Raw genomic sequence first — 72,089 nt, 5'->3', positions numbered from 1 at the left:
GTGTTTTTGATCATTGTTTTGTTAATGGAGTGATTGTTAATGAAGGTGAATATGTGGATTTGTTAATCAAAGATCGAAGGTAATTTTGAATAAAATTTTGTATTTATTTTTCATTAATTGTGTCATTTTAGATTTGAATTAGAATATATTGTAATCATAAAATTCATTGTTTATTTACCTTTTTGAAATTTGATGAATCAGGATGTTAAATTTGAGTATAACGTGACAAAGGTTGAAGATGATGTTCTTTAAAAGATAGTGTTATGTTCATTGTTATTAATAGCTCTATGTTCTTTTTTTATATCTCTTATGCTCTTTTATTATATTCTTCTTGTTCTTTTAAAATAGATGCTCAGAATTTATCATGTTCATTACATTTTAACAATATGTTCTTTTCGCTTTAGATATATGTTATTTAATCTTTATAATTCTATAACATGTTCTTTTCACTTTAACTAAATGTTCCTTTCATTTTAGCTAAATGTTCTTTACATCTCTAAATAATGTTCTTTCCGCTTTTTTTTTTTTTTTGAATGGATGTACCATGCGCATGGTACATCCGCCTCCACGAACCACTAATTGGTTTTTTTTAGTGGGAAGTTCCCACTCATTTTTTTTGGCTGACTTTTGAAACAAGTGGGAAATTTTGCACCCACTTTGTTTCCCTCCTTTTTTTTCACCAAAATTTAAAACTGAAATCAAATTTCCCTAACATTTTACTGTTCATTAAATTCAAACAAAAGGTCCTCTATAGAAGCTGAACACCCCATATTTTGCCCCCATTTCAGAATTTAGTTTCGAAGGGGATTGGGGAGGGGGGAGGGAAACCATAATTCAAAGTTAAATTACACCACAAAGTGACATAATTCAAAAATAGGTAGCCCTACAAATTACATCAATCTAAATTAAAATTAGCATAATTCTAATTCCTATTTGTTGTGTTAGTAGCAGCAGCATCATTAATTTCAGAAATTAGGCTCCGCTAAAGACCGTAAAAAAAAAGGGGGGGGGGGACTTATGGTAAAGTTCATAGATGAACTTTTGGATGAGCTTTATGATGAAGAGCAAGCACTGAATGAAGCATTCATCCACGAAGAAGTTCCATGGTGGTATGAATCAGATAAGGAACAACAGCAAGTAATCCATGAAAATGATGATGGTTATAATGCAGATGATGATGCAAACAATGACCATCAACAACAAAATGGCAGAGCAAACAGAGAGATGAATGTTGAAGAGAAAAGGGCAATAGTTGATGAGATATTGCTGCACATGGAGGGGGACTCACTGCCAAGAGGATTCTTAGCCAACTTGGCAAGAAAATATTCTTTGCACAAATCTACAACAACAAGGTGGTTCCAGGTAATTAAACAATCCCTAGCTGATGGTATTGTAGTAGATGTAAGAACCAAAAAACTAGGCAGAACAGGACCAAAACTAAGGGAATACACTGATGAATTTCTTACATCTGTTCCATTGTACAAGAGAACTACATAAAGGGGTTATATTGCTGCACTCCACATTTCAAAATCCACTTTACATAGGCTAAAGAAAAAAGGCAGACTTAGAACACACACTAGCACAAACCACCCATCTTTAACTTATAACCACAAAGTAGCAAGACTTAAGTGGGTTCTTAGTCACATCAATCCCATACCAGCACAAGGGGACCCAACATTCATTGATATGCAACAAGTGATTCACATAGATGAGAAATGGTTTTTCATAAACTCAGAAACAAGAACATTCTACCTTCTCCTTAAAGAAGAAGATCCTTATAGGACACAACAGTCAAGGAGGTTCAAGATCAAAGCAATATTCATGGGGATGATAGGGAAGCCCTTGTATGATGAAAACAAAAACATGTTGCATGATGACAAATATGGTCTATTTCCTTTTGTTAAGTATGAAACGACCAAAAATAAAAGTAAAAACAGAGATAAAGGCGCTCTTGAGACGAAAGCTGTCCAAAGTGTGACCAACGAAACAATCATAGACATGTTAATGACACATGTAATCCCAACAATTCATGAGAAGTGGCCTCAGCAACTTCCAAAAGACATCATTATTCAATGGGATAATTATAGGCCACATCAGGTTCCAAAGGATGTAGAATTTCAAGCAGCATGTCAAGCAAATGGTTTCAACGTTCAATTCACATTTCAACCAGCACAGTCACCAGACACCAATGTTTTAGACTTGGGACTGTTTAATGTGATACAATCACTTCAATACCAATTATTTCCCAAGAACCTAGATGATCTTATAAAGGAAGTTGACAGAGCTTTTGAAGGGTTTGATCCCCTTCTGAACAAGTACACATGGATTACACTACAGTCATGCATGATTAAAATTCTGGAGAAGCAAGGTGGTAACAACTTCACTCCCCCACACATGAAGAAGAGAAGCCTAGACAGGAAAGGACTTCTACCAGAGGTGTTAGAAGTGGACAGAGGACTCATAGCACAAGTTGTTCATTATTTGGACACAATTTCAGTTCAAATTACAAGTCAAGGGGAGGGCAACATTGAAGTAGATGCAGACTGATGCAAATCAACAAAGTGAACAAGTTTTGTGGAAAACATGGACTGCCACACATAACCATTCAACATTCCACTAACTTTTTGAATGTGTTTATGTCTTGGTTATGTGTACATTTGGTAAAAAGTAAGCATATATTGTTAGGCAGTCATGTACTTAATCTAGCTTAATTATTTTGATTAGTCAAACACATTTGGAAGCAACGGAATGCAAAATACTTTTGAACACTATTTCCATCAGATTGGGTTTTTTTCAGTCAAGCTTTAGTGAGTGTTGGTACCTCAACAGAAACTTCTTAAAGAGGTTTCTAGAGCATCCAGACCACCCAAGTAGCTATCAGATGAGTCCCATCATCATATGGAAATAAAAGAAGGTGATGCATTTATGGAAAAAGGGACTCAATGCATCTCAGACAAAACAGAAAAAGGGACTCAATTCAAATGGTATTCCATTTCCAAAAAAAACAAGTTCAGTCCATGATGCCCACATAAACACAAAAAACAATCAAACAAGGGACTATCTGTATTTGTATTATGACAACAACAACCAATAAACATCAACCAGAAATCAACAAACATCAACCTGCATTAAATTAGCACCAACAACTCACCATTACCACCAACCAAATAACAACAACAATCCACCAGCAATCAAGTCTCACCAACAATCAAATATCACCACAGATCTACTATCCCCACATGTAAAACAATTATGAAAACTCTTTTATAAACATTAAAGTACCAAAATCAGTATGGTTTGGGACTCAAGAAACACAGCAAGCCACTCACATAGTTTAACATACACATGAGAACTATTAAATCACAAAAAAAAAAAAAAAAAACGTTGTAAGGAGCAATTCAATAAAAAAATTAGGGTTTTAGAATTTACGCTGCTCATTCAATTAGGAGGAGGGTGGAACTGAGGGTAGTAGATCTGCAGATAAGCCTCATACACGTCATCGAGCTCCATTCCATCTAGGAGGCCAAATCTGATGCGTTTGACACCAGAGGAAGGACCATAATCAGCAACCCCTTCGCTGCTTTTTGGGGACTCAGAAGGTAGAGCCACCTCTCTAACCACCAGATCTACTGGGTTAGACTCCCCAGTTTCAGATCTACCATCAGAAACTTCAACGACAGTGTCAGGAGCCCCACTGCAAGTCACAGGGTCAGGGACCACTTCCTTAGCCTTTTCTTCCTCGTCACTGATGTATTCAACAATCTTAGCACCCCGAATCCTCCTCCTTGCAATGAGAGAAGCCCGACGAACAAGTTTCATGTTTCTCGTTCCTCGCTGTGGCTTGTAGGTAGTGGTTCTAGATCTTCTCTTAAATCTGCTTAGACCAAGTGATTCATAGCAAAAAAGGTCCGCATCATTGTCATTTGGGGTTGTCATGGTGGTAATCTTAGCACAGAAAAGAAAGAAATGAAGGAGGAGTGAAAGGTGGTAACCCAGAAATTGAAGAGAGAAAGAGAGAGAGGGGGGGAATTCGGCTGAGAGGGAGGTGTGAGAAAGGATGAACTAGGGTTTGGGGGGAGGGATTTATTTTGGAGAAATCTCTAGAATAAATGAACTCAACCAAATTCATCAGATGAATTAAATGCAGAAAGCATTCAATTCTGTTGGTTAGGGTGATGGGGAATTTAAAGAGACGGGGTAATTTTGGTGTGAATGGTTATTTTAATTAATCAGTAGGTTAGTATAATTATATTAGGTTAGTAGCTTAAGTAAGTTGTTTTAAGAAAAAAAACATAAGGGTAAAGTGGTAATTTTAACCCTAAAAACTTACCATAAAAGGAAAGGAAAAAAAGAAAGTTGCAAGTAATGTGAACCATCAAAAAATGGCAAAAGTTGCAAGTAACAAGAACCGAAGGTAGTATTAACTTTTTAGAAAATGCTATAGGCAGGAGCTATGTATAACTGTATAAGCAAAATTACACTAAGCGTGATTTTATCATTAATATTAATGAAATATAGTCATTAATTACACTAACCGTGATTTTGTCATTAATAATAATGAAATATAGTCATTAATTACATTAACTGTGATTTTGTCATGCATTTTCAAACTTTTACCAAAAAAGGAAAGATATTAAATGTTTATTATAGCTAAGGGTTATCTACAACATTACTTCAACTTCTTGTGTTACTTTACTACTTTAGCATTACCATTATTTTATTTTTATTTATTTTTTTTTTAAAAAAAAAACACCCTTTGTTTTTTATTTTATTTTTTTTATTTGCATCACATTGGAATGCACGGAGTTTTAGGAGAGTAATATAGTATTTGTGAGTGGGTGAATAAATCTAGTAATATATATATATAGGGGTTTTTTTTCTCGAGTTTTGTTTAAGAGCGCCACGTAGGATTTTAATTTTTAAAAATTATTTGAGTACCACTTAAGATTAATATTTTTAAAACGCTACAATCAGATTATGGCACGTAAGATTAGTTTTTTTAAAGCGCTATGTAGGATTATAATAAAAAAAATGCCATGTAAGATTAATAATTTTAAAGCGCTACAATAGGATTATGCCACGTAAGATTAAATTTTTAAAAGCGCTACGTAAGATTATAATAAAAACATAAAAAGCTATTAGAGCGACACATGAAATTATTATTTTTATTTGGGTGATTAATAGAACCAACATTATGATAAATTTTTAGATCATCACATAGAAAAATGTTATATTTTAGCTAATTAAAAAAAGAATTGCAACTTATTTTAGATCTAAAATTTTATACTACCTCCGTTTCTGAAAGCTCGACTCACTTACTATTCAGGTAGTCAAAATAAAATAAGTTTGACCACAGTTTATGACTTATATAATACGGAGTAGAAATAAATTAGCATGTGGGATCTTATTAGATTCATCTTATTATAAAATTTTCAAATATCAACTTTTTGTAATTTTTACTCATACATAGCCAAAGATATTCTCGGTCAAAGATGTTCATTGGAGACCGTGCAAATGCAAAGTGAGTCGAACTTTTTGTTGGGTTTCGATGAGTCCGACTCACCACGGAAATAAAACCCGAGCCCAAGTACAAACTCACAATTAATATAACAAAATGCATAAATAACAAGAATAAAGAAAAGACTAAATTACCCTTGTAACGTGCTTTGCTCAACCGAAAAGAGCTCTTACTTGAGAAAAGCCGAGCCTCACAAATGGCAAGGACCTCCAACGAAGTCCACCCACAACTTGACCCGACCTATCTACTACTTGGAGGTTAGCCAAGTCCGACCAAAAAGACTATCCGAGTAATTAATGAGCTTATAGGTTTTCTCTCAAGTGGAGATGTCTAATTGAGCTCTTACTCAAGTGAGTTTTCTCATATCCCAAGTTGGGTATTTATAGGAAAATTCAAGTGAGAAATCCACTCTCCCATCAATGTGGGAGAGTTGGTAAAATCAATTTTCTCCTTTTATTTTTAAATCAAAAACAAAAGAAAATAGCCAACAACTAATTAATCAACAAGTGGCATACTAAGAGAAGGGGTTAGGTAAGGACCACAAGGGAAAAGGGGGGACCAAACTTGATCCCCAAGGCTTTCAAGAAAACCGGCCAAGAGCTCCCACTTGCCCCAATAGTATGCTGCCACGTGGCAGGCCAAGCCAAGGCACCAAAGCAGCCCAGCTGGCGCTTGGTGTGCGGCTGGCCTGCTGCTAACATGGTTGGGCGCAGCACCATGCGCGCCATGCTACTACTAGCTGCTGCGGGCTGGTACGCCATGCGTGCTGGCTTGCTGCTAGCATGCTGCGGCATGGCTGCTGTCTAGCGCACCATGTGTGCATTGCTACTAGCTGGCTGTGGCTGCCACGCACATGCTAGCATGGCTTTCTAGCCATGTGCTGGCAGCCTTGCTAGCCATGGTGCGCTAGCATGCACCAGCCAGCCTAGGCTCGGCTTGGTGCGCTTGCTAAGCACCTTGGCTATACCAAATGCCCCTAGCACTCGGTTTGCTTGGGGCATTCCGATGCTAGGGTATTTAGGTAAATTGTTGATTAATTAGTGATTTTACCGTCTTGTCTTTTATTAATTCGACTCAACTTGCGACGCTCGGTTTCGACGCTCCTAGCTCGATTTCCGACGTCTAAATATTAATTACTCAAGCGACTCATTAATTACTTCCGAACTAATTCGTCGTGTCGGATCGTTAGTTGCTTGGGTGTGACCCGAAGGGTTCAGTCAAGATTAAGCTGTAATATTAATTATTCATTAATATTACTGATCGGAAACGGCCTCCACCTAGGCATTCCGATCACTTGAACTTACTGAATAAATAGCTTTTCGATAGCTCCGAACCCTCTATCGAAATAATACACTTATTCGAAGGACACCATTCCTATCACTTTTGGGAACGGAGGGAGTATTAATTATAAAAATAAAATCAGCGCGTTTTTGTGTGGCTGGCCAAATCGTGTGGCCGGCTAAGACACATCCAAATACTGATCGGGTAACCCCTAATCGATTGAGTAACCCTTAACCAACTAAGTAACTCCTGACCAAATAATCCCAAACACACGGTGTGACCAGCCACATATAAAACTTTGTGAAATAATGTACTTCCTCCATCTTTTTATTAGAGTCCGCTATATTTTTTTTGGCAAATCAAAATTAAAGTCCCATTGTTAGAATCTTTTCCTTCTTAGTAAGTGATTTTTTTACAATTTTAGCCTCATTCTCCTAATTTTATCCCCAAATTATCCACAATTTTTACTAATTTTTTGTGCCAAATATTTTTGGAATTTATTAATCCACCAACATATGTTCTCTCTCCTCATTCTTCTTCTTCTTTCTAGGTACTTCTTCTTCTTTTTGGCATTTATTATCCTCTTTTTTCTTTTTCTCTCACTTGTTATTTAATGCACTTAATGTACTTTGATACTTCCAATCACATGGTTTAAGGAATTCACAAAAACCTTAATTCCTGTGAAATATGAAAAATGAGACTCTAATAAAAGGACGGGGGGAGTATTGTCTTTTTATATTACGAATTTTAAATAAAATATGAGAAACAAAATTAATAATTCATTTTATAATAATAATATAAAAAAATCAACTAGTAAGCAAGTAAATATCACAAAGTTTATTAGATATATAATATAAATTTAGTAAAATATTTTATTTGAAAAAATACAAACAAACCATGCATCGCACGTAGGGGTGAAAGTTCGGTTTGCGGATTGGATTATAGCCAAAACCAAATCCAATCCAAATCAATTCGGTTTTGGAAATTTCAATCTGAATCCAAACCAAATTAAGATTCGATCCAATCCAAACCAAATCGAATTAATTCGATTTTTCAAATTAGAATCCAATCCAAACCGAAATTTGTTCCCCTCTTTTGCAACATTCAAACTCAAAACCTGAATTTCACCGAGAAAATTCCTATAATCACTCAACCTTTTCTTTTTAACTACATTCTTTGTGAGAGGGTAAGATATTGAGAAAGGTTGAGAATTAGGGTTTTTCTTTTTTTAGTTTATATGTGATAGGGGAAAGTGGTTGGATACTTTGAAAGAGAAAAGTAATGGGTCGAAATTCGGTTTGTATTTGGTTTTCGGTTTTTTTAAACCCCAAACCAAATCCCATCCGTAATCCATTTTTTTAATTTTTCCAAACCGATCCAATCTGAATTCAAAAAAGATCCAAACCAAATTACTAATTCGGTTTGATTTGGTTTTAATCCGAATTACTTTCACCCCTAATCGCACGGGTCTCATCTAGTTCTTATAGTAAAAGTAAGATGAAGACTATGAAAGAGAAAGTATGTGAGAGAGAATAGTATTTTTATTATTTAAGTGGGTATAATTGCAGAGTCAATTAACTATAATTCTCCAAAAGCCAAATTCTCAAATCTCATGCATTGGATTTTCTTTTTTCTTTTTTTTTTTTTTGGCTATAACCTCTAAAATAATAACTTCCACTTCTCCATTTTTTTTTAATATCCACTTCATTTTTTCTAATAACTTCCACATTTCCTATTTTTTTTTTTCTTTCTAAATACACATGTTTCATTTTTTCGTTCTAATAACTTCCACACTTCCACATGTTACGGATAAATAAAGTAGCCATTTTTCAAGAGCATTCGGCACGCTACATAAGCAAAGGTATATTTTCGACCAATTAAAAATTAGATTTCTATTTTATTTTAGAATTAAAAAATCCACTTGCCACCTAAACAAAAGTGGCAAATGAGATTTAAGAATTTTTCCAAGTAAGTTAAAACAACTAATAATGATTTACTAGGATTTAATTTATTTAAAAAACTAAAAATTATCTTTTAAAAAAGCATCTTTAGATATAAAATTTATATGTCTACCATTATAAGATAAATTTTGATAGGGTTTATGATAAAAAATAAAAATTATAATTAAATTACCATTATAAATTGGCGCATCATAGGACACCATACTAATACAAAATTGGCAGTCTTAATTTCCTCAAAAGTTGAGACCGCTTATCTTAAAGAGGCGGTCTTAGCTTTCTCATTTCAAAGACCGCTTTTAATAAAGCATTCTCTTTGCCAAAGAGACCGCTGCGCTAGAAACCGCCTCCAAGGCAGTCTCTTTGGCTAATTTCGACGGGTCTCTTTGGCCAATTTTGTAGTAGTGCCAACAAAATAATCAAGCGAATTTTGTGTCAGTAATATTGTGTTAGTTTTATTAGGTCATCAATAGATGGGTAATTCTTAGCTTAATTTTTAAAATTCGTATTTAAATGTATATTTGTGATTATTGCTTACATTGTGTTTATTTAGGATACTTAATGATTATATGTTTATGTTTGTTTACTGAATTTTGTTTTTACATGTAGATCTAATTTAATCAGAGAATAAAAACAAACAAAAGTGATTAAAAAATCAAAGTACGAATTTCTCGCCTGATGATACTATTGGATGAGTAGGTATTATATCTTTATAAATCATTTACATTTATTTAATTTTTAAATAATAATTTTTAGTTTTTATTTATTGATTTTATGATTAAAACAAAATTTTGTGATTTAGGTAGCTTAATCAAGTCATTTAATTAACTTAATTTTTTATTTTTAATTTGCAGGGTAATTACGTTCATGCCTCAATTAAAGTCAATTTTTTGTTCAACAATTTCGTTCAAGATTGAATGAAAAGAAAAGTTTACTCCATTAGATACTTTTCAATCGTTACAAATAAGAAAGATTGATTTGATTTTGTACAATTACAATTTTTAGATCAATTTCACAATAAGTATTCACATCCTGGTAAATATCACTTTTATTAGATTGAAGAGATATGGGTGTGAACAAAGTTGGTGATTCTATCAAAAATGGAAGAAAATAGTATATATGTTTTGTTGCATATATTTATGTACTAAGTATATTTTTTTTAATTACATAAAATTAATAAAAAAAATTATACTTAACAAATAGTAGCAAATTAATCAAAAGTATTATGAGTATGATCTAATTACAAAAATTATTTTTTGTGTGATTTTATGTATAAAAAACCGTGGGATATTAGGATTCAATTATTAAAAAAAATAAAAAATTATCTTATAAAATTAATGGTTCAAATATCCGATTAATAAGCTGCGGTCAAGAGATCACAAGAAATATACAAAATGATATACGATGTATAAATTTGAGAGTTTAATTTCAAGTGTAAAAAAGAACGAATAATGATTTATAATTTAAATTATTTTTAAAATAAAAAAAATATTATCTTTTCACATTAAATATTTTATCCTGATAATGTTATTGTCATATAACTAACAACAACGAATAAAATACAAAACAACAATAAATTAGAAAGTCGCATTAAAAATTACATCAAAAGTTTTTATTTTATTTATTTATTTATTTTGTCTAAAGTTATTAAATAGTAAAAATAAATCAAATAATTAAAAAAAAAAAAAAAAACTTAGAGCATATAGGAAAATATCTTTTCTTAAAATTTATGTATAAAAAACCGTGTATCACACGGGCTTTCATCTAGTGATAAAATAATTTGAGTGGGGTTTTATAGTAAGATAGAGAAATGATAAAATATACTACGTAATATCAAGTTAAAAAATATAAAAATGATGTGTTTAAAAAAAAAAATACCCACAAAAGAAAAAGGAATGCAAATTTTTTAAAAAAAATAAATAAATCGAAATAAGAGTTTTTTTTTTTTTTTTTTTTTTTTTTTTTTTTGACACGAGAAATAAGAGTTTCTTAATGTTTGATGATTGTGCGGATTTTGAGTGGATTCATCATCTTTATATGCATTTTTGGTTATGGAAAAATATGTGTTAGTCCGAATGAGTCACTAGCAACATTAATTGTGGCCATGACGTAATTGCAACCTATACATTTCATGTTTCTTCTTTAAGGAAATTACGTCGTTAATGGAATCACGATATATAATTAGTGTCTTATCTTCATGAATCTTAAAATTTTCTTCTCTACAAATCGTAAAATTGTCTTCTAATGAAATTAAATATTACTGTTAAAGCAATTTTTTATTTTTTTTAGGGAAACTGTTAAAGAAAATTTAGGATAAAATAAACATCCCTATTAAAACAAAACTAAAATAGGACAAACATCCCTTTCCCAATGCGGCACGATTCATGCAGTGGGATCTTAGTTCATTATTCAGCAATAGAAAAAGGAAATTGTACCTTTTTTTTTTTTTTTTTTAATTTTTAATTCCTTTCAATACTCCTATTACTACCTCCGTTTCATAAAATCTGTAATAATTTCCCAAAACGAAAACTACACATTATGTACAACAAACCAAAAATTTTCCGTTTTAGTAAAAAAAATTCTGTAAAATTACAACTATACCCTTACTAAATTTTACTTAAATACAATAAATAACATATTAACTCTTTAACCCAAATTAATTTATCCATAATTAAAACCTTAACCCACATTCTCTCTCTTCCCTCACAACCACATCTACCACCAACATCACCATTTTTCCTTTCTCCTCCCTCTGAACCACCACCAACAGCACGAAACCACCACCAACAGCATGAAACCACCACCACCACTCATATCAAGTCTCTCTGTTTCCCACCGGCCAACAGGACGAAACCACCACCAACAGCACGAAACCACCACCACCACCATTCGCTGCCTCTGTTTCCCCGTTCAAAGTCGTTGTCATTCACCCCTTTCACGTCACCCTGCCAATTCGCCGCCTCTTTCACCATTTTCAAAGTCGTCGTCGTGCGATTTGGTTGGATTTGGGGGTCGTGCGATTTGGTTGGATTTGGGGGTCTGCAATTTGGTTGCAATTTGGTGGTCGTGCGATTGATGGTCGTGCGATTTGGTTGGGTGGGTTCGCTGGTGGTGGTAAGTGGGGGTTTTGGTTCTTTGGTGGTGAGTTGGGGTTTTGGTTCGTTGGTGGTTGGGTGGGTTTTTGGTGGTGGTGCGAGTTGGTTGGATGGGTTTAGGGTGGTGGTGCGAGTTGATTGGTGGTGGTGAGGTGGGGCTTCATTCGTTGGTGGTCTAGTGGTGTTGGTGGTCTGGTTGTGGTGTTGGAAATGGTCTGGTGCGGTGGTCTGGTGGTGGTGTGAGTTGGCTGGCTGGGTTTTGGGTGGTTGTGGTGGGGTTATTTTCTCTCTCATCCAATTAATCAAATGCCCTTTTGTTTACTAATCTTTACTTAAGAAATTTTGCCTCGGGAATTGTGCAAGCCCCTTTGTTGTAGATTTTATGAAACGGATGTAGTTTTTTTTTTTTATATTTTTTTTACACAAAGTATTTTATGGTTCTTTTCCTAAAAAAAAAATAAATAAAATAAAAAATAAAAGAAGAAGTGTTTTATGGTTCTTGAAAGTATTAGTCCTTAACAATTTATCTTATTTGAACTTATCTTTAATTTGTATTTTTCTTATCTTATACAAAGCACTTATATTATTGGAAAATTTGTCAAAAAAGAATTTTTTTAGGGTAAAAATACCCCAGGTACGTGGCCCAATCTCATGGTGACACGTGGCCCAATAAACAGGCGACACGTGGCCCTATGAGAGTGAGACACGTGTCCACTTGTCATGGTGACACCTGTCAGCCATTTCTAAATGCCCCAATGCTGCAATCAGAATGAGAAAAGGGCCCTGATGACCTCAGGCCCAAATCCCGAGAAAACCTTGAAAGCCGTAAAACGGCGCCCCCCACGACACGTGGCGACCTCTGATTGCGCAGCCAATCATGTCACGAAATTCTAGGGCATAAACCCTAGAGGGGTACATGTTCCCACCCCTATAAATACCCCAATCATTTATGATGGGAGGGGTGGATTGGGACATAACATAAATATAGAGCATTAAAGAGCTCCAACTTCTCTCTACTTTCTCTCTCTAGCCTTTTCCGTTTCCGTTCACTAACTTGAGCGTCGGAGGCGAATATTCCGAACACCGGAATATTTGTTATTTTGCAGGTGTCCGAGTCTTTGTCAGCAGAGCGTGACCAGTATCCGAGGGAATCACAAAAAACCCCGAAACATTTGGCGCCGTCTGTGGGGATACTCGTCCGTTATGGAAATAGATGGTCAGACACCTAATTCTGGACCTCGTCCAGGCGAGGATGGATATGTAGAGGACATACGTACTACCATACACTCAAGCAATCCTTTGACTGCCTCATTTGAAGAGGCCGAACAACTTCCTGTCACCCCAGCTACCCTAATGGCCGAGCTGACTAAGCTCCGCAAGGAGTTGGCGGCTACCCAGCAAAAGGGGAGAGGAGGCACTTCCAAGAAAGCCAACAACAAGACCAACGCAACTGATGCTGGTAACACTCCATTCCGCCGTCCGCATGGAAGGTCTCCCCGAGTCCCACGGACCAACTTCTCTAGCCTGCTGGCGAAAACACAATCGGCTGGGGGGAGGGGCAGACAGCCAAAAAGAGTTGAGACTGAGCCGTCACAACGTTTCAAAGACGCAAGGGATTACATTCGGCACAGGCAAAGGGAGAGGGCCGCATACTCTGACACGGCCTCTACCCCAACCATGCCGGAGGAAGTCTCCAACCAATCTTTCTCCCAATACACCAACACGGCTGCTTCCAGCAAGAGCCATACTATTACTCCCCGTCCAATTCAGCCATTGCCATATCAGCCCTCTCAAGTACTCAATGGGTTGATACAACCAACTCCCCAAGTTTTTGGGCAATATGGGCCGTATGGTCAGATGTTCGGCCAGACTCCCTACCTGGCTGGAACGTCCGCTCAGCCTCAGCCTATTGATTGGCAAATGCGTTTGTTGAATTTGGGAGATAAGCCGCCTCCGTTTTCGCAAGACATACTAGCATCCCCTCAACCAGCAAAAGTGAAGAGTGTACTAGTGGGTGCCTATGATGGTACGGGCAACCCAGAAGAGCATGTTACCTCGTACAGGAACTTGATGTACTTGCAAAGTGTAGATGATGCTACATGGTGTAGATGCTTCCCGGCCACTCTCAAAGGGGTGGCCCAAGACTGGTTTAACAGCCTTCCAGCCGGATGCATCAATTGCTTTACCACCCTCAGTTTGTTGTTTGTGGGAAACTTCTCATACAACATCCCACCAAGAAAGACAAGTCTCAACTTGGCTACAATTGTCCAAGGAAATAATGAAGGACTACGCTCGTACGTCCAAAGGTTTAACCAAGAAAAAGCCCAAATTCATAATCTTCCGGACGAAATGGCTTACTCAGAATTTCTCCGGGGATTAAGGCATAATGGTTTTAAGTTTGATCTAGTAAGAAAAAAGATTCGGTCATACGCAGGTGTATTGCGGGAAGCCGAAGCCTATATTGAGGCCGCGGATTTTTGTTCGCTCACCAAATCAGAACAGCCGGCCAAGGGGGCTGAGAAGAAGCAATCTTCTCAGCAAGACTCGGTCGGTCGAAAGAAGGAAGGAAACAAAAGAAAAGAAATCTGGGTAGCTGATGACAAGCAACCCAAGTCAAAGAAAAGCAAGACATACGAGCCTCAGTATGATTTCAACAAGGATGGTTACTCCATTTTGATGGAGATAAAAGACAAGTTTGAGTTTGAGAAGCCTCAGCCTTTGAGAGGCTCGGCCCAGTACAGAAACAAAAACAAGTATTGTCATTACCACAAGGATGTGGGTCATGACACGAATGAGTGTATGAACTTGAAGAGACTGTTGGATAAGTTGGCCGACAAGGGTCTGCTGAAACCCTATGTGACCAAGTCCAAATTCACCTTCAAGCGGACAGACAACACGTCCGAGAAAAAGCAACAAAGTGAAAAGAAGAATGACAAGGAAGATGATGGGAATAGCACTGATTCAGGTTTTGTGGCCGTCATATCAGGAGGCTTTGCTTCATGCGGCCCTACCATGAAAGGAATCAAGCAGGACGCTCGAAACCTGTCAAATATGTGCAAATGGACGTTGTTAAGGTCGAGCCATTTCCTGAAGTGATCATAAGTGAGGCTGACCGTGGAGAGGTCAGCGCTTTGCACAATGATCCCATGGTCTTTGTAATGAAAATAGCAAATTTGAAGGTGGGACGGATATTGATTGATACGGGCAGTTCGGCCGATATCATAAGTCTCTCTGCCTTGAGGAATTTAAGCTTCCCAGAAGATGCTCTCCAAGATATAACTCACCCCTTAGTAGGATTTGGGGGGAATATCATTCATCCAGTCGGACGGATTGACCTTCCCATCCGTTTCGGGCAGAAGGGAGAAGGAAGAGACATGGTCGTCCGTTTCCTTGTGGTAAAAGAGTTGACTGGGTACAATGTAATCCTTGGCCGCCCTACTCTCAATGCAGCCAAGGCGGTCATAGTGCCCCATTTGATGTTGCTGAAGTTTGAAAGGTCGGACGGAAAAATTGGAACAATTCAAGGAAGTTAGAAAATGGCTAAGGAATGTAATCAGCTGGCCGTGAAGCCAACAACACGCGGCCCAAAATTGTCCGAGATTAAGGAAGAAGGAACCTCACTCCCAGCATACCAGGTCGGCCAGAAGCGTAAGGCGACCAGGGCAGAAGAAGCCTAGCAACTAATGACTGTCGGCCGACCAGATGAGTTGAGGCCCCAGCCGGCCGGCAGCCACCAGGATATAGTGCTTGACTCCAACCACCCAGAACGGACAGTTAGTGTCGGCACTATAGCCTTGGAATTGCTTGGGGATGAGTTGGTTCAGCTGTTAAGGGAATTCAAAGATGTGTTTGCATTTGAAGTTGGTGAAATGCCAGGAATAAGTCCTGACCTGGCCGTGCACAAGTTGGTCGTGAATCCTTTGATAAAGCCTGTCCGCCAGAAGAAGAGAAATCACGGGGAGGAGAGGAATCAGGCGGCCGCAGCAGAGGTAAAAAAGCTGCTGGACGCCGGTTTCATTCGGCAATGCTTTTACCCAGATTGGGTGGCCAATGTAGTTCTTGTGAAAAAGCCGAATGGGACTTGGAGGATGTGCGTGGATTACACGGACTTGAACAAGGCGTGTCCTAAGGATAGCTTCCCCTTGCCTAAGATTGACCGTTTGGTTGACTCTACGGCCGGACACGCCCTTATGAGCTTCATGGACGCATACTCCGGATTCCATCAAATTCCTTTGTGGGAAGAAGATCAAGAGAAAACAGCGTTTGTGACCGAGCAGGGGTTGTACTGTTACAAGGTTATGCCATTCGGCCTCAAGAATGCTCCTGCTACATTTCAGAGGCTTGTTAATACAGTCTTTAGAGACCAGCTCGGCCGGAACATGGAGGCATATATTGATGACATGATTGTCAAGTCAAAAGAGCCGGCCGACCATCTCAAGGATCTACGAGAAACGTTCGCCGAACTCAGGCGGCATAAGATGATGTTAAATCCAAAGAAGTGTGTATTTGGTGTTGAGTCCGGCAAGTTTCTCGGATTTTTGATTGATCAACGTGGAATCGAGGCCAACCCTGAAAAAATTCAAGCCGTCCTTGACATGAAGTCTCCAAGAACAATCAAGGAAGTGCAAAGACTGACCGGTTGTTTAGCAGCCCTTGGAAGATTTTTGTCAAGATCAGGGGATAAGTGCCGTTACTTTTTTCAAACCATTAAAAAGAAAGCCATGTTCGAGTGGACAAAGGAGGCCGAGGAAGCATTCGTACAGTTGAAAAATCACTTGCATACATTGCCTCGCCTCGTCAGTCCGCTCAAGAATGAGAAGCTATATATCTATCTTGCCATCTCCGAACACTCTCTAAGTGTCGTCCTTCTTGCTGAAAGGGACGGCCATCAGGTCCCGGTGTATTTTATCAGTCATGTACTTCACAATGCTGAGCTGAAGTACCCCCCAATTGAAAAATTTGGCCTGGCCTTGTACATGGCATCAAAGAAGCTGCGGCCATACTTTTTAGCACATTCAATTGTGGTCTATACAGACCAACCCTTGAAGAAGCCGTTCTCAACTTTAGAGGCAAGTGGCCGCATGCTCAAGTGGGCCTTAGAGCTCAGAGGTTTTGATCTTGTGTTTGAACCAAGGAAGGCAATCAAGGGGCAAGCCTTTGCGGATTTTTTAGCTGAAATGACACGGCCTGATCTTCAGCCGGCCGGGGACCAAGTCTGGAAAGTGTTTGTGGATGGTAGTGCAACAGCGACCGGGTGTGGCGCTGGTATTATATGTGAATCTCCTGAGGGAGACAAGTATGAGTACGCGTTAAGGTTTCAGTTCCAAGCGTCAAACAATGAAGCTGAGTACGAAGCATTGTTGGCCAGCCTAAGGATGTGTAAAGCGGCCGGGGCAACCAAAATTGAAGTATGCTCGGACTCCCGGCTAATAGTCCACCAAGTCAATGGTGGCTTTAAGGCCAGGGAGCCGGCCATGATGAAGTACATGCAGCTAGTTAAAAATGAGGCCGAAGGCCTAGAGCTTTTTTTCTCTCAAGCAAGTTCCCCGTTCAGAGAATCATCAAGCGGACACCCTCTCCAAATTGGCTTCCTCGGCGTCATGTGATACTCCAAGATCAGTGTTTTGGGAAGTAAAGGAAAAAAGGAGCATTGATGCCGAGCCCGTTCAGATAATAGATAGAAGTTCAACCTGGATGGACGGAATTATTTCCTACTTAAGGGATGGAATACTTCCGGACGATCCGAAAGAGAGTTGGCTATTGAAGAGGAAGGCGGCCTGGTTTGAGATGAAAGATGGGGAGCTATTCAAAAGAGCCTTTGTGAAGCCTTACCTTAAATGTATAACTCCTGAAAGAGGGCATGATGTGTTGGATGACCTTCATCAGGGGCATTGTGGTTCGCATATTGGAGGACGAGCCTTAGCTGAAAAGGCGACACATTTGGGACATTACTGGCCGAGCCTGAAGTCGGACGCCATGAAAATGGTGAAAAAATGTGACAAGTGCCAGAGATTTTCAACCCTTATTCATCGTCCAGCAAATAGTCTATCAGCCATCAGTAGTCCGCTTCCCTTTGCCAAATGGGGCATGGACATTTTGGGGCCGTATACTCCTGCATCCGGCCAGAGACGATATGTACTAGTGGCAGTAGACTACTTCACTAAATGGGTTGAAGCTGAGGCCGTCCGGGGCATTAAATGGACGGATGTGTCAGCCTTCATTTGGAAAAGCATAATCACTCGGTATGGGGTACCTCAGTCAATGATGTTCGACAATGGACCCCAGTTTGAGACGCGTCAACTCAAAGAATGGTTGGGAGACCAAGGCATTACTCATTGTTTTGCCTCAGTTGGCCGACCCCAAGCCAATGGTCAAGTTGAGGCCTATAACAAGTTGATTTCAAATGGGATCAAGCGCAAGCTTGAAAAGGCAGGCGGCCTATGGGCAGACGAGTTGGTCAATGTGCTATGGTCCATACAGACAACAGCAAAGAGTTCTACAGGGGAGACTCCATTCTTTTTGGTCTATGGAGCTGAGGCTGTACTCCCAATTGAAATGTACGAGCCCACTTTGCGGGTAATGCTTTATGATGAATCGGCCAATTGGGAGGCCATGAAGACCGCCCTAGATTTCCTTCCAGAAGCTAGGGGCAATGCGGTGCTTAGGCATGAAATTTATCGCTTAAGGATGACAAGGGCATATAACCGCCGAGTGTCTAAGCGGCCGCTCAAAATGGGGGATCTAGTGTTGAGAAAAATGGAAGCTGTTGGCCGTGCCAACGAGGATGGCAAGTTGACTCCAAACTGGGAGGGGCCGTACAGAATCAGGGAAGAAGTCCGAGACGGCACATATTGCCTTGAGGCAATTGATGGCCGTCAGATCCCACGGACATGGAACACTGATAACTTGAAGAAGTATCATGTTTGAGTTTTGTTTCTTTAAGTACTTAGCCAAAAAGCTGTTTATACAGCTAGGTCTACTGACCGAGCCTTGTAATTAAAGCCATACGGCCACAACAATGTACTTATGACAAAAATTAATGAAAAGTCAGGCATTATTGAATTATTTGTTGTTATTTATGATTAAAGGCCGAATGAAATGATTTACTAAGTTGCTTCCAATATGGCAACATGGCTTACCATTCTTAATAAATGGCCGAAGTGAAAAGGAAGCAAGGTTGCTCCCAATATAGCAATTCGGCCACACCAAAAAAAAAAAAAAAAAAAAAAAAAAAAAAAAACTGATTTAATCAATGCGTTCGCCCAACTTTAGGTGGACGATTGAGGCAAGGTATTCCGAACTTGTGTAGAAAACAAGTGTCCTTTACAAATAGGGCAAGGGCATACCTAGGCATTTAGCCCGGCCGAGCAAGGAATCTCTAAGTTGAGATAATACTTGGGATTTCTAGGGTGCGTCCGAGCGATAGATTCAACGGACTACTCGTACAATGATAGCCGAACGGCCAACTAAATTGATTCGGTGCTTCACCTAGTCCAAGGGCAATCATTACTATGATTTGATTAACTTGCTAGTCGTCATACCCTTTTAAGGCATAAAAACTACCAAGTTAATCAAACCACTTAGAGAATGGACTAGGCGAACACCGAATAAAGGGGCATACCCCTAGGAGCGTACGAAAAGGCATAATATTGAGACGTACGGAAAACTTGCAAAAAGCAGAAAATTTGCAAAAAACTGCTAAGTATGAAACAGAAGTAAAAGCCGCTCAAAAGGCGGACCAAATTTTCATTAATAAGACCGCACAAAGGAGGCCGAAATGTTTACAAAACCGCTCGAACAGGCGGCCTCAAAAGAAGAACAAAAAAAGAGAAGTACAAAATAAGCTAAGTACACAGTAAGCTGAAAAGAAAAGGAAAGCTGAGCAGACGGCTGCTGGAGGACCTGAGCTCTACTTAGCCGTGTTATCTGTGGCAGGCTCCTCCGCTGTCTTGGCGTCCTTGGCCGGGGCAGCCTTTTTGTCCGCCTCCTCCTCCTCCTCATCCCCGTCCTCTCCGGACTCGGGGGAAGTAACTACTAGTTCTGGAGGAGGCATGCCGGCCTTCCTTGCCTCTTCTTTAAGGCAGACGTACTGAAGCCGCTTCTTGAAGCGTTCCTCGTAATAGGCGGCTTCACCTTCGTCCACCATCAAGTTGAAGGCATCAAAGAAGTATGCCTTAAGCCTGTCTTCAGCATTTTGCTCGATGCGGATGACTTCTTCAACGCTGATCGGCCGAGGAGTTTTAAGTTGCTCCTCATAGTCCGCAATGGACTTCTTTAAGGTCTCCACCTCGACCTTCAGCGCGTCCGCTTCATCTAGAGCAGACTTAAGGTTGGCTTGGGCCAACTTCAGCTCACTTTTCAAGGCTTCGGACGCCTCGAAGCCCAGCTTCCACTTCTCCTTTTCCAGGACGGCCTCGTCCCTTTCAACCCTCATGGCCTCCCTGGCCAAGGACTCCTGTTCGAGTGCCTTGCCCAGTTTGACTAGGTCCTCTATTTGCCGCGCCGCTTTGTCGGACATCGCGGTTATTTGGGTCTCAAAGTGTACCCTTTGGACGGCGGCCGTTCCAGTTACAGCATCCTCGGCCTTCCTGATTTCGATCCAAGCCTGCTTCAGCCGCTCGTTCTCTTTATCATTCCATTCAAGGAAGGCGTTCAGGCGGAGGAAGAGCTGCGGACAGAAGAAGGAAACTTAGTCAAATATAGAAGAATTTGCTAAGTGTTGGAAAGAAAAGGTATAGAGAAAAGGAGACGTACCTCAGCAGTACAGTTGAGCATAGGGCCGAGGAAGCCCTCATTGATTCCCCGCAGCTTATCACGCTGCGCTTGGGGAACCGCGCGAACCATGGCCTCGCGCATGGCCTTCCTGTCCGCGCCAGTCAGTGACTGGCCGGGCAGCCTCATTTGCAACTCCTCTGAGATATCTGCGAACGACCGTGTAAGAAGAGTTAGCTAAAATTCACAAGTAAATAAAGATGTAAAAAAGTAAGAAAGAAGAAGGTTAACCAGTGGAGAAGCTTGGAGGAGAAAGATTGGTGGGAGGAGGCGGCAAAGGAGCCTCCCCCTCATCCGGACGACCCTCATCAGCATCGCTGGACGGCTGGTTGACCAGCATCGTCCCGATCCAGCGACCGGTCATTTTTTCTGGGGTTAACTTATCCCCACCGTCCGAAGGGACGGACTCTTCATGGACCTGATCAGCAACAGGTTCCATGGGCTTGGAGGCCCCGCTTTGTGTCAGCCGGGGTTGTTCTCCTTTAGACTGCGTTGTAGCAGTCTGCGACTTTGCCGTTGCCGCTGCCTGAGAAGACGGCTTGGAAGCAACCGTCTTTCTCCTCTTGGATGCGTTCGCATCAGGAGTGGACGTGGCCGGCTGCTTCCGCCTGGCCTTCGGGGTAGAGGAGGAGGTCTGCAAAAATACCAAGTTAGAAAAATTTGATGGCGTCCGTGCGATTTGGGAAAGGAGCTCCCTTCCAGCATGCGTGAACGGACATAAAGCGTCCGTGCAAACTCAGGAAGTAGGTTCCTCCCAATATAGCAGAACGGTCACAGTAAGGAATGAGAACGGACATAAAGCGTCCGTGCAAACTCAGGAAGTAGGTTCCTCCCAATGTAGCAGAACGGACACATTAAGGAATGAGAAATTCAAAAAATAAACTAAGTGTTTACCTCTTTGAGTTGCTCGTACATCTTGAAACGAGCCTTGTATCTGGCCAAGTCCACCTCGGACATCTCAACCTCTGCTTTTTGGGCCAAGTCAAGCATAGCGTACGCCTCCGCTGCAAAAACAAAAAGCAAAAGTGTTAGAATATTTTTCTACAAAACTCTATGTGCGTACAAAAAAGTTTATATATCTAAGTGTCCACCTTGGGGCATGTTCTGGTACAGGCCATACGCAGACATGAAGATAGGGTCCCTAAGCCAATTGGCAAGAGGAACCCAATGGCTAGGGACCCGTTCAGTTTTGTTGCCCCGCCTGACTCGATTAACTTTGAAGTACTCGAGCTGGTGTTCGTGGCTTGGGTGGATGGGCGGCTTGTCAGGCTTGTGGTCTCCGCGTCCGAGTTGAATAGGCTCTGGATGGCACCTGTTCATGCGGAGGTTGAACTCCGCGTCTTGAGTTTTGACACGGTAGAAGCGGTGCTTCCAGTCCCTCCACTTACTGACACGGTCGACCACGACCATGTAATCCCTGGTTGCACTCAAGACGAGCCAACCATCCACTTCCTTTTCAAGCCGGGTGAGTGAGTGCATCTCACAAAAGACCGCAAAGTCTGGCGTAAATTTCTTAGCGATGCACGTCACTAAGTACCCAAAAATGTTCAACCAACTGTTTGGCGTCAGTTGGAAGAGGCCGATGTCGTACTCGTCCAGGACAGTCCGGACGAATGGGTGAAGAGGGAAGCAGAGCCCCACATCCAAGGCGGCCCTGTAGACGCAAAACGCTCGTTTGCGCGGCTTCTCCTCATCCCAGGTAGCCACAGCAATGGCCTTCCTGGGGACTTGAATTTCGAATCCCTCCCCCAAATGGAGGGACTCCTTGTACTTCTCAAAATCCTTCCTTAAAAACTTCAGGGCTGTCTCCCCAACTGTACAGGCGTACGGGTCCCTGAAGTTATCTATGTTGGCGACAGTTTCTTCGGCCGCCGCCTCGCCTTCGGCCGTCTCACCCACGGCCTCTTTCTCAACTTCTTCTTCTTCCACTTGGTGAGAAGGGGCACTCCCAAACTCCGAAGACAGCACTCTGTCCAAATCTGCTGCCTCGGCCGAGCTTCGGCCCCTTGAGCTTGGAACGCCCATTGAAGAAGGAACGTCCTTCTCGAACATTGGACGCTTGCCTTTATCCTTGGCAGCGTCCACCTCATTTCCCGAAGGAGGGGCGTTGCGAATAGGCAGGGCGGACGGTTCGCGGATTGAGATTCCTGTTAAGGGTCTGTCCGCCCCACCCAGTTGAGGCTGAGGTTGAGAAGAAGTGGGGACGGACGAACCAGAAGCGTCCGCCCCAGGATCGGAAGGGTTGTCTTTGCAAGCTACCAGCTCGACCCCATCCATGACCGAGCTGGCGAAATGAGGGAACCTAAGTTCCGGAGCAGGGGCGGACGAGGCGCCTTCAGCTTGAAGGCGTTCCTCGAAAGAAGAAGTGACCTCCACGGCCAAATGATGGGAGCCAGTGGAGGCGGTCGTTGTTTGGGTGGTGGAGTCAGTCTCCACCATTGTACTTGGGTTACTAGGGTCATAAGGGACCCTAGGATTAACCAGACTCCCGTCTGGGTTCCTGGCCGCGTGAAGCTCGCGCGTACGCATTGTTCTAGCCATTGCCTGTTGGGACAGAGAAGAATAAGTGGGGGTGAGTATGTACGCATCAGGCATAGACTCACTCCAAGGAGGAGACAACTCTTCTCCGTCCACTCTAGATTCCTCAGTCCCAGGCGAACGGCCGGCCTCATGAGAAGAGTCGGACGAAGCCGAGTATGGATCCAGAATTGAAGTAAAAGAAAGATAAAACAAGGAAAAAATAAAAAAAGGAAATGTAGGCGGCCTACCTCAGTACGTTCTGAAAACTTTGAAGGTGGTGGTGAAGCTCTTGAAAGTTGACCGGAAAACTCAAACTCACGGCGGCGCTCTTGAAGATTAAGGAAAAAGTAACTTTCTCTCACTAGAATGCTCTGCCTTCTCTCTAGAATTCACAATTGGATAAAGTGTGAAAATGAGAATTCACTCCCCATATTTATAGAATGAATTCATGGGGGTAAAATGGTAAAATCATTTTTCCCGCCTAAACATTCAAACGGTAATTTCTTGAGAAATTACTCGAAGAAAGGGCCAGGACGACGTTAGGGTTCTGTTAACTTGTGAAAAAGACCAGACGAACAATTAACGGCACGTTAAAGTGAATTGAAATAAGTGGAAAATTCAAGAATTTTACACCTTCAACACTTAGTCTCCAAAACTTGAGAAAATCTAAGAGGAAAAACGTCCGCCCAGTTCTCAGACGTTTAGTCTAAAACAGGAATTCAGACGTACGAAGCATGATTAGAAAGCCAGGAAGTACGTCTGAAATCATGGAAGCCCAGATTACCCCAAAGAAGATAGGTGGCCGTTCTGGGTGGTTAGGAGATAAGCTCCTCCCAGAGTATCAGAACGTCCAGTCTCATTGCTGTGGCCGTTCTGGGTGGTTAGGAGATAAGCTCCTCCCAGAGTATCAGAACGTCCAGTCTCATTGTTGTGGCCGTTCTGGGTGGTTAGGAGATAAGCTCCTCCTAGAGTATCAGAACGTCCAGACTCATTGCTGTGGCCGTTCTGGGTGGTTAGGAGATAAGCTCCTCCCAGAGTATCAGAACGTCCAGTCTCATTGATGTGGCCGTTCTGGATAGTTAGGAGATCAACTCCTCCCAGAGTATCAGAACGTCCAGTCTCATTGATGTGGCCGTTCTGGACAGTTAGGAGATCAACTCCTCCTAGAGTATCAGAACGTCCAGTCTCATTGATGTGGCCGTTCTGGACAGTTAGGAGATCAACTCCTCCCAGAGTATCAGAACGTCCAGTCTCATTGATGTGGCCGTTCTGGACAGTTAGGAGATCAACTCCTCCCAGAGTATCAGAACGTCCAGTCTCATTGATGTGGCCGTTCTGGGCAGTTAGGAGATCAACTCCTCCCAGGGTATAAGGACGTCCAGCTTGAAACAAGTGGACGACCACATGAATTCAGAGGTTAAGCCTCTCAGAGTACGAGAGCGTCCAGTACAAAGTATGGACGTCCAGATAAGCAAAAAGCCAAGCTCATTCCAGACTACGAGAACGTCTAGGGCAAAATATATGGACGTCCACGTAGCAAAAAGAGCCTTGAGCCAAAAGTATATGGACGTCCAGGGCATATGGGAAGCAAACCCAACCCAGAGTACCAGGACGTCCAGAGCGCAAGATCAGAGGAGGCGGCCAGTAAGTGTACGAGCCACCCCCTCTGAGGGGCAAATGTTTAGGGTAAAAATACCCCAGGTACGTGGCCCAATCTCATGGTGACACGTGGCCCAATAAACAGGCGACACGTGGCCCTATGAGAGTGAGACACGTGTCCACTTGTCATGGTGACACCTGTCAGCCATTTCTAAATGCCCCAATGCTGCAATCAGAATGAGAAAAGGGCCCTGATGACCTCAGGCCCAAATCCCGAGAAAACCTTGAAAGCCGTAAAACGGCGCCCCCCACGACACGTGGCGACCTCTGATTGCGCAGCCAATCATGTCACGAAATTCTAGGGCATAAACCCTAGAGGGGTACATGTTCCCACCCCTATAAATACCCCAATCATTTATGATGGGAGGGGTGGATTGGGACATAACATAAATATAGAGCATTAAAGAGCTCCAACTTCTCTCTACTTTCTCTCTCTAGCCTTTTCCGTTTCCGTTCACTAACTTGAGCGTCGGAGGCGAATATTCCGAACACCGGAATATTCGTTATTTTGCAGGTGTCCGAGTCTTTGTCAGCAGAGCGTGACCAGTATCCGAGGGAATCACAAAAAACCCCGAAACAGAATTGACCCGGCTTTTTGACGTTGACCTTCATGTGAGGATGAGGGTCACATACTCGCTTAGAATTAATTAAAACCTAACCTTTCTTTTTTCTTTCTTTCTCCTCAAAACCACCGAGACCACCACCTAGCCAACCCCATCCGCCATCACAGCCCACCTGAAAAGCCCACGTAAAAATATCCCTCCCTTTCTTTTCTTCCCACACTTTCTCTCTCCTTTGTTCTTCCTAGCAACCCTTGAATTCTATCAATTGAAGGGACAAGCTCCATTGTTTTGCTCAAATTGCTGCAAAGAACCTCAATTAACCTAATTTTGAGGAAGGCAAGTTGTTAAAGTTAATAAAATAGATTGTTAATTTCGTTGGTTTTTTTATTTACCTTATTTTAGGGTTTTTAATTGGAGGCATGAAAGGGGGAAAAGTCGCTACCAACCTTCTTCTCTCTCTATTCGTTTGTTTTAGGGTGTTAAGGGTTTCCCCTCGCTAATTAGGGGTGTTTGTGGAGATGTTTATGGTTTTTTAAGGTTGTTTTCATGGTGGGTATAGTGGTTTGGAGGGTGATGGATGGTGTACATGGTGAGTTTAGAATGATTTGGATGACCTGTGAGGGTGAGGTTGGTGGGTGGTGGTGTCGGCGGTTAGGTTAGCTAGGCGGTGGTGTCGGCAGCTGGGTTGGCTAGGTTGTGAAGAGAGAAAGTAATTGGAGGAAAAAGGGGGGGGAAAGAAAGGAAGAGTTTCGGCACGTGACCTTCACATGAGGGTCAACGTCGGGAAACTAAGTCAATTCCCATAAAACCGGTCTAAGATATATTCTTGTAAAAAAATTCTGATTTTAAATCTGTTTTAACAAAATAAATAAATTATACGGTGATTTTTCACAACAAAAGATTTATAAAAGGTGTATGTTATTATATCTACTCTCTCCCTCATTTCGTTCCGAGAAATGTACTTTAGGATAGGAATTGCTACTTCATACGGCCTAATCATGAGCTATATCGTTTTTCGGCTATCTTAGTATCTAGGGATGGCAACGGGTCGGACTCGGAGCGGATTATGCTAAATCCGACTCCGATCTGACAAGAAGTCGGATGTTAAATCCGACATCCGACTCCGACTCCGACTCCGAAATCCGACCCCGACTTCAATATCCGACCTCCGACTCCGACTCCGATCCGACCCGACTCCGAGTTTCCTTTACATTATTTAATATACTTTGAGATGTTGGGCTATTTGGGCCTTGACAACCCACACCCAATGCCACCATGACCCACACAAAAATCCACTATCTATTGGAGTCGGAGTCGGATAATCCGTCAAAGTCGGACATTTGTCGGAGTCGGATTTTTTTCTCGGATTTTTTTTAAGATCCGACTCCGACCCTCCTCCGACTCGGAGTCGGATTATTTTAACGGAGTCGAACTCGGATTACTTTTTTCTCGGACTCGGAGCGGATTTTTACCTCGGATCGGGGCAGAGTAGGGTCGGATTCGGATTGGATTGCCATCCCTATTAGTATCATGTGCAAGTACTATGAGTAAGTGACTATAAGCATAGATGAAAAAAATATATATATATACTGAATTATTTATGTAGTGGACTACATACAAGAAAATAAAAAAAAATTAAAAAAAATAGAAAATTTTGATAATTAACACCTATAATTCCAGCTATTTTAGCAATTATCACCTACAGTTTTTTTTAAGCTCTTAAATTAAGGATCTGTTCACTTCAGCTTAATTTCACTTCAGTTCAGCTCCAATTAGTTCAGTTCAACTTCTAATTTCCTTCTCTTATAAAATATTCATTTCAGCTCTATTCCGTTGAGCTCAAATCAGTTTAGTTCAGTTCAGCTCAATTCAATAAATGTGAACAGGCCCTAAATGTGACGTCGTGTGGGACTCACTAATTACATTCCCACTCTTTTTCCCTCTCTTTCTTTCTCACTCGATTTCTAATTCTCATGCATTGTACTTCTTTCAAAATTGGGAAAAAAAAACTTCAATTCGTGAAATAATTAACATGAACATGTAATTTAATATGAAGTTTTTCCCCATTTTAAAAGGAGTACAACATAAGAAAATGAGAAATCGAGAGAGAAAGAAACAAAAGGAGGGAAATAGGGTGAGAAGGTAGTTAGTTTTTTTTTTTGAAACATCACACTTCAGTTTAGAGCCAAGTAGGTGGAAAGTTTTGATATTTTATAAAATAATAAGTGGTAAATTATTATTTTTTTTAAAAAAAAAAATAAAAATATAGGTGGTATTGCTAAAACAACAATAATTGTAGATGGTAACTGTCAAAAAAATCCAAAAACTTAATAATAATAATAATACTAGTAATAATAATGAAGTGGGTAGTATATTGGTGTCAAAAACTCAAAATACATGAACTTATGAATTGAAGTTCACAATTAACTTTGTATATGACAATGACATATACTCCCTTCGTCCCAAATTACTCGTAATGGTTTGACTTTTTGCACTATTCACACATCTCTCTTAGAGCATCTTTTTTAACTATTATATAATAGTCAATGTAATCATGTAAGATGTTATTGGGTCTATTTTAATGTATAGTTTCTTAATATAAATTTTTTATAACTTATATAAATATATAATAAAAGATATCAATAGTCAAACATATAGATCGATAAGCGTATTCAGCCAAAATGTTGCAAATAAACTAGAACAGATAGAATACATGCAATTACAAATATCGTCTTAATTTATAGGAATATACGTCAGCATGCACAATTGCACATGTATATGACAATGACATAGATCATAAAAAATGTATACGGAGTATAACGTATGTTACATCAATACATCATTACATGGGCGTTAGGGCGTATATGTTGTAATTAGCTAGCGAAGGCAATTGTTATCTTGCTCCAAAAATAAGTACATTAGTACAACGGTTCATTGTACTGGTCATCAAAGGAAAGCAGTACTAGTTGTACTACCATACTTTGAAATGACTCCTTTTTCATGACTACAAAGACATTACTTCTTCATTTTTATTTTTATTTATTTATTTATTTTTTTTGGGAATTCTCATTAGTATCACTTTGAAATTGATTACTCTTAGTTGTTTTTTTTTCAACCGATACACTTATGGTTTAGTCTTTTTCCTTGTCATGACAAACACCGCTAATAACTACTTCATCCGTTCCATAATGTAGTTCTTGTTTGTGTTTTTTCACGGTATTTAAGAAATATAAAAAAAAAAAAAAATAGATGAACTACATCAATAAAAGTGAAAAGTACAATTATAGAAAAAAGTTAGAGAGATAAAGTGGAAAAAAGTTCACGACATGTGCAAAATTCAAGGGTGATTCTGAAAGTATAATGAATAAAGTTAAAATGTGATAGTATAATAATCTTTATATAATATTCAAAAATAGAAACAGAAACAATATTTTAGATCTCCAAAATAGAAAAATGAGAATTATATTATGAGACGGACGGAGTACAAAATTAAATTGTTACATTTTACACCAATTTATCTCAAACTGTTAACTTTAACACTAATTTTTTGCGGGAGATAATTTTTATACCAATTTGTCAGTAAGGTATTAACTTTTATAACATGTTACTAAGGTAATACTTGTATACCAATGTAGTCAATTAGCCAAGTTTATATTCGTAATTTGAAAATAAGAAAGAACAAGCGACAAAGCCGACAATAGTAGACTACTTACCTACTTTCATTCCAAAGGAGGATCGCTAACAACTCCATGTATACATAATATGATTTGGGCACATATTATGTACATTTCAAAGAAAAAAAAAATCAGTCTATTATATTGTGTTTGTTCTTAATATGTCATTGTTAAAATCATATTTGATTTGGGGACAAATCTTTTCTAATGTATTTTATGGTGGGCAGAGACTGATGATATGAGAATATGAATTGAGCTTTTGTGCTTAAGCCTAAGCGAGAGGGTTCATATAAGAGATTAAAGTATAAACCTGAAAATCTTTTCAAAAAAGGGATTAGTGTATTACTTTATGGACGGATACTGATGATATGAGAATATAAATTAAACTTTTGTGCTTAAGCCAAGTATTGCAACAAAAGAAACACAGATTACAGTTTTCAAATCTTTTATGTTATTTTTTACTTATCATTGATGGGTTAACAGCTGTAAAAGATTGCATCCCAAGAGTTTCTAACTAAACACTCAGTAAAAATAATTACAAAAACCTGCCTGCAGGGACAGAATGACAGAGGGACATATATTGCTGAATGATGAACTACAAAAGGTTTCTACCACCGGCACACTAAAAGGCTCACTTCTTTACCTCCTCGTATTCTGCTTCAGGAGTCTGATCCCCACCACCTTGCGGCCCGCCAGAAGAACCCCCATCAGCACCACCACCACCAGACATATGTTGTCCAATCTTAGAAACAGCTGCATTAGCCACATCAATCTTGGACTTGATCAAATCAGCATCATCTTTTTGCACAGCTTCCCTAAGATCCGCCACAGCAGATTCTATCTCCTTGACAACATCCGCAGGGACCTTATCCTTGTACTCTGACACACTCTTCTCAATACTATAAATAGTGGAATCTGCATTGTTCCTAACCTCAATGAGAGTCTTTCTTTGCTGGTCCTTCTGAGAATGCAACTCTGCTTCCTGAACCATTTTCTGAATCTCAGCCTCTGACAATCCCCCGGATGACCTGATGGTGATTTGCTGTTCTTTGCCTGTTGACTTGTCTTTCGCAGAGACTGTGACTATGCCATTAGCATCAATGTCAAATGTCACTTCGATTTGTGGAACACCCCTTGGTGCCGGTGGGATCCCCTGTAGTTCAAACTCGCCCAAGAGCTTATTGTCTGACGCCATTTCACGCTCACCCTGATAGACTTTGACTCCTACCTGTGTTTGATTATCTGCTGCTGTTGAGAACACCTGCCAGCATGACACACATTTCACAAGGTTGGTAATCATTCCAGAAGTCTGCTCACACTAGAACAGACATGTTTCCAAACTAAAGAGGAACGATCCTTAATTGATAGGATTAGGGAAAAAAATTTCCCAAAGACAAGCAAGAATGATGAAAGATTATTAGCATTCCAAATTCCTTATACACTTCTATACAACTCAGAGGATAGCACAAAAGCAAACCAAGTGTAAACGAGTGATCCCATCTTAAAATAAAAAGCTTTGAGGCACACTTAAACAAAAGAGGTGTGCCTTTAATTCTTCAAGAGACTTAAAAAAAAAAAAAATAAACCCCTTAGTTAAGCACTTATCTGAACTTACTTAAACTTATAAGACCTTATTAAAATTTATTTTAGTTATAAATTGACCTTGGGTAACACTTGAACTTCACCTGAAATAAGTGAAAATAAGGTGAACAGAACAAGCCCTTAACTAAATATTCCCATGGTTTTTACAATCTCATTTTGTAGTACATGATTGTCATTTAAAAAGGCATCATCACCAAGGGCCCAAAGCCGCAAATTATCTACCACTCTTTTTTAACAATGTATATGAATCAGCTTTAATACACATGATCAATTTAGAAGGGGAAAAAGAAATCCTATCTGTCATGTTTTGGTAAAAAAGCAACACAACAAAGAGAAACAAAAAATCAAACGTGTATTTATCAGCACATGGGCCCCAAAAGATCATGTGTTTTCCTTCCAGCTTATTTAAGCAAATTTAACGGGAAATTGAGGAAAGCACTAGCTGAACTTACCTGAGACTTCTTTGTTGGAACGGTAGTGTTTCTATTGATGAGCCTTGTAAAAACACCACCCAAGGTTTCAATACCAAGAGAAAGTGGAGTTACATCCAATAGAAGTAACTCTTTGACATCTCCTCGAAGAATACCGCCTTGAATCGCTGCACCAACTGCAACTGCTTCATCGGGATTGACACCCTTACTAGGGCTCTTTCCAAAAATTTCACTAACAAGTCCTTGTACTTTCGGAACACGAGTCATTCCTCCCACCAAAAGGACTTCATCCAGATCTTTAGCTGATATTCCAGCATCCTTTAAACAACTCTTGCATGGGTCTCTAGTCCTAGCAATCAAATTTTCCACTAGGCTTTCAAACCTTGACCTTGTTAATGTCATGTTAAAATGTTTTGCACCAGATACATCAGCACTAATGAAGGGCAAGCTTATGTCTGTTTGAGTGGTAGATGATAATTCTATCTTCGCCTTTTCAGCAGCTTCCCGAAGCCTTTGTAAAGCTAATCGGTCTTGTGAGAGATCAATGCCATCAGATTTTTTGAACTCACTAACCAGATATTCCACCAAGGCATTGTCAAAATCTTCTCCTCCCAAGAAGGTATCGCCATTGGTTGCTTTTACCTAATGAGAGAAAAATAGAACACATTGAGCCAACTAGCCTCGAGAGAAAACAACAACAAAGCCAGATGCAAATGAACACTATACCTCAAAGACGCCATTAGATATCTCTAAAATAGAAATATCAAAAGTTCCACCACCAAGGTCAAAAACTGCTATGAGACCTTCCTTGTTATTCAAACCATATGCAAGTGCAGCAGCAGTGGGTTCATTAATAATTCGTTGGACATCAAGACCTGCAATCCTTCCAGCATCTTTTGTTGCTTGCCTCTGAGCATCATTAAAGTAGGCAGGAACTGTTATTACAGCTTTAGAGATGTTCTTCCCCAGATAAGACTCTGCGGTTTCCTTCATCTTAGTCAAGACAAATGCTCCAATCTGGCTCGGTGAATACTGTTGTCCAGTAGTGGTTTCAACCCATGCATCTCCATTAGGGGCTTTAACTATTTTAAAAGGAACCATCTTGCTCTCTTTCTGTGTTTGAGGATCATCAAAACGCCTTCCAATCATACGCTTTATTCCAAAAAAGGTATTTTGTGGATTTGTCACAGCTTGTCTTTTCGCAGGGGTTCCCACCAGTAAATCCCCCTTAGGACTGAAGGCGACGACTGATGGTGTTGTTCGACCTCCTTCAGAATTCTCTATCACCTTAGCATTCTGCATAAGAAGTTCAATATCATCAAGTTATAAGCAGATAGCAAGCCTAACTGACCAAAAGCTGAACCAATAAACGAAAAGGGAAACAGAAGACCAACCTTTCCTTCCATGACTGCTACACATGAATTCGTAGTACCCAAATCAATGCCAATAATTTCATCACTAGCAGGTTTTGAGCTGCACAATAACATATTAATGTCACAAACATGCACTAACGGCAAATTTCAAAGTTTTAAGCTTTTTTAGGAAAGAACGAGTACATACCTGAATGGCCTGGTCAAACTCGTACACCTACTGATCAAAGATGGGGAAAACAATGAAGGACTCAGATTGCTAGTGAACTGCTAAGAGTAATAGGGATAACAGTAAGTTGTAACTATTGTAGTCATATTGTATAACAAACAAGCATATTTCCTTAGGAAGCATCATAAACATAGCAAGATCAGAATCACATTTAACAACTTATGACATCAAGCCCACTGCTAATTTACTAGTACAGGACATAATTGATAATTGGATACAGTAATGCAATTAACAAACTATTTTTAGTGAATTAGGACAATATGTACCACTTTCATGAATTACATATACCTTTCTCATTGCAGTAGACAGGAGACAGCAAATGATGTAACACTAAGCACACCACAAACAATTTTTTATTTAGTCAAAACACTCAAAACATGAAATATGATTAAGACGTTCCAGAAATAAGTCATATTCAATGGTAATATACTTCATCGCTCCAATAATATTGCAACAAGGATGAATATACCCATCCCAAAACACATTTTATATGTTAAATATATATAATTGTGTAAGAGTTAAAATTATAAAAAATTGATATTGTGAAAGTATTCTATGTTAAATATATATAATTGTGTAAGAGTTAAAATTATAAAAAATTGATATTGTGAAAGTATTCTATGTCACAAATCTAACAAGAACTCACGTGACTGCGTAGTATATTTTAATCATATTACGTTGTCAAACAAGAGTATTGAATAGTGCAAAACTTCAATTGTTGCAATATTACTAGAATGGAGGAAGTACTTTTTATAAGTGATCATCTAATACAATGTGACAATGTCTATCAAACTTCCAAAACATCCCAAAAATGTCCCAATTATGAACGTACCCTTATGAACCGGGCATTCCTCAGCTCATCACCTTAATCAAAATACACTAAAAATAGTTTTTTCAAGTATAATCACGACAAAAACATTAAACAAAAACGCAGAGAACGACAATTTTTTTAAAATTTAACCCAAAATTCTTTATTATTTATTTAAATAAAATTATATGGGAAGTTTGAAGAAAAGAAAAATGTACACCCATTTGCACGATCTGATCATCCTACCAACACCAAATCACACAAAAATAATCAACTAAAAACGCTTAAAATGAAAATAAAAAGTAAGAAAAGATAAACGAAAAGTACCGAACGATGAGCAGCAATAGAGAAGAGAGAATCTCGGCGGCGAAGAGCTGAACGTAGAAGCACAGAGGCTGTCATTTTTGGACTTTACGAATATCGTTTGTATGAAGTTGAAAATCTGAATTCAGGAGAAATAAGGGTTTTAGATTGATTGATTGAGAGGAAAGAGAAAGAAGAAGAAGGGTTTATGGAATTATGATGATTCCAGAAAGTTTTATGATACAGAGTAGTAGGATGTTCTAGAGACTGTATTTGTGTTGTTTTTCCAGAGAAGACCACATCAACCCAGTTGCCAGTTCCTTCTATTTGGCTGCTGCCATTTTACCGAAATACCCTTGCTTAGAACGTTTTTGTTGAAGGTAATTATGTACAGTGATATCTTCACAAGTAGTTGTAGAAGTTCTTCGTTCTTGACTAATTTACCGGGATTCCGGGAATGTGATTTGGTTTCCAAGTGTCAAGATAGTAAATGCCTCATTTTTTTAATACCTCGTCAAACTTGAATTCTTCACCGAAAAGGGTACACATAGACTATACGTAGACAAATGTTTTTATTGGCTGAAGCAGTTGGCCTACTTGGTCCAACTTTAATAGTTTTGAAAATGTCACTCTGAAAATTTCGCAAGGGAAAATTTTGAATTTCGAATTCTAAAGTTAAAAATAATTGTACTTTTGGTGGTGGTGAATATTTGCAAGAAGAGACTATGGAGGGCCGACGACGGTGGCTTTAGGTGAGGGTCGACGACGGTGGCTTTAAGGCGAGGGTCAACGACGATGGCTTTAAGCTGAGTAAGGTGGCTTTAAGGCAAGGGTCGACGATGGTAGCTATAAGGTGAGTAAGGTGGTTGAGAGGAAATGAAAGGCCGATGGTCGACGTAATGAGAAATTGATGTGGTTTAGAGTATGAAATGAGGGTCGGCGAAATCATTCAGTGATGTGGTCCATAAGATGGTCTAGAACAATGGAGGGTGAAATAAAAGGTGTCGCCGTGTCGGTGAGCGAGCGAAAAAGACGACGGCGACCAAGTGGAAGAATAAAAAATTATAAAAAGCAAAAGTAGTGGAGAGAATTGGAGGAGAGAGAATATGAAATTAATAAAATATGATCATGGTGGGTCCACTAGGTGAGAGAAATTAGTTAAATCTACTTTAGGACCCGTGCCATGCACGGTAAGTAGACCTGGCAATCCTGACCCGACCCGATTGACCCGACCCGAATGACCCGACCCGTAACCTGAAGTTGACCCGAAATCATTGACCCGAAAATGACCCGAACTCGAACTAACCCGACCCGACCTGAACCCGACCCGAATGGAGTTGACCCGAACATGACCCGACCCGAATGACCCAACCCGAAATTGACCCGAAACCCGAACTTGACCCGACCCGAAATGACCCGAAACCCGAAGTGACCCGACCCAATCTTAACCCGAATTGATTGACCCGAACTGACTCGAAACCCGAAAAGACCCGACCCGAAATGACCCGACCCGAAGTGACTCGAAGTTATTGACCCGAAACCCGAAATAACCCGACCCGAATTGACCTGATGTGATTGACCCGAAATATAATTATCGTTATACGTGAAATGACTAATTTAGGACTAATTAATTAATTATATATATAATTTATTTCTCTCTAAAATGGTGTAATGGATTACATTATAATTATTTATATTACCACTACTTTCCAAAAATGAATAATTTTGTTAGGAGAAAAGATTAAAATTACTCAATAAAATCTTTAAGGAGTAGACTAGTAGAGTACATCAGTACAAAACCCAAAAGTACACCAATATTTCTTCAATGCACTAATGTATTGTCAACTTTCAGCTTTAAAAAATAAAAATTAGTCCACCGGCAACAATACAATTATACAACTACTAAAGCACATGTATGAATTTCAAAGCATCCCTTATTAGTAACTCGTATATTACATATAATGTTAGCAAATTGCAACTTGACATCAAATTAGAGTTTATATATGAACAAATCATGTCACAAGCAACTAATAAAACCCATTCAATGTTAGCAAATTGTAACTTGACATCAAATTAGAGTTTATATATGAACAAATCATGTCACAAGCAGCTAATAAAACCCATTCACCAGTCCTGAACCATAAGGATATAGCAGCAGCAAACTAAGGAGCAGGTTCTAATATATTGCACAAGTTCTAATAGGCAAAAAAAATAACAAAGATTTAGCGAATACAATACAAGTTCTAATATCAAACAAACTAATATTCTTTAAAAATCATACTACAATACTCCACCCCTCTAAATTCTCGACATCAAACATGTGATGTTGTTGTAGCCCAATCCACATAAGTTCCGACAAATGCATCTTCTTCATTTGCTACAAACATAAAAACAAAATGTTATATTTAATTTTTCAAATATAAATTAGTGGTGCAAAAATAAAGTATAGTATCAACTATCAACTTCTTACTTCTCCATGAAAAGGTACTTACATTCATAAGAAAACATCCAACTACGAGTTGTTATCAAAGCTTCCACATTTTCAGGAAGGTAACAGCTTCTCCATTTATTCAATATTCTACCTCCTATGCTAAAAGTTGATTCCGAAGCAACGGTTGTTAGGGGCACAGCCAAAATATCTCTAGCAAGACAAGAAAGCTCTTTATATCGAAGTTCATTTTGTTTCTAATAAGCTAATACATCAAGCTTCGTTGTTCGATCTAATTTAGGGTCCTCAAGATAGACATCCAACATGGACCTTTCAGCATGTGAAGAGAAGGCCTCCTTATCATCATATTTCTGAATTCAACACAACAAAATATGAATCAAACACTAAAATCCAGAAACTAACAAAATTGAAACCAATAAAATAAGAAAACTTAAACATATCATGAGATCAGATTTGAAAAAATAGAAATAGGAAAACTAAAAAGCATAATAAATCCATTAAATCCTACTGTTATGAGCTCTAAACCAATATATATCATTGCCTCAACTACATTATTTTAATCAAGAATCCTAAGCCCACCCAACTTTGCTAATAAGTAGGAACATATTTTAACAATTACTCAACATGATATGTATTTTATCACTGCAGCAAGATAAGAAAATAGGGATTCTAACTTCTATCCCTTCTATTTTGGAGTTCCTGGACTATTTTGCCACCCATAGCGCTAATTAGCATAGTCAAAGAATCATAAAAACATTATAATATACAATTTTCCCTAATTTTCTATATGATCTTTGGTTATTGAATTCAGAAATTCATCTGCATTAACTAAAATCAAGTAGTGAAGCAAGAAATGAAATAACTAACAACAATTGAAAAGCATAATAAATCAAACTCTAATAAACTTAAAACATAAACAAACAGTAAGTAAAGTACTATACATTTTATCTATAACTTTGAAATAACATAATAAAAATTACCGCGAAGTAGTCATATTTTCTCTTGCGGTTCCCATATGAAGTGTTTGTGGAGGATTTGCACCTTGAACTAGTGTCAATGTTTGATGTCGGTGATGCTTCATTTCGGACATACAGCTTATAAAGCTTTCCCAAGTTATACTGAATTTCGTTAACTTTCATGGTGGCCACTACCTCTCCAAACATGTGTTCATAACAAAACTTGAGAACAGATAATTTGCAACGAGGATCAAGAATAACAGCAAATGCAAACAACATGCCATAGTCATCATCTTCTGATTTAAACCAATACTTATCAAACTTGCTTTTCATATCTATTGCCATGTTTCTCAGAATTTCATCACTGTCATGCTCCAAATCTGTCAACAACATGAGAATTTTCCAAACATTCTCGAAATAAAGATTTGAGGTAGGATAATCTCTTCCAGAAAACAATTCAGTTATCTCATGAAACGGTTCTAAAACATCTCTGATTTTCTCAAGAATTTCCCACTCTTCCGAAGTAGGACAACAAAGTTGAACTTCAGACATTTCTCCAAAGGCCTCACGGTATATAATGGCCCTATCAATCATCATATACGTGGAGTTCCACCTTGTTTGGACATCAAGCCACAATGATTTGGTTTCTTGTAGCTTAACTAAATGCACACAAGAACGAAAAACTTTTTTTCTTGCTTCGGAAAATTTAACACGCTTCACACAAAGTCTTACTTTCTCAACAATATGTTCAATAGCTTTAAGACCTTCTTTAACAATAAGATTTAATACATGTGCTGCACATCTCACATGAAAAAAATCACCATCACACAACAAGCCCCTCTTGCAAGTAGAGTGTCCTTCAAATAATTTTGCATTTTATCATTACTAGAAGCATTATCTAACGTAAAGCTGAAAATCTTGTCATCAATACCCCAATCTTGAAGCATTGCCAACACAACAGTATACATTGTTTTTCCAGTGTGTGGTGTATCAATGTGAGTGAAGTTCAACACTCTACTAACTAAGTTCCAGTCAACATCAACATAATGAGCAGTCAAACACAAATATCCCTCAGTTTGACAAGAAGTCCACATATCACATGTCAAAGAAATACGACCAGAGACTTTACAAAGAGCAGCCTTTAACTTAGCCTTATAAGTTTGATGCAATTTTAGACAGTCAGCTTTAGCGGTGTTTCTAGTAATGAATTTCACATCAGCATTTAAATATGCATGAATTGCTCTATTACCATCATGTTCAACCCAAGAAAATGCATATCCATGTTTTATAATGGCTTTAGCTACCAACTCTCTATACACTTGTTGGTTAAAATTTGTACCTGTGGCTCCTCCTTTTTTCAAGGAATTCTGATATGCATTACATTTTTCAAGATGTCTTTTCATATTGCCTGTACCATAACGGGAGTTGGCAATGAAAGATGCGCTTTGACAATGTTTGCAAATTGATCTTGATTTCCCATCTTTACATTCCACCATGTCAATCATGAGGAATTCCTTCCACACCGGGCTCCGTCTCTTGTCTAAAATAGCAGAATCAGGTACACAAATGGTCACAACCTTTTCTAAGGTAGCAGATTCAGGTTCTGGTGGAACCAGAGTGGCTTCTTCTTGTGAAGAACCAAAATCTGCTTCTGGCTCTGATGGCTCTTGATACAAATTCCAGTCCACATCTACAAAATGAAGTATAAATAATGTCATTTATACAAAGAAAAGCAGCTTTATTCACTTTTAAAATCATACATATTGAATTACTAGCTAACAACATTAACTACTAATGAAAGCAAAAGGTGATATGCAAACAAAATTATTAGAACAAAGAAAATTCATTCAAATTATTATATGTACACCCATCAAAAACCAAACAAATTGGGTCTAATTTTAAGTGTTTAAATATATATGAATATGATTATATGAACTTACACTGCTCTTGTGGAAGCTCTGCCTCTGAGATGGTTCAAAACGCCATAAGCCCAAAAGTGTCAGCACGGTATATACATGCAAAAAAGGATACATGCATTAGAAACCAATTAAAGATGAATTTGTAGAACTGTGAGTACACTTTGAAATACATTAAGCCAATTAAGGTGCTTGTTTTCCAATCATGTGGATGGCTGAGTTGTAACCAATTTCAGTTGAAATTCATTCCCCATTTTTGAAGTTCTAACCAATTTAACAAGATTCATTCCCATTTTTTAAGTTCTAACCAATTAACAAAAGAATCAAAGAAATATACAATTACCTAACATTTCTCACTTGAGTTGAGAAGACAAAGAATGGAGTAGATGCTTGAACTGTTGAGCAAATCTAGTGACCAGTGACGAAGGAGAACTAAGAACTTCTCAACAGAAGATGAAGTCTTTCAAAAAAAAAAAAAAGCAGAAGAGAAGATGGAGAATGGGTGAAAACGGCTGTTCTAGCCTCTAGGGTTCTTATTTTTCTTGCTTTGGGTCTTCTTTTTTTTTTTTGTTTAGGAGAATAGGAATTTGGAGTTTGGACCCTTTTGTCAGCTTACTGAGTTACTGATTTACTCAAGAAAGACAATTTACTTTTTTTTTTTCTAAATATTAAAAAGTTACTATTGAACTAAAAAAAGAGGGAGATTTCCCGCTATTTTTTCAATTAGATATATTTTGGAGGGAAGTTTACCCTCTACTTTTTTTTATCAAGTATTCAAGTAAAAATTTTGATTATGGTTTATGGTGGAAAAATTCTCTCTAAATTTTTAAGTGTAACTTTGTAGATTTTGAATCAACGATGTGATTTCAAATTTATATCCAAATATCTCACTATATATAAATATAAAATAAAGTTCATACTATATTACTATGCAATAACGTTCGAGTGTTCTGCGATTGATCACAAAGCAATACACATAAAAAAAATCCGACTTTTTTTATTTTATAAGTATACTATACATTATGCGACAATCACGCTATATCTTAGAAGTACTATTCCTACTATATTTGTATAGTTCATGAATTTGATATACTACGTATTAGTTTAGTTGTACACTTAATATATCGATATACGTAGTAAATGCTACAATTGAGTAAATGAGTAATGATCAGTAGACAAAAGATGCTAGACAGCTTGTTTGAGACCATAAGTCATAACAATAAATTTATAATAAAACGAATCATGTTAAAACAAATATTCACCTGATTAAAACAAATAAATTGTATGAGTAATGTGTAATTTTGCAATTTACAAAGAGTCCCACTTGATTAAGACTATTATTATTATTATTATTATTATTATTATTATTATTATTGTTAGGCACGATTATTATCATTATTATTATTGGCCTTGAAAACTTACTCGACCTGAATTGACCCGATCCGAACTTGACCTGACATCTAGATCTAAAAGTTGACTTGACCCGAATCAACCAGACTCGAAAAGACCCGACCCGAAGTTGACTCGATCCAAACTTGACTCGACCCGAACTTGACCCGACAACTTTGACCCGAATTTGACCCGACTCGAATTGACACGACCCGAAATTGACACGACCCGAACTTGACACGACCCGAACTCGACCCGAATCGTCGACCCGAATTTAACCCGAAACCCGAATTAACCCGACCCGACCCGAATCCAACCCGAACATTTCTTGACACGAAACTGACCCGATCCGAATTGACCCGACCGGAACCCGACCCGAATGACCTGTTTGCCAGGTCTAACGGTAAGTCCAAAATTTAACAAACTCTCCAAAAAAAAAAAAAAAAATTATGTATAACAAACATAATATGATTAAAATTATCAAAGATATGGAACAAAATTATCGGAGACTTAATTAAATTATAAATAACAAAACGTAATACATAAAATTATTAAATTGAGTAAAAATATAATTAAGTTGATCACTAATTCTTTTACTTTTTTTTTATTCATCTAATTTATTTCATTGAGTATATTAAGTAAAATACACCAAGAGTCCAAGACTTGAAATGATGTCAGCTACGTCTAACCCAACTTAATAACTCTAACAAATGTCTTGTCACTTCACATACACACACACAAACACAAAACAGATGTCTTGTCAAAAATACATATTCTGATTCATATTTATCATCATTCGTCAATGTTTGAAGTAAAAGAATAAATTTATTCGTCAGGTTAAGAACAAATTTAATCGCTAGAAAGTTTAACAATATAGGTTTGAGATAGCATTATGCTGGATATAAAATGTGTATGATACTAATAATTAGGACTCTGTGACAATTAGTCCACGAATCCTTGTCAAGTTTATTTCATCAAAATCTTACGGAGTAGAATAAATACAAAATATATAGCAAACATTGATGCCCAAACCTAGTGCACAAGTCTATAATCATTCTTAATTTCTAAGTAGCTTAGGTGGGATACCAACCTTTAATTTTAGTGAAATTTAGAGTGGTTGTGGCTCCAATACGCACATATTCATATATAGTACGTGTTATTCAAATATAATAAAAAAAAACTTGGATTATTTCAGTTTAGTAGTATAAAAATCATATAATACAAAAATATTTAATAAGATAGTCGTATAATGAATTATGTATAGTTTTGAGAATGGGGATGACTTTCATATCATGGTTAATTTACCAAAAATAGTATTTTTTTTTTTTTGATGCAAATGATAGGCTATGCCTCGGGAAAAAACAAACTAGAATAAACTAAGCAGGAATTAAACGTGGCAACGCCACACCAACAATATCATCATATAGAATACGTCCTAGATCGATAGGAGGGAATTGAATTAACTCGATGTTGTTGTTCTGGGTGACCCCTTGATTTGCTAACCAGTCTGCAGCTCGGTTTGCTTCTCGATAAATATGGATGATATGCACTTGCCAGTTGGTATCCTCTATAAGCTGCTTGCAGTGGCGTATGATGTGGTATCCTTGGCCTCGGTTAATTTCTTCATTCCTCAAGGCTGTTACTACTAGCTGGCTGTCCACCTGAATTTGAAGTTTAGCAGCGTTCATCCTTTTAGCCAGCTCCAAACCATATTCAACAACTTTTAGCTCAGCCATGAAGGCATCACAATCCCCAATTTTCAAGGCAAAAGCGTGAAGCATCCTCCCTGTGTAATCTCGAATTAATCCACCACTTCCAGCTAGCCTTGGTGCACCTTTGGCTGCTCCATCGGTGTTTAAGGCCAGCCAGCCTATAGGGGGAGCTATCCATCGCACAAAGGCTTCATTCCTTTGCCTACCTTGCTGTGTTATAGCATAGTTGTCCTCTCCTAGCACACGCCAAACTTCTTCAAAGCGTGCAAGCAAGAATTGATTTATATCAATAGGAATGTCTTGGGTTCTTTCAAATACAACATTATTTCTCCACCTCCAAATCCACCACAAATGCAGCCTTCTTAACAAAGCTTGGATGGCGGGTTTTAATGGAGCCGAATGCACTATGGGCCCGAGTTTTAAGAGCAAAATATTGCAAAGGAAGGTGTGACGTGGATATGTTCGAGTCAAGAGCCAATATGTCTAATGTATGGAGGGGAATTACTGAAAATTCGCCTCACACTGCAGCAGGGTCGAGAGTAGCAATAGGAAATGGTGCTGCTACTCTTTTTTGGGATCACAATTGGGTGATGCCCAAGCCCCTTAGAGAAGCAGCTATTGCAAATATCCCTGAGCAGCTGGATGGTGCTACTGTCGAAGAGTTATGGGATGATGAAACGGGCTGGAAATGGGATACCTTCGCAGATTTACTCCCAGCTGATGTTCTAAGACTGATCGAAGCCCATGCACTACGCAAGGATGATGACATGGGAGATCTTATGTATTGGGGAGGTGGTCCTAAAGGAAAATTCTCTATAAAATCTGCTATGAGAATTATAAGACGGGATGATGATCTTGGTGATGATAGGACTTGGAAACTAATCTGGAAAATCAAGGTACAACAAAGAGCCAAGGTTTTTCTTTGGTTGGCTATGCATGATAGACTAATGACAAATGCAAATAGATTTACCAAAAATAGTATAATTGCACAAGTAACTCAATATTGAATATTGCTTTGATTTTATTTTTAATAAAGAACAGTGGTGGAGCCAGGAATATACAACCGGGGGGACGACAACTAAACGTCGCATCATTTGACAAAAATATATTAAAAAAAAATTAAACACAACGATAGGTTTATAGTTAAAATTTTACAAATAAAAAAATGACAACTTATAATTAGTCCTACAATTCAAAAAAAAAAAGATGAAAAAAGTACATAAAGTTTATTATTAAATTATAATTGCATCCTTCGAGTCTTCATATTTTGAAAACAATCAATGATTTTTTCATCAGGAACTTGTAAGAACACTTGCTTCTCAATAAAAGTGACCAAACAATCATTCATAAATTGGTCACCCATGCTACTTCGCAACTTACTTTTGACATATGTCATTGCGAGAATACTCTTTCAACACTTGCCGTAGCAACAGGGAGAATCAACATCAACTTGATAAGCAAATATACAAGAGGATATGTCTTATCCTTCTTGGTATTAACAAGCATCATGGAAAGAGAGTTAAGATCACGCAAATTTTGAAATCTCTCATCATTGTGCATATTTTCCATGAATATATCAAGTTGACCTTCAAGTGTCATCAAATCAAAACTTGAAAATTCTTCGGGATAAAAAGAGGCAAGTTTGAGTACCTTTTCTTTGTCAAACGATGAGAAGTTATCTTTAGGACTTAAGCAAGCCATACAAGTAAGTAACTCCATGCTTCTCTCACTGAATCGATTATCAAGCTCTTGAAGATGCAAATCAATTACCCCCAAAAATATTTCAACTCGAAAATGATGTAGATTTGTTGCTTTTTCGACAAAGCGTCGTGATCTTCCTTGAGGAACATAAAGAGCATCCATAGTGGGAACATCAATGCCATGTTTAGTGCAAAATAAAGTAACCTTGTCTAAGAGAGTCTCCCACCCTTGTTCCCTCATTTTTTGCAACACACTTTTTGTGAAAGTAACTAGTTCCATGGCATTTACAATAGTCAACATCAAGTAAGCAACAAAAATAAAATCAAATGACTCTAATTGTCCTACAACAATTTGAGCTTTAAACTTATCTTCCGATGCACCATGTTTCCCAATGTGAACAAGTACCTTAACAATTGTAGAAAACAAGCGGATGACATTTACAAGACACTTGTAATGGGATCCCCAACGAGTATCTCCGGGCCTCTTCAAACCAAGCTCTTGATTCAAACCCGATCCACTCAAAATTTCCCCCACTTCCAATGCTTGAGCAACTTCTTGAGCTTGACTATTACGAATCATTTCTCTTCTCTTGCAAGAAACTCCAACAACATTCAACAAGTTTGCAAGTATTTCAAAAAGCCAACCACAACTATCATTCCTTTTAGTAACGGCAACTAGTGTTAGTTGAAGTTGATGAGCAAAACAATGTATATAGTAGGCTCTTGGAGTATCATTCATAATCAAAGTCTTAAGGCCATTTATTTCACCCTTCATATTACTAGCCCCATCATACCCTTTCCCTCTTATCATAGATGGGCTCAATGAATATTCCACAAGTAGTGACATAATTGCATCTTTAAGAGATAAAGCGGTAGTATCACCAACATGAACAATGCCTAAAAATCTCTCCATTACCTTTCCACTATTTCTATCAACAAAGCGCAAAACAAGAGCTAGTTGCTCTTTTTGGGACACGTCACTTGACTCATCGGCCAATATAGCAAAGTAATCATCACCAAGCTCTTCAATTATGCACTTAGTCGTTTCTTTTGCACAACAATTAATAATGTCTTTTTGGATCGGGGGAGAAGTCATTTGACAATTTCCGGGTGCATTTTCAAGAGTATGATCACCTACTTCCTTAACCTTTTCTCCTAACTGTAGACACCCATTTGTGTCTCCCCAAAACCAAACCCAGTGATGAATACCTTTTGCGTCGAACCATAATCGAATGAGGTGAAAGTGTGAAAAGTCAAGTGTTGCGGTTAGTTTTTATTAAAATCCTTCTTTCTGTTTTCGAAAATCCACTCTATTTTATGAAAACGTCCAATTTAGTTTATTTTGGTCCATGATAAGGGTCTAATAATGATGTAGTAGGATGGGGCTTGAAAAGACCTTTCCAACGATATATTATAAGCCCAATTCCGATGAATAATGAGGAAGTTATGGCCAAAATACTAAACTGGGCCCAAACCGGATTTTACCTACGACCCAATGATCATGAGGAGGGTCCAAAGGTTTAATCCTATTCCTAAACTAATTAGGATTGATTAGAATCTTCTATAAGTTTCTAAAATATCTTAATTATCCTTTTTTGAAAAGATAAGATTATGGAATTTGATTTAAATAAAACTTTCCTTTTTTAAAAACTTTCCTAATTCTATTCGGATTTAAAGATGTTCAAAGACAGTCAGATATTATTTTCGTGCCTCATATTTTTTATCCGAATTTTATATGGTTGGATAGATCTTGAAATTATCTTTCCAATGATATATTATAATATTAAATCCGAGTTATAACGAAAAAGATATACGAAACTCTATCCAAAACTGACACCGTCCTACTATTTCGTCCATATCTTTTAATCTACAAAATATTTTAATCTGATTCCAATTGAATTGGAAAGTATACTTCAAGAGCTTTCCAACGACATATTATATGACTTATTTGGAATTCTGGATCAAAAGATATGATAAAAACAAAATTCGCAAAACTGCTGTCTACGAGTTTTATTTCAATTTGAATTCGGATTTCTTCGACCTTCTCTTTTTTCTTATAAATAGAGGTCATATCTCCCCTTTTTCAATCATCAACTTCTCATCAACTTTCATCAATCTAACAATCAACTCTCATCAACTCTTATCAAGAATTACTTAATTCTTATTCTCTCTATTCTCCTTCTAAGCAATATAGCTTAATTCTTTCTCCCTCTCTTTCTAAACTACCTTTTTACAAAACACAATTCCGCATTCACAAGATCTTGAATCACTTAGCCAAGTTCGAAGTTGTCTTCGCCCTAGACGTGAAAGGTTGATAATTTCTGAGGGTTTGGTCCAAATCTAGTCAAAACTTTATTTAATTTGATTATAATTTAATTATTTAGTCATTGTTTATTATTTTCATTGAAGTTTACTAACTTGTGTATTTTGTTATTAGAAAGAGGTACGAGGCTTCAAAGTAAGTAGATTAGCTTACTCTCTCTCTCTTTCAATGTAGAAAGTATGTTTATTATTGTTTAATATTCCTAGTATCATGTTAGGATGTTTTTATGCTTTCTAGTATCATGTTTAGGATGCCTTTACTCTTTCTAATATCATGTTAGTACCATGTTAGGTTTAAAGCTTCGATCTTTATTGTTTAGTGACATGCTAGGATTTGTTATTAATCTTGTTAGTATCATGCCTAGGATCTTGCTATTATATTTAAGCTTTATTATATCATGTTATTATCATCGTTATTATTTTGTTATTGATTTATGCTTATGTTGCTTGATATTTTTTATTGTTATTGCTTGATTACACCTTTTATGATTGTTAAAGGGAATTTGTACTTGAAATCACGCTTAATAAGATAATTATTAATTTGGTTTAGGCTAATGTGATTTTAACTCAAGTGATCGCCAATAATAGTCTTATTTGTGCATTAATATTCAACCAATATAGATAAACAGGGTAGGTTTAATATAATGTTTGTATGTTATTCGAAAAGCGCACATGAATACGAGCAGAACAAAGTAGAGGCCTATTTTATAGGGCGGGTCCTTTCTTTTGTAGATTGGATTCGTACCCTCATCCCCGAACCCTGTTTGGTTCAAGACCTTATGGAGTTGATGGTCCTTTTGGATTGTCTTTTGGGTTTACAAGTTCATAAAACTTGTTGGCGACTCTTTTTGCTCTTTTTCTTTCCCTTTGGAACGCCACCGTACTTTAGTGTATGATCACAGTGGGGTTCAAGTTTGGGGTCATAATGCTTGAAATATTCCCTACACTAACCATTTCAATAGCTCAATGAAATTACCCCTATTATGAGACTCATCACTTTCATCATGGCCACGAAATGCCAAACCTTGTCCCAAAAGAAACCTTAAACAAGTTAAAGATGCATTCAAACGAATATAATATTCATTTTTAATTACCTCACTTGCCTTTTAAAAAATATTCACAATTGATTTATTTTTCCCATCTTTTAAATTCACATACTTCTCATACGCAAGATTATGAGCACTCTTAATTCCACCAACATGCTTCTCAAATCGTTCCGGTTTATTCCATTTCCTAAACCCTCCATCAACAAATGCATCACCTCCCATATTATTTTCAACTTCACCTTTGAACAAATAACATACAAAACAAAATGCGACATCTTTTTCAATGCTATACTCAAGCCAATCCCATTTGTCGAACCAATTCACACTAAAACGACGCAAACCTCCTACTTGTCTTTGAGGGAAGTTGTGAGTTTTTGGTTGACAAGGTTTTTTTAGAATATAAGCTCTCCTTACCGCATTTCTTTGATTTGGGGGATAATCCATTATATTCATTCTTTTTCCCGGATCATGGGGAAGTAGTTCAACATCATATATCAATTCTTCCTCCTCCAGTGGTACATTACTAGTAATTGTACCACCACCATTTTCTACAACATTTTCTTGAGTTTCGGGGGAGGTAAATGAAGTGGGTTCATTTCCTTGAGATTTCATTCTTTTAAACATAAATTGTCGAAGATCGGGGTTGTTTTGACATGGCCTAATTTAATCAATAAGAATGTAAACAATGAATCAATAATAATTCAATTACCATCGTATATTCATAATTTCATATCATACAATCCAAATAACCAAACAATTAAACACAAATAACAAGTTATAAAGTGAACTATTTGACAACCCTAACTAAACATTGGAATTCAAACAATTAACCATTAGAAAATTAGGATTTAAACAATTAACACTTTAAAAAAATTGGCACTTAAACAATTAAAAAAATAATAAGATTTAGGGTTTAGAGGGTTAATTTATAATTAGAAGTTACTTACTTTAAATTTGGGGAAAAATCAAAGACAAATTAATTGTTGGTGTGCCGTCGGTGGGGTGTCAGCAATCAGCGTCGCCGGCGTCAGATCGTCAGTCAGTGACGTCACTCGTGTCGCGTGCCTCGAGCCTCATGGTCCACTGGTCCGTGGAGTACAATTTTGGTGAATTGGTGGAATTGTAAAAGTCTTAATATTTTTTTTAACTTTTTATGTTTGTCTTTTAGTATTTTTTATTCTTTATATTTTTTGTCTTTATATGTGATGTGACTTAACTTCCTTACTTTTGCTCTCTTTTTGTTTGTGGATCAGTACAACTTGTACCTTGTGCGTGACTTGCAAGGCTTTTTTCTTTTTTTTTTTTAAATAATAAAAAACTGAATTTTTTTTTCCAAAGTGGGGGGACAGCTGTCCTCCCTTGTACCCCTCTCCCTCCGCCACTGATAAAGAATATTTATTTGATTTAGTTAGTGTAAAAAATATTCTAGCTACTACAATAATGAATAAATGCATGCACTAATCTAATTAAAAGTAAGGAAGGAAATATTTCAATCACAAAATTGTGCATGATATTTTTAAATTATATGCTTGCAATGTTTTTTTTTTTTTTTTTTTTTTTTTTTTTTTTTTTGGGATAAAGAATATTGATTTGATTAAGTTAATGTAAATGATATTCTAGTTCTAGCTACTATATATAATGTATTAATGTGTGTAGTGGTCTTAGTTAGTAACTTAGTATAAGGAAGGATATATTTCATTCACATAATTGTGCATGATATTTTTAAATAAAATTTATTGTAATTACATCACAATGATGACTAATAGGTGCATAGTAAAATATTACATTGACTAATAAATATTACATCAATTGGTGGTTCGTACACCCGGGTGTACCATGCGCATGGTACACCTAGATTAAAGCAGAATGAATATCGTATATAGTTATAAAGAACATATGAATTTATAAAAGACATATCACTGAAATATAAAGAACATAGTAATTTCTGATAAATGGTATTTAAAAAAAGGTAAAAGATAATTAGTAATTGAGTTTTACCGAATATTTAATGTCAAATCATTTCAAAATACTTAGTTTTCAAGAATTCCTCTATCCAAAATTATTTTCACCCAAATATAATTCAAAATTTCATTTTTAAATTTCAAAATTCAAAATCAAAATTTAAAATTTAAAATTTAAGAACATATTATTCAAGTAAAAAGAACATACTTAATTTATATACCTTAAAGAACATTGTTTGTAATATAAAGAACATATAGTTAGGACTCAAAAAACATATTGATTAGACTCCAAAACATATTTCAATCCATTTAATATGATAAAAGAACATTCATCAGGATATGAAGAATATCATCTTTAACCTTTGAAGATATTACCAAAACAGAAAAATAGATCAAAAAAAAAAAAAAATTGAAAAATACCTTCTCTTCAACAACGAATTCGTCAATTACACCTTTCAATATAATTAAAAGATTCATGGGAATGATAAACTCAACTCCGTAATAACATTAAATCATTTTGAAATCCAAAATTTATCATGGTTTCTCTCTATAAAAACTTCATTTCACTCTTTTAACAAAAAAAAAAAAAAAAATTGAAATTCTATATACAAAAAGTAATATAGAATGTAAATAATAAATCAATTTCATAAATCAAGGAATATAAATAACAAATCAATCCCTTAAATCAAGGAGAGAATCGTTTTGATTTTTTTTTTTCACTCGTGTACTTTGTATTTGCACACGATGTTCTTTCCGTGTTTATATAACTCTTGTATTCTAAGTGGGTGTACCATGAGTATGGTACACCCGGATGTATGATGAAAATTTCAATATTACATTGTATGGTAATATGGTATAGTAAAAATTCGCAATAACTAAACAACATAGTATCATTGTAATATTTCCTATTGTGATATAAAAATGTATAAAATGTTTTAGTCAAAATATATTGAAATTATAGACTTAATATTTAAATAAAGATTAATTTATATAAGGAATGAAATATATCAATCAAAGCATATTGAAATTATACACTTGATACATATAGTGTTGTTTAAATTTAGTTATTTATAAAAAAAAAAGGAAATAAAGAATGCTGGAGGGAAAAAACAACACCAGAAAGTGACACGTGTCATTCTTGGTGTCTGTTTTACTATTATGTTATTATTGATTGTAAAAGCTTTTCAAGTAAGGAAATGGAGCAAGTATTTAAAAACGGCCAAAAAAGGAAGGTGGAGCAAGTATTTAAAAACGGAGGAAGTAGTGAATTTAGAAAAGTTAATTGTTGTAGATCTTTTAGAAGATGAATTCTCATGTTGTAAGATATATTCTCATGTCCACCGCTTTCAACTAACAAGGCATTAAAAGATTTGTTAATACTTATCCTTGCCTTGTCTAAATTCATGGCTCGTTCACAAGTAGGTTCATCTACACTTCTATAATTCACCATTAAATGGCTACATGATGGATCAATTGGGTGATTGTGATCCAATTTACAACAACGTACCTGCATCTTCCCATCTACTAAACAAGTATCAATAAACACTTTGCATCCTGTGACGTTTGACCCTTTACTCTGTTTACACCCCCCCATTTTACATTTAAATCTTATTCGTTGCATCATATGGTACATTGTCTCATACTTCCCTACCCCTGTTCGAGTAACACAATCGTTCTTGTACTCATCCATTAGTTTGCTAGTTTCAGTGAAGAACATAAAACCCTTTTTGAAAGCATAGTTGTGGCAAAATTGGGCATACTCTTCTCCAGATACAAAGGTCATTCCAACTTCTAGGTCATTTGCTATTCCCCGATCCTCTTCTTCACAGTCCTCAAACACCTCATTTAGATCAATGTTTCTTTCTGAATTGCCCTCCACATTTGCCATTACGCTACAACCCAACCCTGCATAGCACAATTTAACTCATAAATCACTCCCCACTATAATTATATTATGTACATCTAATAATATATAATTATACCACTAAAATTATATTGATACTAACAAAATTAATATCTCACTAAAATTGCTTAAAATAATTTTAAAAACTCGTGAGAAAGGTACATTATACATTATTAACTACAAAACAAAAACTTCCATATTTTATCAAAATTAAAACCGTGGGTTGGAATTCCATTATAAAACTAAAAGCATATCTTCTTCAACCCTTATAACTTCAAACCAATTATATTTCCTTGTAAAAACCTTTTTCATCAAATATAACATATTCTCTAATTTACTCGCTACAACTATGTCAGATCAAGAGAAAAACTTTCAATTATACATTTTAAACCCAATCAATTGATTAAAAAACCTACCGTCAATAATGACGCCCAAAAAAGTTTTGACCTTCTTATTTTAGTTTCGATTCAACGAATGACTAGAACTTCATTGGCCATTACCATAGAAATTGTTTTTAAAACTATAGAACATACCTTGGTCAACGAAGTAATAGTTTTTAACAAAATGGCGCCATAATTTCATCCTTTACCGCTGCTCTCTTCTTAGGCGGGAATCTCACAGCTTTTTCCCGCTTAACTCTCCCACTCAACTCTCTTTCTTTCTTTTTTTAGAACGTTGACTTGTCGCAATTTCATTGGATGTCTATGTGGGGCTACACATTCTTCACGGGTTAATTTGGTACTCGTTTTTTTTTTTTTTCTTTTTCCTTCTAATGTTCATCTTCACAAGTTAAGTTTTATAAATAAAAGAATAAAAAATGTAGCTCAGTTAATGGCCCGAGCAAGCAAAATCCAATTAGGTGCGCAACATTGAGCCAAATATGTGATTGTTCTTAGCTTCAAAGCTTTCTCTTGAACCTATGTAACAACTATATTTGATGTCATTGGATCTTGGTATTGACAAGCAAAGGTCCTGCCCACTTAACTTTATCTAAGATTTTTTTTTTTTTTTTTGTTGAGGAATTCTTTTTCTAAGTTGTTGGTTATAAGTAATATGATGCCTAATAATTATATATAAAAAGTTGTTTTATAGTGGTTAAATATTGCTATGTTTAGAGCAAAAGGTTAAGAGGATCCAACCTTGACCCAAATTCTTGGCACCCCCACGGCCCCACCCAAACTCTTTGGTCCAAGATCTGCCACTGACATGACAAGAATATCATTGGGATGTACTCTTTACAACAATATACAATCAATATTCATATTTTGTTTATTGCATCTCCCTAAGGGTCTAGGTGGTTTGGGGCTTCGAAGTCTGGAACATTTCAATTCGGCTTTGTTAGCTCGTCTTGGCGTCTCCGGCAAAATCCTCAGTTGCTGGCTTCCAGGGTTCTTTCTGCTAATTACCCTACGCTTTTCTCATTGGCTCCAAGTCGAATTCAGCGCTCTTCTTGGGGTTGCCAAAGTCATGCTAATGGAATGGCAACTTTGGCTTATAGCTTGGCATGGAAGGTGGGTACAGGCTCTCGGGTTCGTATTCTAGAGGATGATTGGGCCCCCGGGGGTGGGGGGGGGGCTGGTGAAGTTTCAGGACAATTTGGTTGAGTTGGATGTTCCGACTCATGTTTCTTCTATCATTAATCCTCGTTTTTACGCGTAGGATCCTTCTATTATTCATCGGTATTTTGATAACCCTACTGCGCTTTGTATTCCCTATGGGGAGCGCCCTCAGCGACGGATGGATGATTTTGTTTATTGAAAGTATAGCCGAGATGGTCAATTCTCGACCAAATCGGCCTACGCTATGCTGGTTCGCAACTCTTTGGTTTGAGTTAGTAGTGAACCAGCTTCAGCTTCATGGTGGAAGCGTTTCTGGGGGTTGTCGATTCTCCCGAAACTGAAAATGTTTGTCTGGAAGTTGCTTCATAACGCCCTGCCTTTGTTTACCTCCCTTGCCCAAAAGGGAGTTCCTGTCAATCTTGTCTGTGTTTTTTGTCTTCAACAGCCGGAGACTCCAACGCATTTATTTAAAGATTGTTCTTTTGTTAGCAGGCTCGTTATGGACGCCCCTCCGGGCTTTGCGCCTATCTCTCCTTCCATCCTTCCTTTTGAGCGATGGTTTACGGAGTTAGTTTCTGGTTGTATCACTGCAGAAAATGGGATGCTCTATTCTTCTTCTTATCGTATCTTTAGGTACTTGGTTAACTCGTAATAATCGTGTCTTTCGGAGTGCAGTCTATTCTCCGGCCTCTATTTCTGTCTTGGTAGAGGATCGGTTTCGACGTCTCAAACAGGCTCTTTCCTTTTCCGCTGGCATATTTCTTTGAAACATTCTTCCTCTCCGTCAAGGCTGTATCCTTCGGGTTGGTTGAGAGGAGGTGACCTGGAGTTACTAGAGGCCTGTTTGGTTATTGATGGCGCTTGGGACAGTAGGGATCACAATGCGAGTGCAGGTTGGATTTTTAGAGATCTGGAATCAGATGTGGTTTTGGGTGGAGGTTCTCGTGCTTGTCAAACTTCCTCAGCTCTTCAGGCCGAATTGCAAGCTTGTTTTTAGGCTATCCGAGCTGCCTTACGGAGAAGGCTCTCGCGAGTTTCCATTTACACCGAATGTGCTTCGTTGTATGCCTTACTGTGTGGTTCTTGTTCCGACAACATCGACTGCTCGTGGTTGCTCCATGACATTAGGCTGGCTCTTGTTGATTTTCGGGCTTATCACCTTCGGAAGGTTCCTCGAACTTGGGTTGTGCCTACGCATGTCGCAGCTCGTCGTAGACAGTTTCTTTTTTGGACTTTTTAATTTGTTTTAGTGGTTACGTTTATTTCTTAGTTCTATTTGTCCCAAAAAAAAAAAAAAAAAAAAAAAAAAAAAAAAAAAAAAGGAAAAAAAAATATCATATTTTGTTAAACAGCTACTTTATTAGTTCATACTATCTGGGATTTTATGTACAAGAGGCTGATTTTAACCAGCAAAGCTACATAAAAGACATGTATACAACACAATGCTTGCAATGAATGATGATGATATGTCAAAATTTTCAGAATTCCTCCTCTGATTTGTTAGCTTCTGCACCTGTATTAACTTGGCGCTCCAAGTACTCTTCCTCTATTGTTTCCTTGAGAATGAAAAGCCTTTGGATAACCACTGGTTCATTAATTTGTTTAGCTTCCCTAATTTCGGTCTCTTCTTGACTTAGATGGTATGCATCGAGCATGATCTTTATCCACTTATGGAGCTCTTTTGGTGTCCTGCTCCATCCAGCACAGCAGAAAAACAAATATTAAATTTTAAATCCAACAATTACAGTACTCCACAGAGCAATAATTTCAGACTCAAGTCAAAATACTACTACATAATCAGACTTACGTGTAAAGACCATTAGGATCCTTGGCTTCATGTTCACTTCCAGGGGAGAAAGAGGTGGCCAAAGCTGAAAATCTCTCTTCAGGGTCTGTTATGTTAAGCAAGTGTTTGAGTAGTGTTATTTCTTTTGGTGTTATGCTTCTCATACTGCTTTTTGTTGTTTTGTAAATGCGATACATAATCTCTTTGACCTGTAGATAATCAAATTTCAAAACTAAAATTGTTGCACAAATCAACTACTTCATTCTTTTGAATTTCAATACCATATCACTCTTTGGTGCAAGGGCAAGCAGGAAAATACCTCATTCTTCATGGTTGTGGACTCTTTTGCTTTAGCCCATGCACTGTTTATCAATAATATCAATGAAGAGTCGAGTTGCTTTCCCTTGGCAAAACTTTTTATCTTCTCACAGGCAATATCAACTGATGGGGAGTTCAGGATGTCATCAAATTTAGCTTGAGCGGTATCAAATGTATCCACAATTTCTAATGTGTTATCATAAGCAGAAACTGCAGTCAAACACCTGGCAGCAAGCCTAGCAACAGCTGCTCAACAAGTATGAAAAACAAGTGTAAGACAGCAAACTCCTGTACCTTTTACAAATAAATTATACTAGTCATACTGTCAGCTTGTCTATCTTCAACAAATATTCTGATCAAGTTATTGATAGAAACCCTGAAGAACCCAGTTACTAAACATTCCAGTTAGCTGTACAGCATACTTGGCCAAGAGCACAGAGCCCTAACAAATGACACAGATACTAGGTACACAGAAGAACTGTCACTTGGATTCAGGACTCGGTAGGCATAGGTACGCGTAATGTGTCCAAATGTCATACTTGGCTATAAAACTCCATGCTTTAGGTCCAAAATGAGGTGTAAGCTCTGTCAAATATCTATATCCACATTGGAGTGTTGAGGATCTGGCATGACTTGAGGTTGACTAAAGAGTCTGAGTAACATATACACATTGCATTGCAGGTAGCTGATTAATGAGAGGATATGAGTTGGGGTATGCAAAGAGCCATCACTTGTATTTTGTCATAAAACTCCAAAGACAGGACTATTAACCAATTGTTCTCCAGCAGTAACTACTACACTGTATATAGAATTATAGATACTCTAAAAAGGGGGTATTAAGATGGCTGGAGCACCAAAAACTTTCATATATATACATCCCATAGAAAAATCAAGCACACAGAAAATAGCTGTTTGAAGTGGTTAGCTTGTTTTGGCAGGGTTAACACACAAGAACCTTCAAAGGAGCCAATTTTGTGATTTAACTGATCCTGAAAACAGCAGAGCATGTAATCTTTTCAATTTTTGTAAAATGGGCTACGATTTCGAGAGGGGTTCTATACTTCTATGTTCAATCCCAAAATCAACTCGCAATGATTCAAAGGACAAATATGGGATCTAGTTTCCTCTCTTCTCTAGTGTGAGGCAATCTACACGTGTACTGGCACATTTTGGCGGTCTCATTTCAATACAGAGGGAAACAATAGAAACATTAGTCAAAGATATCTATACAATAATATAACCAGATTACCACAAGTCAAAGTATAAATGACTCTAGTCTTTACTGATATGACTTTGCTCTATTAATGCCACATTTACAAATTATATGATTATTCCAAGGCCCCAAAGAATAGTTTTAAAGAAGGAAGTATCATGTTTAAGAATTTAAATCATAAAATTAGTATATCAAGTAATTTGGGGTCATAAGCATTTCATTTCTATTAGCCATCAGCCAAGTCTCAACATCTCTATAGAAAAACCAAACTGGCATGACTTTGCTCTATTAATGCCAAATTTACGAATTATATATTATTCCAAGGCCCCAAAGAATAGTTTAAAAGAAGGAAGTATCATGTTTAAGAATTTAAATCATAAAATTAATGTATCAAGTAATTTGGGGTCATAAGCATTTCATTTCTATTAGCCATCAGCCAAGTCTCAACATCTCTATACAAAAACCAAACTGGCAACCTGGAATCAAGCATCCACATTGTTATCAAAAGTGTGAAACAAACATATTTCACCTCAAGCACATATTGAGTTATTGACCGCTATAAAAAATTAATTATCGTTTCATTACCATCACGGTCCTCCAAGCTGTCATAAATCTGTTGAAGAAATGTGAGGTGGCGAAAGAACTCCCCACTGAAGTCTCTACGTCGCTTAGCAACAATTACATTAATATCCGTAGGATTATCTTCTATCTCCTTCAAAAGATCAGTATACCTTTCGATTTCATCATCAATCTGCAATGCTCAATCTCGATAAGATTAAAACCGATAAAAAAAATCCTATATAAAGATAAAAATCGGCTATATCAACATCAAGTCATTTATGTACTACTCATTTGGTTTACATGTAATGGGATTTCATTGATCCAAAGAAGCTAAACAACGTTTGTATCAATAGAATTCATGATTACAACGCTTGTCTATTGCTAGACTAACACAAGAACTTCAATTTCATTCCCCTCTTTTCCATATCCGAGTTTAGGCCACGGGTTCAAACATTCAACCTCAATAGAATTTACTACTTAAACCTACTTAAAAAACAATTGAACATTCTAATTTTATACTATCAGTCACTTAATATATCAATAAGCTACTCTGTATCACAGTTCAAAATACCAATGTAGTACTATAAGTCTATTCATTTTTTAAAGTACCAATTCAATGACCAATAACTCGTGCATAACCTTAAAAGACACTTATGTAAACGAGAACAGATAGAATAACAACCCGAATCAACTGAGAAAGATATAAAAAGTGGTTACCTTCTTAACTTTTCTACCCAAAGAGCTGAGTTTCCTCTTCAAAACAGGATCAGTCTCCATATCAGCACGGGTTCGACATCGGCTGTAGAATCTATCCCTATATTTCTTCCATTCTTCCCTAAAACACAAGTATTTCTTCCAATCTTTAGACCTGGGTTTCTCAGTTATAAACAAATCAATCATTTTATCACAAAATTGGGTCATTGTTAAACCCTCAACAACATCAACATCTGCTTCATCTTCCACCATTTGCGCACCACCTAATTCAGCAACAAAAACATTAAAAAAATAAAAAATAAATAAAAAAAAATCGCCCTTTAAAAATTAATTAAGTTTAAAAGTACCCAAGTGATGAATTTTGCTTACTAGTCTTGGAATCTGAAAGGGTAGATTTGAAGGTGAGATTTTGAGCTGTTTTTGAGGGTTTTAGGGTGTGGAAGTTTGAAATTGAAGAGAAAGAATGAAGTTTGGCGGGTGAAAAAGGAAGAATTATGCTGTAAATTGGAAGTTGTAATCTGAGTATGCTGCAACCCATTCTTTCGAGCTCCTGTCAAGGGTTTCTTTTTGGGGGAGGCAGGGTTTTACAGGTCAAGATACTCTTCTCTTTGCCAAGGTTCAAAAATCAGCCTATTAGTATTATCTTAAATTTTCATTAAACCCACTTTCCACAAAGAGAACATGCAGTTTGGTTGCACTCAACTTTTAATAGAACACAAAGTATTGGATGGCCACGTTTCGTGCATCAATACCTTCTTTTTCTTAAACAAAATCCTTTTCCTGCCATTTTTTCATCGTATCTTTCTTTGTCTCCACCAAACACCGTCAATCAATAATAGCTACAACTATGATAGAATTTTCCATCTCCTCTTCATCTAGAAAATCCTAAATATATTTGCAATATATCATCATCATCTTCTTGCGATGAAAAACAAGTTTTCACTCGATGACAAGATGGTGGTGGTTACAACAAAGGAGAGAAGCGAAGTCATTCATGGCGGAAGAGAGAGAAAGTCGAGAATTGAAGAGGATGGAAAGTGGAGAAAAAATAAAGATTGTTGATTATATTTGTCAATGATTTATGCTTGAATTGTTTTGATGTATAATTGCTTGAGATTCTCAGATTTTTTGAAAAATGCCCAAAAAACTGAATTGGGACTTTATTATGTGATGTATGATTATTGAAATTGATTGTCACATATGATTGTATGTTGAATTATGAGCATTTTGATAACAAATGCATGTATTTTGGTTGAAAAATAAGCAAGTTATGAATACCAATGACCTTTAGTACAAGCTCTTCAATGAAGGTTCCGCCATTATTATACATATCCTCAGATAAATTATACATATCCTCAAACAAGTTATACATATCCTCCATCAAATAACTTATATCCTCCAATAATTTATACTACGTACATATCCTCTACTGGCTTAATGATTCCTTTATTGGCTATATGATATCATTTATGATTGTGTCTATGATATCCTTTATTGACTGGATGATATCCTCTATTGACTACTCCCTCCGTCCCTTTATTTTTGCCCATTGTTATTTTTGGGTCAAACTTTGTAAACTTTGACCGTAAATTACCTTTAATCTACAAAAGATGATATAGTCATGAGTGATTTTGTTAGATTCGACTTATTACATATTTTTTTAATATCAAGTTTTTATAATTTACGTGTATCGAAATGAAACTATTTGTGTTCTAAGACACGTCTTGGAGATCGTGAAAAGTCAAATGAGGCAATAAAATAGGGATAGAGGGAATATATGATATCATGGCTGGATGATATCCTATATTGGCTATATGATGTCATCCAGCCATGATATCATATAGCCAATAGAGGATATTATCTAGCCAATAGAGGATATCATCCAGCCAGTAGAGGATATCATTCAAGACGATATCATTCAACCAATAGAAGATATCAAAACTAGCTGAACTGACGTTAGTCCGGACTGATGCAATACTTTCTCTTAATAGAAATACCACCACCTCCTCCTCTTTTACCACCAACCACCATTTCCTTTTACCTCCATCACGATCTACACAGCCGCGATAATGCCAAGGAAGGACAAGAGGAATTCGGTCGCCGGAGAAAAGGTTTGTTTTTTTTCCTAAAATCATAACCTGATGGGCGTTAGAACGGTCGCACATTCCACACTCAATCAAACACATTTATTAGCAAACACCCTACAAACCAAACATAATGATAAGTAAGAGTTCGGTCCACAAGGAACGGGATATGGTTGCTAAAGATCTTAACACTTAAGCTAATTCGATGTCTATGGTCAATTGGGGTTCGTCAAGTAGACAAAAAAACTATGATTCTAAATCGATGGGTTAAAGACACTAGGGAACGGGATTCACTCAACCAAGTCAATTAGGCAAACGAGGAGTAAAATGGACAAGGTATAGCAAGGACAATATGTAAAATCGACCTCATGCAACTAGAAAACAACTCACACTACTAAACTTAGATTCCTCATTAGTCTAGCAATAGATGATACATAATCAAATTGCAATAAGTAATGACATACTCAATTTACATTCCCATGTCAAACTAAGCATATCATGCTATCAAGCTCCTAAGTCAAGGGTAGCTAATCCTATCATGAAGAACTAACAAGCAATCTCATATAATCAATTTAATTGCAATACAAACATCAATGCTTCTCCCACATTTGCATAATTAACCCAAAAGGTTGAGCTTCACCCAACCCCTAGCAAGAACACTACTCACAACTCATGTTTATCAACATGCAAACAAGTATTAGGGTTCTAACTTCTTCAATAATTGGGGAAAAGTGATTAACAATTGAAATAACTATCATCCAATAACAAATTATCAAGAACCAAGAAGATTTAAATATCATGCAAGAACAAATAAAATCAGAAATTAAATGGAGGAAAGTAGAAGGAAATTACTAATTGAAGCTTGGAAATGTTGAATACAAAGTGTCAATTCTTGAGGATGAATCTTGAAACCAACTGTTACAATGATTAATTTGGTGAAAACTAAGCTAAATTAATGTTTCAAACTAAGAGGAGTTTCTAAAAACTAGGCTATTTCTGTCCCCACTACAAATGAACTAAAGGGGAAGTATTTATACTCCCCGAAACACATAGGGAAATCCGTCAAAAGAAAACGGATTCCCAGCGAAGGAGCACCCGCTCCACCTGAGGAGCGCCCGCTCCACGGCTAGGAGCGCCCGCTCCAGATTGCTGCACGCCCTCTCCAGCTGTCTTCAGAATACAAGCAGTTTTGAAAGTTTGGGGAGGAGCGAGCGCCCGCACCTCACAGGTGCACGCCCGCTCCTCACAGGGTGCACTTGGCAGTAAGTTTGCAGGAAGTTTGGAGCGCCCGCTCTTGACAGGTACACGCCCGCTCCTCACAGGGTGCACTTGGCAGTAAGTTTGCAAGAAGTTTGGAGCGCCCGCTCTTGAGAGGTGCACGCCCGCTCCAACAGGAGCGGGCTCTCCTTTCTCTAATTTTCTTGCCTTAGACAAAATCCATGCATCGAATGCTTGCCAAACTGAATCAATAAACCTGCAAAACATGGACAAACACAAACCAAGGAGGGGCAAGGCCGAGATAAAACATTTTCATTCAAAACGGGTTAGAAAGAGGGGAAATGAATGCAAAACCGGGTTTAAATTAACACAATAAGTGGTCAAATAAACCACTTATCATAACCAAACGCCCGGTTTTTTCAAACGACCTAGGCGGCAACGCCTAGTTTGTGCAAACAACTGTACGAGCGTTCAAAAAATCTGGGCGGTTGAGGTAAAATGTTCAGATTTTTTGAACGACTGTACAGTTGTTCGCACGAACTGGGCGTTTCCGCCTAGGTCGTTCGAAAAAACCGGGTGTTTGCCTGATTTTTTTTTAAAAAAAAAGAATTTGGTTTCTTATATTTTCGCTGTTGTTGTTTATTATTGTTTTTTTTAAAAAAAAAAAAATCATAGCTTCGTTAGTTTGTTTATAGTCTAGATTTGTACTAATTTGTTTTTTTGGGTTGAAAATTGAATTTATGATTTATTATTTGGTTGAAAGTTTGGATATTTGGGTGTTATTGATTAAAAAGACCGTTTCTTATATTTTGTTATAATTAATTGGTTGATATGTGTACTAGTTTATTATTTAGAAAATTGAATTTATGATTTATTATTTGGTTGAAAGTTTGGATATTTGGGTGTTATTGATTAGAAGTATTGTTTCTTGTAATTTTTATAATTAATTGGTTGACATGTGTACTAGTTTATTATTTAGAGAATTGAATTTATGATTGATTATTTGTTTGAAAGTTTGGATATTTGGGTGTTATTGATTAGAAATATTGTTTCTTGTATTTTGTTATAATTAATTGGTTGATATGTGTAGTAGTTTTAGTTGGCATTGGCAAAGATACAACTTTTGTTGAGTTCGCCAAATTCCTTTTTAAACAAATTTAAGCATATTGGGTTGTTTTAATCCAACTTTTTTTGTGAATTTGGGTGCAAAGTTTTGTGGTAATACATTATAGGATTGTATCAATGCCATTTTTAAACTCATTAGATTAAAAATCACAAGTATTGATGCCATTTTATTCTAATTTTAGAATGTAGTCAAGGGTTCTGGTCCATAACATGCTAGATCACGCGGTATTAATGCGTCGATTAGGAGAGATAGGGGACCGGGGATTAGTATACGGGAAAGTAGTTTGGTACCAGAGCGCGATAGAGTAGTGGATGATTTTGGGACTCATTTAGATGAGCAGGAGGGAGCCGGTAGTTGGCCTAATGCTTTGTTGAGGACTATCTGCTCGGGTTCGGGTTCGAGATATGAGGATGATGGACCTGAGGACGATGAAGCTGAGGCTGAGGAGCAGCCGACTGTCGTGACGAGAGGTCCTGATGGGAGATTTACGAGTTCACGACCACCTCGATCTGTAGCGTCTTGGCTTATTCAAGGGCCGATAGATGGTGGGCCCGAGGATGGGAGCGTTATTCCTAGTTTCGGGGTCCATGTTGCTTGATATATTTGGGATGGGGAAGGTTGACGGTTTTTGAGATGTCATACTAGAGATGGTGTGTGTTAAGAGTTGAGTGAATGGATAGAGGGATTTACGCCTGCCATTACTACGCGGATACGGCAAACTGGATTGTCGTACCTGTAACACCCTAGAAATTCCTTTCCTTTAAATTACCTGTTTTGCTCTTTTTAAAACTCAAAATAGGAAAATCTAAGACATTACCGCCACTGTGAAAACGGCTAATGCAGCTATCAAAGACACACAGCGGAAGACAATCTTTAAAAACATTCAACTTAAAAAGCCAACCAAACGAAAGTAAAGTCAAACCAAAATAAAACGAAGTCAACCTACAACTTGGAACCATTGTAGGCCCTTAACAAAATCGAACCAACTCAAAACCTTTGCATTAGTCTCACATGCATATTATAATAAAATAATTAAAGCAATAAACACATCATAAACTTATGGAAACTAGCATGATTCGCTCTTCACTCATGCCCACCATGAATATGCTTTATCACTTGAAAAGCTTTTTTCTACTTGTTTCCACTACTCTCCATTAAAAATGGGTCATCATAAGGCCAAGGTAAAGACAAGGCTAAACAAACATACAAACACACAATCAGCATTGCTGAGTACATAAGCGTAATTAAACACACTAACAAGCTTTCACATATCAAGACACAACTTACCTTGTTGCACCTGTTTACAAGCATGCAACATACAACATGACCCTCAATTAAATAACTAATTGATTCATTTAGCATTGATTATGCATCAAACGAGTTTCCCCCCTAACCTGCCCCCAATAAAGGGGTACTAACACGGGAGCTAACCGTGCTAGTATAAAAGAACCCCTCGTAAGTGGCGGAATTCCTGCGCATAATAAAATAGGAAAATACAGCGTCTTGTACTCCCAATAGAAGTTATGGTTAAATGTAAAACCCCATAACTCCCCCCATATGTTCATACTCAAGGTATATACGTTCCAAGAATTTTGGTGCGTAATCTCTTTCACTTTACGTTGTTTACATATTATTAGACTTGGTGATGACTCTCAAACCATAACACAATCAATCATTATAATTATTCAAACGATTAAACATACCAATTTAATTCTTGAATAATTAGTGACTACATAATATTTAATATTGAACCCTTTTTAAATCTATCTCGATGTCAAAGACACCTTAAACGCATAATGCGCCAAAATTCCTATCCATCGCTGTTAAAAACACCCTAAGTGCACTAAGACACCAATACATAATTTATTCCTCGTGTACATAGACATTTAATTAGCTCTTTCCTCATGTTTATAGCATCAACAAAAATTATATGAACCATAATAAAATTCCTTTTTAATATTCCTGTAGACACCTGATTGTGTCTCCTTAAAAACCAAACCCGGTGATAAATATCTTTCACGTTGTTGATTATCGAACAAGGTGAAAAGTGAAAGTCTTGTGATGCGGTCGTTTTAATAAAAATACTTCTTTCTGTTTTCGAAAATATTTATTTTCGTACTCTATTTATGGAGAACGTCCAATCCAGTTTAGTTTGGTCCATGATAAGGGTCCAATGATGGTGTATTTGGATGGGGCTCGGAAAGATCTTTCCAACGATACATTATAAGCCCAATTCCGATGAATAATGAGGAAGTTATGGTCAAAATACTAAATTGGGCCCGAAATGAGTTTTATATACGGCCCAATGATCAAGTGGAGGGCTCATTAATTATTATTCCTGAAATCATTAGGATTGAATTTAATCTTCTAGAATAATCTAGAAAGTTCTTTTAAATTCTAGTGGAATTAGGATTAATAATTATATTTTTTAGAAAATAAAGAATTTTATTTGGAATAAAACAAGTGTTTTAAAAGATTAAATCTGATTCTTAAAGGATAAGTACGGATGTTAATTAGTCTAATTTAATTAGATTAAGGACTCCGTACAGTTTTAAATTAACGCGTTCACCATCGCGAAACGATAGCTCTATCGCGCCGCAATGGAACCATTGCGTCGCGATGGACACTGTCGCGTCGCGATGGAAGTGTCTTACTCCGAATCGAATTCGATCTTTTCTGATCATTTCGGGACTATTTTCTCTATAAATAGGGTCGTATTTCCCCATTTTCAATCATCAACAATCATCATATCTTCTCTCTTAAGCTAGAAGCTTGTTGTTTCTCCCTCTTTCTAAGCTTAGCCTTTTTCAAACACAATACCACATTCACGAGTCTTAGACACACCCAGCCAAGTTCGAAGTTGCCTTCGCCCTAGACGTGAAAAGTTGATACTTTCTGAGTGTTTGGTCCCAAATCCCTATTTCAATTATTTAAATTAATTGTTTGATTTAATATTTTCCTTGAAGTTACTAACGTGTGTATTGTTTTGATAGAAAGAGATACGAGGCAACAAAGTAAGTAGTTTTATTGCTATATCTTTAGAAAGCATGCTTATTTTATTTTTAAATTAATTCCTAGTATTATGTTAGGATGTTATTTATTGTTTTCTAGTATCATGTTTAGGTTTAGCTTCCTATTTCTTCTATCATATTAGTATCATGTTAGGATTAAAGCTTTGATCTTTATGGTTAAGTAACATGCTAGGATTTGTTATTAATCTTGTTAGTATCATGCCTAGGATCTTGCTAATTTTATTATTATGCTTTGATGAGATTGAGATTATGATAATGATTTGTTGTATCAATATATTATCATGTTTCTTGATATATTATTGTTATTGCTTGATCACGCCCTCTCTTGCAAGTTTAAAGGGAATTTGTACTTGAAATCACGCTTAATAAGATAACTAATAATTTTATTTAGGCTAATGTGATTTTAATTCAAGTGATCGCCAATAATAGATTTGTTTGTGCATTAATGTTCAACCAACATAGATTAAACAGGTTTAGGGTTAACATATTGACTGTATGTTAGTCAGAAAGCGCACATGAATTTGAGAAGAATAAAGTAGATGCCTATTTTTAGGGCAAGTTCAATCTCTTTTACGTTGGATTTGTACCTTCATCCTCGAATATCCAGTCATGGTTCCAGACCACTATGGATTTAGCGATCTCATGGATCGTGAAGGTGTGTAACCTTCACCCCGTGAACGGTTTACAAGTTCCTAAAACTTGTTGGCGACTCTTTTGCTCTAACTTCCTTCCCTTTGGACGCCACCATGCTTAAGTGTATGATCACAGTGTGGCTCAAATGTGGGATGCTTGAGATATTCCCTACAATTCCAAACCAAATTAAACATTTAGTTTAATTAAACATGCTCTCTATCATGCCAATAACAAAAGTGTGGTTCATTTACAACATGCCAAAATAATTATTTCCATTCAATAATCCATCACAAATAATCCATGCTTCATAATTCAATCACCAACATTAACCAAATAATAAATTCCAATCAAAATCTATCATGATACTATTTGGAATCAAGTATTCAAAGTCTAACATGTTCCTACATCACTAAATAAATACCAAGTACGTGAACGTACCTTGAATACGACCTTAAAATCGCCACGACTAAAAGAAATCACTCACTTGGAAGTCTCCTACAATCCAAAATTATAACATGGCATTAAAATCCACTCCACACAAATTTCCAGCAATATATATACTTATTAAATCACTCATAATTTAATTAAAACAAGTCGAAAATTAATTTAAAACCCCTTACTCTAATCCCAATTAATGGGTAGTCAAAATTTTCTACAAGAAACTTAATTTTAGCTTACTAACAAAATTTCCAGAAATATTAATTCATTAAAACTTGCTGTAAATATGCTTTAAAACCCTCAAATCAAAGATTTAAACCACCCTAAATCATATTCCTTCAATAATCAATTATTTACAATTCTAGGGTTTCGAATTTGGGGCTTTTTTTAATTAAAATCAAGATCTGAAAATTAATTTGCATCATACTTATAATCAAACATCAAAAAATCATCACAAAACCCATAAATCATAATTAGATTGAAGAATCAAAGCAAAAGAATAAAAATAAATATTTTTTTTTATTTTTTGAATTTGGTGCGCTGGACAGCAGCCACGGCACCACAGCTAGCAGACGGCTGTTGGTGGTGCCGCTATTGTCGCCGGTGTCTGCTGGTGGTGCAGAGGCCCACCGGTGGGCGTGGTGGTGGCCGGCGGTGGTCCATGAAAAAGGGGAAAGGGGAAAAGAAAGAAAAAGAAAAGAAAATAAGAGAGAAGAGAGAGAAAATTTACCTTGAGTATTCTCCACTCTGGGCAAAGTTTAATTTGCCCATGTGTTGAATATTTATACCCCTTTTTCTCTAGAAACCCTCCTACTCTTAAATTCCCTTTCTATCCTTACTAATCTCTTTCCTAATAAAACTTAACTTTTATAAAATTTTCCTTTTATAAAACTTTCCTAAAATATTCCCAACTTATTAAAAGAAATAATTAAATAAAACTTTCCTTTTATAAAATATTTCCAAACTTATTAAAATAAATAATTAAAATGCCATAAATAATTCATTTCGAATTATTTAAATACTTCACAAAATACTTATTTAAAATAAAATACGTATAAAAATACTGGGTATTACAGCACCTGTCGAGCATTATGCACTCGGCGTTTAACTCTAGGCTCCTAAAGGTCATCGTAGTTAGGATCCATATCACCCTCAATAACTCGTGACACATGCCTAAGCATCACAGGATCGCTGGCAATAACCTGATCAACAAGGTTGCGGAAAAGAGCTCGATCCTTATCATTTTCATCAACTATATTAGGAATGTCGACACCCTCTCCAATGACAAGGGTCCTCCAATATGGATGAATGTTCTTCGAATACAACCCCTTCCCTGCAGCAGCTGAGTCGTATATTTGGCACGCACAAGGTAACCCGTGGGTAGTACATAGAGCACACCCACAACGTCGATGGATATCTGTACTCAACCCTCGCATCCTGTTCATCTCACCGAGAAGAATAGATAGAAAATAGTGGGATACCTTTCCGTTCAGCTGATGCAAAGGCTTATGCTTGTACTTATGACCATGACTTGCTCTACATGCCTTCAACCCATTACGAATGGCTATGATCTGGTTCTCAATCGAGCAGTGCACCTGAGCCCAAACTGTGTCTAAAGAACCTGTTGAACTGTCAATCCAACACTTCAATGCTAAATGCTGGCTCTCAACCCTGCAGTTGTTAACATTATATTGCCGAAGTGCAGTACCTGATTTGTCCAAAACATCACAAACTTCTCCTTGTGTATGAGCCAAGTGTCCACAACATAGTTAATCATTTTCGGCCCCACTTGGTTTTCAACACTGCAAGTTCTCTATTATATGCCTCTTCAGATGTAGCATTTATCACAAGCCTCCACCTCCCATTTTTGAACGTGGCACCAATCTCCTTTTTTTTTTCAAACATGGAAGTAACCTTCGCCTCAACATCTTTGTTAATATGATACACACACAACATGTGTCTTGTGTTTGGAAACACGCTCTTCAACACTGCACAAAGGCCAAGCTCCTTATCTGTCAGTAGTACCGACGGCTCTCTATGATGACCGATGAACAACCTCAAGCACTGAAGCACCCACCGATAACTTTCTTGGGACTCTGACCTCATGAATGCGTATGCAACAAGAAAGTTCTGATTAGTCGGTGTAACCCCAACAATCTCAAAGAATGACATGCCGTATCGGTTCGTCTTGTAAGTGGAATCCATACCTATCACGTACGGGTATGTGCGTAGCAAATTTGTCATGATCGGGTGTGCCATGAAAGCATGTTGCAACACATTGTTGGTATCAGTAAAAACCCAAGTGAGGTATTTGCTCTTTCTAGCCAAATGAAGCACCCGGTAAACTACTTCTCTTCCCTTGAATCACTCCATTCTTATGTTACTTCTGCAGTTATAGACATGCCTGATGTTTGGATGGTCTCCGGGAAACTTTTCTACAAGAGTTCTCATGATGTGTCGAGGGGCACCTGTGCCTGAGTCATGTCACGCACTACCTGCTTAGTAGCATGACTAAGACCGCTAATTTGTCGATGTCCCTCAGGATAAAGAACCAAAGAATGATTGTGTGTGTCGTTCAAGCAACTGAGCTTCCAACCACTTACTACTCTGACATACTCAACCTTGAGTTTGAAGGGACAACTGTTTGCCTTGATTTTGGTGTCTTTGCGTATCGCGTTCATCATGTCTCATATCATGCTCTTTTTTCCACGATCACAACTCACATATCAATACAATCGACCACTCCGATCGGTCTTGTAAAAGGCCTTCACTAACATAAATTCGAGCGGCCGACAAACATTTTGTGCCCATAGAACAACATCCTCAAAACTTGGAAACACTGCGTCTGTCAAAAAATGTCCGGTGTAGTCCACACCATCACCATCCTCAGACTCAGAATCCTATATGAATATTAATAAAAGTTTAGAACCAACAAACACGACTAATAATAATAACAACAAAAATAATAACAATTCTAACAACACAACTAATTATAAAAAACTTAATATATTCAACAATACCCTAAACTTTTTAAACCCTATAATAATTCTAATAGCAATATTATAATATTATAATATAATTCTAATAACAGTAATAATTTCGAATGTGTGAAATCCAATAACAATTCGTATGCGTGAAATCCAATAATATTTCGTATGCGTGAAATCCAAAAAAAAAAGAGAAATCGAAACCCAGGCAAACGCCTAAGATTTTCGGAAAACCTAGGCTGAAACGCCTAGTGTTTTCGAAACATCCAATACCTAGGCTGAAACGCCTAGTGTTTTTGAAACATCCTAGGCGTTTCAGCTTAGGTTTTTCGAAAATCCTAGGTGTTTGCCTGGGTTTCGATATTTTTAAAAAAATTATCGCAACATACCGAGTCCGTACGGTTCGACGAGCGTCAAAGGATGTGTTTCTGGTCTTTCGTCGTTGTCCATAAGATCCTACGAATTTGATTAGGGGTTGTTAAATATCGCCCTCGGATATCTACTAATGCCCGTAAAATAAAATAAAATTACGTACTTATCCTTATAATAACGATTATAAAAATAATTAAATTTACCTCAATTTCACACTTTTACCATATACAAAAATTTTAACCGTTCTCTCTAGTGGTCAACGGCCACCAACGCTCATCGGTCAACCATATAAATTTTTTAAATTTGAAGCCGTACGGACTCGGTACGTTGTGATAATTTTTTTATAAAAATTCGAAACCCAGGAAAACGCCTAGGATTTTCGAAAACCCCAGGCTGAAACGCCTAGTTTTTTCGAATATCCTAGGATGTTTCGAAAAAACTAGGGGTTTCAGCCTAGGATTTTCGAAAATCTTAGACATTTTCCTGGGTTTCGATTTTCAACCCAAAAAAAAACAAATTAGTACAAATCTAAACTATAAACAAACTAACGAAGTTGTGATTTTTTTTTTAAAAAAACAATAATAAGAAACAACAATAGCGAAAAATAAAAAAAAAACGAATTTTAAAAAAAAAAAAAAAAACCCTAGTTTTTTTCGAACGTTCTAGGCTCAAACGCCTAGTTCGTGCAAACAACCGTGCGGTTGTTCGAAAAACTGGGCGTTTGAGCTTAGGACGTTCGAAAAACCGGGCGTTTGCCTGCGATTTCAGAAAATAATAAAAAAAAAAAACAAACCTTTTCTCCGACGACTGACTTCCCTTTGTCCTTCCTCGTCATTACTGCGGCTGTGTAGATCGTGGAACCGAAGGTAAAAGGAGTTGGTGGTTAAAAGAGGAAGAGGTGGTGGTAGTGGTGGGTAGTATGAAGAGGTGGTGGTGGTTGTTGTTGTTTAGAGAGATAATTATGTTTAAGAGAGTGAACAAGGAGTGAGAGTATGGGGGGTAATTTTTTTGATAAACTAAGGGTAAATTTGTAATTTTATTTTATTTTGCAGGCGTTAGTTAGATATTTGAGGGCAACGTTTAGAGCAAGGCCAATAGATGACCAAAAACTTTTGGTCATGAAATTATTTATTATTATTCTCTATTATACTTTACCAATGACCAAAATTCATGACCACCCATATTTTAATACCCCAATGGTTGCTCAAGAAAGTTTGGTCATGAACTTTCTCTCTCCTACTTTTATCATACCCCACTATACATTCTCTTTCTTCAATCTCACCCTAATAAATACCACGTGGCACTCTCTCATGCTTTGCCCAACAATTTAGTTTTGGTCATGGGGAAGCCTTGGTCATCACCTAAAAACCCCATTTTTTGTTTATTTTCAATATTATAATGCTAATATATTATTCTCTCTCCTCATGACCAAAGTATTGGTCACCTGCTGGCCATACTCTTAGCTTCCCACATTTGATTTTGCAAAAGTTTAAAAATTTGTTTGATTTTAAAAATTACAGTGGTTAGGGTGGTTGACCGATGAGCGTTGGAGGCCGAAAACGGTTAAAATTTTTGTGTACGGTAAAAGTGTGAAATTGAGGTAAAATTAATTATTTTTATAATCGTTATTATAAGGATAAGTATGTAATTTTATTTTATTTTGCGGTCGTTAATTAGATATTCGATGGCGATATTTGACAAAAAAAGAAGAGTAAGGGTTACAATTGAATTATTTTTCTCAACTGCTATTTGTCGCTCCCATTTTACCAGGTAACGCTCCCTTTTTGACTTGAATGGACCACTATGCCCTTTATGCAATTTGGGTTATAAAAAGGACCTTGTTCCCCATTTGGACACAATACATGAAACGGTCCCCTTACTTCACGACATTGTTGTCCCGAGCTTCCCAAAATCGGTCCCCACGACCATGCAACCAAATCGGTCCCCACGACCACCTAAATTTTCTATTTTCAAAAATCGTTAAATTTGCCGACGGGTCTTGGGTCATGGACGGCGAGTGGAACATACGTACGCCGGAGAATGCGTCGGATCATTCTGTAAGTTTTTTTTTTTATTTTCGGTAATTAGGACATCCGCCTAAAATTTCCGGATGTCCTAGGTACATCCGCCTAAAATTTCCGGATGTACCAAGGAACATCCGGAAATTTCAAGCGGATGTACCTAGGGACATCCGGAAATTTTAGGCGGATGTCCCTATAATTTTTTTTTTTTTAAGTACGTTTATTAAGTTTTTTTTTTTATGTATTTTTTTTCCGTGGTCTTGTGATTATTGTTGTGATTTAGTATTTGATAATTAATGTAATTTTGTTGTATTAATATGATTATTAGTAATATGTTTATTTTTTGTTTCATTATTATTATTATTATTATTATTATTATTATTAGTAATATGTTGATATTATTGTTGTTGTTGTAGTTGATATTATTATTGTTGTTGTTGCTGTTATTTTTATTGTTGTTGTTGTTGTTGATATTGTTATTATTAATTAGTAGAAATATAATTTTAATATTAATATTAATATTATTAATATTGTTATTATTAATTAGTAGAAATATAATTTTAATATTAATATTAATATTATTAATATTATTATTATTATTGTTATTGTTATTATTATTATTATTTATTTATTAATTAACGTTATGGTCTTATAAATTGTTTTGTAGTTGTTGTTATAATTTTTTATTATCATTAATATTGTTATTGTTTTGTATTTGTTGTTATTATTATTAGTATTGTTATTAGTATTGTTATTATTATTATTATTATTATTAGTATTGTTTTTATTATTTTTATTATTTTAATTATAATTATTATTATTATTATTATTGTTTTTATTATTATTATTTTGACATAAAGCATGTTTTGTTTAATTTGTATAGGATATGG

General features: G+C 37.2%; 6 protein-coding genes across 7 annotated transcripts; 1 reads left to right on the top strand and 5 right to left on the bottom strand.

The window, feature by feature from the left end:
* Window positions 1-1,686: 1,686 nt before the first annotated feature.
* On the top strand, window positions 1,687-2,547 carry LOC145583418 (uncharacterized). Its single transcript, XM_081640661.1, has one exon. The coding sequence runs from the start codon at window positions 1,687-1,689 to the stop codon at window positions 2,545-2,547; it is 861 nt and encodes a 286-aa protein (XP_081496787.1).
* A 26,906-nt stretch (window positions 2,548-29,453) lies between these two features.
* LOC145581451 (heat shock 70 kDa protein, mitochondrial-like) lies at window positions 29,454-34,063 on the bottom strand. Its single transcript, XM_081638455.1, has 6 exons — window positions 33,808-34,063; window positions 32,634-32,710; window positions 32,468-32,546; window positions 31,800-32,369; window positions 31,095-31,715; window positions 29,454-30,301 (listed from the first exon to the last, which is right to left on the bottom strand). Exons 1-6 carry the CDS (start codon window positions 33,880-33,882, stop codon window positions 29,672-29,674), a joined length of 2,052 nt encoding a protein of 683 aa, XP_081494581.1. The 5' UTR covers window positions 33,883-34,063; the 3' UTR covers window positions 29,454-29,671.
* Window positions 34,064-35,810: 1,747 nt separating this feature from the next.
* LOC145581450 (zinc finger BED domain-containing protein RICESLEEPER 2-like) lies at window positions 35,811-39,684 on the bottom strand. 2 transcript variants are annotated; one of them, XM_081638454.1, is made up of 6 exons: window positions 39,448-39,684; window positions 39,129-39,152; window positions 38,528-38,878; window positions 37,213-37,379; window positions 36,276-36,582; window positions 35,811-36,160 (listed from the first exon to the last, which is right to left on the bottom strand). In XM_081638454.1, exons 1-5 carry the CDS (start codon window positions 39,452-39,454, stop codon window positions 36,469-36,471), a joined length of 663 nt encoding a protein of 220 aa, XP_081494580.1. In that variant the 5' UTR covers window positions 39,455-39,684; the 3' UTR covers window positions 35,811-36,160; window positions 36,276-36,468. The 2 variants fall into 2 exon arrangements, with proteins under 2 accessions (XP_081494580.1, XP_081494579.1); XM_081638453.1 differs by having other exon boundaries at window positions 35,814-36,160; window positions 37,213-37,568; window positions 39,448-39,679.
* Window positions 39,685-43,597: 3,913 nt separating this feature from the next.
* On the bottom strand, window positions 43,598-45,001 carry LOC145583417 (uncharacterized). Its single transcript, XM_081640660.1, has one exon. It carries the CDS (start codon window positions 44,999-45,001, stop codon window positions 43,598-43,600), a length of 1,404 nt encoding a protein of 467 aa, XP_081496786.1.
* A 2,167-nt stretch (window positions 45,002-47,168) lies between these two features.
* Window positions 47,169-47,885, bottom strand: LOC145583416 (uncharacterized). Its single transcript, XM_081640659.1, has 2 exons — window positions 47,386-47,885; window positions 47,169-47,268 (listed from the first exon to the last, which is right to left on the bottom strand). The coding sequence occupies exons 1-2, from the start codon at window positions 47,883-47,885 to the stop codon at window positions 47,169-47,171; spliced, it is 600 nt and encodes a 199-aa protein (XP_081496785.1).
* A 6,160-nt stretch (window positions 47,886-54,045) lies between these two features.
* On the bottom strand, window positions 54,046-57,974 carry LOC145581449 (uncharacterized protein At4g37920-like). The gene is made up of 6 exons (XM_081638451.1): window positions 57,658-57,974; window positions 57,292-57,551; window positions 56,599-56,764; window positions 54,802-55,046; window positions 54,504-54,691; window positions 54,046-54,385 (listed from the first exon to the last, which is right to left on the bottom strand). Exons 1-6 carry the CDS (start codon window positions 57,824-57,826, stop codon window positions 54,175-54,177), a joined length of 1,239 nt encoding a protein of 412 aa, XP_081494577.1. The 5' UTR covers window positions 57,827-57,974; the 3' UTR covers window positions 54,046-54,174.
* Window positions 57,975-72,089: the final 14,115 nt, after the last annotated feature.

This window comes from Chenopodium album, chromosome 15 (genome assembly GCF_948465745.1).
Source record: "Chenopodium album chromosome 15, dcCheAlbu1.1, whole genome shotgun sequence".
NCBI lineage: Eukaryota > Viridiplantae > Streptophyta > Magnoliopsida > Caryophyllales > Amaranthaceae > Chenopodium > Chenopodium album.
This window is presented reverse-complemented; position numbering and strand designations above follow the sequence as displayed.

Coding starts and splice junctions, on each gene's coding strand:
- LOC145583418 (XM_081640661.1), top strand. CDS start 1,687: ATGCAACAAGTGATTCACATAGATGAGAAATGGTTTTTCATAAACTCA.
- LOC145581451 (XM_081638455.1), bottom strand. CDS start 33,882: ATGACAGCCTCTGTGCTTCTACGTTCAGCTCTTCGCCGCCGAGATTCT. Junction 32,711..33,807: donor CTATTGCTGCTCATCGTTCG/GTACTTTTCGTT, acceptor TACTCTTAGCAG/TTCACTAGCAATCTGAGTCC. Junction 32,547..32,633: donor AGTTTGACCAGGCCATTCAG/GTATGTACTCGT, acceptor GTTATTGTGCAG/CTCAAAACCTGCTAGTGATG.
- LOC145581450 (XM_081638453.1), bottom strand. Junction 38,879..39,128: donor AGAGCTTCCACAAGAGCAGT/GTAAGTTCATAT, acceptor TTCATTTTGTAG/ATGTGGACTGGAATTTGTAT. Junction 36,583..37,212: donor GAAAATATGACTACTTCGCG/GTAATTTTTATT, acceptor TGTTGAATTCAG/AAATATGATGATAAGGAGGC.
- LOC145583417 (XM_081640660.1), bottom strand. CDS start 45,001: ATGACTTCTCCCCCGATCCAAAAAGACATTATTAATTGTTGTGCAAAA.
- LOC145583416 (XM_081640659.1), bottom strand. CDS start 47,885: ATGAAATCTCAAGGAAATGAACCCACTTCATTTACCTCCCCCGAAACT. Junction 47,269..47,385: donor CATAATCTTGCGTATGAGAA/GTATGTGAATTT, acceptor AACTTGTTTAAG/GTTTCTTTTGGGACAAGGTT.
- LOC145581449 (XM_081638451.1), bottom strand. CDS start 57,826: ATGGGTTGCAGCATACTCAGATTACAACTTCCAATTTACAGCATAATT. Junction 55,047..56,598: donor CAGCTTGGAGGACCGTGATG/GTAATGAAACGA, acceptor CTTGTTGAGCAG/CTGTTGCTAGGCTTGCTGCC. Junction 54,386..54,503: donor GATCCTAATGGTCTTTACAC/GTAAGTCTGATT, acceptor TGGATGGAGCAG/GACACCAAAAGAGCTCCATA.